A 72,089-nucleotide genomic window follows, 5' to 3' on the forward strand; every position below is an offset into this window, starting at 1 on the left:
CGTTTTGTGTTTCCGTTAACAATATTGCAAGTGCCATGGTGACGAGTGCCATGTTAGTAACCATGAAAGTTAAAAACTTATATGTTATATTTAGATATATATCATACTTAGTCACTTACCATTACTACCTTGGAACTTAAAAAACCGACCGATAGCGGTATTACAATCCAACTGTTGGCATAGGCCGAAGACGGGCAGCAGCGTCTTAGGTGCGACAAGCCCTGCGGTCCAACTCGCCTGCCCAGCGTGGTGACTATGGGCAAAACACATGAGTTCGCGCCATTTATGGCATCGAACTTGTGGAGGCCTATATCCAACATTGGACTGTGAGTCACTCATCTCGTTCACTTCAGCCAACTACATCCAGTAATGGTACTGGACATATGCCCAAGCTCGCACCAAACCTCCCAACTGTTCGGAATCCTCATCAATTATATTCAAATCAGCTGTATTATTCAACGTGTAAGCCTAAATCTTCTTCATCAGAATCTTGCAGTATTTAGTGTAATATTATGTTCAAATGCAACGAATAAGCTATTACTTTAAGACCTCGTTTCATCAAGATTTTCTATTCCGTAAAACTGTTCCGAGAAATGTCGCCTCTCAGCTGAATGTAACAAATCTTGTCGTTTATTACCATATGATTCGTTGAACATTTGCACTGTTTTATAAAAGTGTTAAGAAAAATATAATTCGTTATATAAGCATTTTTTCAATTGCTATGAATGAATTTTGTTATGTTTTTTTTTTAAAGAATAAATGGATACAAAGGGTTTTTTTTTTTTTTTAAATAGAAGAGGGGGCAAACGGACAGTTGTCTCACCTGATGGTAAGTGAAAAACAACATCAACAGACACCCGCTACATCAAAGGATTAGCAGGCGCGTTGCCGGCCTTTCAAAAAGGAATATGCTCTTCTTTTGAAGGTCTCTAGGTCGTATTTGTTCGGAAATACCATAGGTGGTAGCTGGTTCCAAAGAGGGGTCGTGCCATAGGTGGTAGCTGGTTCCAAGGAGGGTGTCGAAAATGCATAGCTGAATTAAAAGAAATACCGTCATCTATGCCGAAGGTTCAATAACAAACAAACTAATCACACCCAGAACACGGTAAGCGTATGTATGCGCTTCAGCCTGTAATATCCAACTGCTAGGCATAAGCCTCTTTTCCCGTATAGAAGAAGGATCAGAGCTTAATCCACCACGCTGTTCCAATGGTTGGCGGATATATTCCCTACTATGAGTAACAATCGCTATATGGTGTACATAATAACAACTGGGACCGTCATCTTAACGTGATCTCCGAGGCACGGTTGGAAGACCTACAAGGACCGCAATAATACCCAGACCACGGTAAATATGTGTATGGCCAATACAAATGTTTGTCATGTGCGGGGATCGAACCCGCAACCGCCAGCGCAACAACCACAAACCAGGGCTGTGATCGTTACGCCAAGGCGTTGTCGCCAACCAATTTGGAATATAGATTCTGCAGAGAAGAATCAGCTAGAAACTGCGCAATTACTCTTTTGAAAATCATTTATTAACTGTGTTTTAGTACAAAATTAGTAATATCTTGCGTGTAATACGGCGTCACTTAAGTCCACACATCTTTATGAAACCATAAAATTTTATTTCAATATCACATTTGATTGTTGTCAAAAGACTAAATCTGTGTATGTTTTGTCCTTACATTGCCTAAAAACGTGTGTTGAAAAGGATTACCGTGTAGAGGTCGAAAAGTCCGAAAGTAGGTATTATGACCAGAACTTTAGACATTAACAATAAAATGTCAGCGAGCTTTATCCGTGGATTATATTTACGTGTGGTATAAACAATGAAGCCTTATTAGGAACAAGGCTATTTGATTTTATTTTATTCAGCCTGTAACCTGCTCATGGGCAAAGACCTTTTCTCTACTAAGAGAATAAGATATACAACAGTGTTAATGAGAAAATCAAAAGTTTTATTTTGTTTACATAAAATTATTATATATTTAATAAAAGACATCACTCGTCACTTCAGCCTATCGCGGTCCACTGCTGGACATAGATCTCCACAAGTTCGCGCCAAAAATGGCGCGAGCTCATGTGTTTTGCCCATAGTCACCACGCTGGGCATTCGGGTTGGTGAGCGCAGGGCTGTCTTTGTCGCACCGAAGACGCTGCTGCCCGTCGTCGGCCTGTGTTGTCAAGTCAGCAGTTGGATGGTTATACCGCCATCGCTCGGCTTTTTAAGTTCCAATGTGGTAGTTGAACTGTTTTATCCTTTAGTCGTCTCTTACGACACCCACGGGAAGAGAGGTGGCTAATTCTTTACTGCCGTAACCACACAGGAAAGAAAATACGAAATGTAAAAATTATATTTTTACGTCTCTAAATGAGACGATTTTTATCAAAATTCGCAAAGCGCGTGTATACATACTTATATGAAACATCTATATTATATTTTTACTGAATTATTATTATCTATGAAAAAGTTGTAGAAAATTTTATATGCATATAATTTTAATGAGACCATTCTTTGACTTTCCACGTTTTTATTTATTGTTAGTTTTTTAGTTTAATGAGAAGATATGTATCTCACTTTAATTAATGTCAAAAATATATAACCCAAGAGCCTACCTCTTTGCAACCTGGTATCTGTATCACTTTAGTTGTAATGTTTCTTTTATTTGTTTCTTTTATCTTATTGTTATTATTATCTGTCAAAGTCACGATAAGTATTAAAAAAGAATCTTCGGCATTTTATAAAAACTGAAAGTTTCTCAAACTCTGACAAAGGCCTGGCCCTCGCAGGCACTTGATCTAAAATGTATTGATAAAGATAAATAATTAAATCTAGCTAAAAAGTAGAATAATAAATTATGTAGTAATTTAATTTGATGGCAAAAAAATGCCCCATACATTAATAGAAAAATAATTAATATAATACGCTTACGCTTCAGCCCGTAATATCCCACTGCTGGGCTTGGGCCTCTTTTCCCATGTAGGAGAAGGATCAGAGCTTAATCCACGACGCTGTTTTACTGCGGGTTGGCGGATATATTCCCTACCATAGTAGGAACGATCGCTTTCAGGTGTACATGATAACTATCGAGATCGACAGCTTAACGTGGATGGGGAAACCCACAACCCACAAACCGGACCGGGAATAAATATTTGTATAAACACAAATATACACTCCGAGCGGGAATTGAACCAGTGACCGTCGGTGTTTAGGCGTCACCGACATGGCACATGCACTAATTACACCAGACTCAGGTCTTCAAAAATATATATAATATGCAATTGAAAAAAAAAATTATATAGTATTTGATACCATAATTTTACGCTTGGACCAAACTCATCAGTAGGGACTTATATCTGTATGAAACCTTTTATTATTTTAATCAAGGTACGCAGCGTTATTATAAAGAGAAAACATTTTTGGAAGCATATTAAAAGAGCTGGCTCGGTTCATTTCCGTGATTTTGTGGTACCTATGCAAAGTGTAATTTGCGGGAAAGATTGGAATTGTTCGTTCTATACGACTGAATTCATCTTTTTTTAACTACCCTACATATTTGTTTAGTTCTAATGGATAATACTTAGGTATATATGACATGGCGTTGTTCCGGAACAAGATCTTTTGTTCGAATTTCAAAACTTGATTTATTTCGTATTTTCGTACATTCACATAACATAAATTACAATATATTATTATCTTTATTATTTGATTATTAATGGGTTGCTAAGCGATATATTACTGTATCCGATCGCACCGTGTTGCGCGCCCTCTGGTTAGGTTAGTAAAACCTCCCGTTTAACTAGATCGAGGATAAACATTATACATCTTACCAGATCCGAATTGGTGTGTCCCTATGGTGGTGTTCGATACATGAATTAGAACTATTAGTGCTACCTGCCGAGTCGCTGATCTGCCCAGACCGAGCTCACACGTGTTGCATTGGAGATCGGTAAGTTACTAGTGACCCCAGTTTAATATCGAACAGGCGATATTAAGAAACGTCGTCGTCTATCTCAAGTACTCAATAGGGTTCCGATAGGCGACGTGATAGTGTAGTAGATGGAGTTACGAAAAACGTAACGAGGTATGAGGTTTCAATAGATTTTACTTTTCATATTCTTTTCACACCGAGGGACTTATATGAAAATCGATTCTTATGGAGTACGCAAAAAACCATTAGGTTTACATGCGAAAGGCCGATGTGTGGTGTGTTTATAAATATTAATAATTATATGGAATGGTATGTCTGTAATTGTTATTTGAAAAATACTAAGTACACTAATATGTATGATTTTATTTTTGTGTTACTCACACATTAGGAATTCTAAACATTTTTGAATATCACATCAAAAATTGACCGGTCAAAGAAGCGGTCAGCGGTGAATAGTAACGGGTCTCTGTAAAGAACTCACTATAGATGGCGCCACGGTTCGCTTAAATCGAAAATAAAAATCATCATATCAAAAATTTCGCTCTAGCGGGTACATCGTTCCATAGCTTAATTGGCTGAAGCGCCGACACGGTCAGTCGGAGATGCGGGTTCGAACCCCGCTGGAGCGGTCAATTTTTGATATGATATTCAAAAATGTTTAAATACTACACTATTTAAGGCGTGTTTAAATTACTTCTAAAGGATAAAACAAGTTTTTCAATTCAGGAAAAAGCAAGTTAAAGGTCAATAATATGTTTTATTACAGTAAATCTCTATATTCTTAGGTGTTCGTTTCTCAAGTAAATAACACTCGATCTTACGATCATTAAATAAAGGTTTTACTCGTAACAAAGATCAATCAATTGAACGCGTTAAGAGTTGATAACATCAGGTAACTTCAGGTTGATCTATCTTTATTTTGATCAGAACCTTTTCGTTCGATTTTCGTGCTATCCGAATAAACGTAAATAGAAAATGATTGAAAATCGTTAAACGAGATTCGGAATTCGATGTTTATATTTTAATTAAAATGTTGATCAAGGTATCGAGATACGAAAATGTTGATATTATTTTCTTTTCAACGTGATATGGTTATTTAGTTCTATGTTATCTGTGGCTGTTGTATCGCAAATAAGTTTATTGTTTTATTATTATATTGTATTAATATACATTAATTATTATTTTTGTATATTATTAATTCATAAAATTTAAAGGAATAACGTAAAGAAGCATGTTAAATCAAAATAAAATGACTATGAAATACGAATCTAACACAAGAAATTTTTGTTGATAATCCTACAAATCCGAACAACTATAATTTTATTACAATTATATCTCTCACTCACTCACTTCGCCTATCGCAGTCCACTGCTGGTCATAGGCCTCCACAAGTTTGCGCCTAAAATGGCGTATTCTCGTGTGTTTTGCGCATAGTCTCCACGCTAGTGGATATGATATACTAGTATATATTCGTAATATACAATTACTCAATTTTTCTATATTAATTATTCACAAATTTTTACATTCTAACAAGTAATACTGAAAATCCAAGTAAAATCTGTAAAATATTGTCCGTAACATTTACCGGTTTTTCTCGTTACAGTAAAATAAAACTTCGTTAAAAAAAAATATTCGCTCGAATATAACTCTCCTCGGAAAAGTTTGTATAACTTCTGTCCATTAACGACGACTCTCGTTCTCATTTTGTGATTTTATTTTTGTATTTGGAAATAATTTAATACCAATTTCGAGGAGTTTGAATTGATGTAATTTGATAATGTTTCAAGAAGGTCTTAATAGAAAAATATGAAAATAATATTTATTGCTTAATTGTGTTTTTGACACTTTTTTTATTTATAGGTCGGTAAACAAGTGGTAAGCAGTTACCGTAGCTTATACACGCCTGTGATACCAGAAGCCACGATGCTAAGCGCGTTACTGACCACACCATTAAATCTCCCCAGGCTCTCTCGCCTTAGCTCCAGTCACCTTACTTATAACACTATTTGAAAGGAGTAAATATCCTCCTGTACCCTAACTTAATAAATATACCATAATCAATGTTCTAAAAAGTTCGTAATGATTTTGTAATATCATACTGTGCTACGTTTAATGGTATCTTTATTTATTTACTACGACGAGACGGATCACGCGACGCTTTCCATCTTAGAGAATTTTTCAAACAGTGTTCAGTAAATTATTTCCAGAAGGAGTTGCTCTTGATAAAAGATTAATTTAAAATGTTAAGAAGAGTAAGCAAAATATTATGTAGTTACTACTTCATTTTTTAAATGTCACGTTATTTAATACATGTATGATTTACTTCGCCAAACATTCCACGTATTACGTTACTTTAGTTTTTTAATTAATTTTCAATAATTTAATATGCTATAGAGAAAATAGCTTAGTGATAAATAAATAATACACACGTACATATAAATATCCGCGCCGCGTTGGTGCAACGGTTACAGCCATGGATTGTACCTGTGCGCTGGCGGTTGCGGGTTCGATCCCCGCACATGACAACATTTGTATTGGCTATACATGTGTTTGCAGTGGTCTGGGTGTTTGTGCTCCCCACCTTTTCTCGGAGAGCACGTTAAGCCGTCGGTCCCAGTTATCATGTACATCTGATAGCGATCGTTACTCATAGTAAGGAATTTATCCGCCAACCTGCATTGGAGCAGCGTGGTGGATTAAGCTCTGAACCTTCTCCTACATGGCGAAAGAGGCCTATGCACAGTAGTGGGATATTACAGGCTGAAGCGATTACATATAAATATATATATATTTTAATAAACCTTTACAAGAAATAATTCCACAAATTTCAAAGGTTTTATAATTCAAAGTTAATTTCAAATTCTATCCAAATTTCCTCAGGGTTTTAAAAGTAAGTAGGAAACGCAGAGATCAAATACGAGTATATCGTGCTTTTATATGTCTTGACAGAGACAAACCGAATGCATTTATATGCAAATTCCTTTACAGTGGGACTAGTAAACTATTTAATTTCAACTTTAAATAAAATATTTAAGTTTTATATATGTAAATCATTGTGTTTACAGGCAAACGAAAAAAAAAAACGATTTCAATTATATCGACAAGTAATACAACGTAAGTAGACAAAAAATTGGTCAAGTAAATACGCATTATCAAAGATTATAAATAAATAATAATATTATCAAAATCGGTACACCCAGTAAAAAGTTATACGGATTTTTGAGTTTCCCTCGATGTTTGTTTTTTATTTGTGTTATTGTAAGTATATATAACGAGTGCAAGATAACACAAGAAAATTTTTGAAAAAATAAACTTTCCTAGATTATATACTGACTATGACTGACGCCGCGTTGGCGCAACGGTCACGGCCATGGATTGTACCCGTTGTGCTGACGGTTGCGGGTTCGATCCCCGCACATGACAAACATTTGTATTGGCCATACAGGTGTTTGCCGTGGTCTGAGTGTTTGTGCAGTCCTTGTGGGTCTCCCCACCGTGCCTCGGAGAGCACGTTAAGCCGTCGGTCCCGGTTGTTATCATATACACCTGATAGCGATCGTTACTCATAGTAGGGAATATATCCGCCAACCCGCATTGGAGCAGCGTGGTGGATTAAGCTCTGATCCTTCTCCTACATGGGGAAAGAGGCCTATGCCCAACAGTGGGATATTACAGGCTGAAGCGATACTTATATAAGTAGTCATTTATTGCATAAAAACCAACAAAAATAAGTTACTATGTGGTACTCGATAACGACTCTTGGCAATACCTTTTTTTCGTAGATATTTTTGTTTATTTTATGTCTTGGCGTACAGGGCACGGGAATGGATTTGAGGTGTGGCGGTCAAAAGGAACGTAAGAATTCGTTACGTTGTTGACAGATCTACATAAGCTTTGGAGTTCTAGCAGCCAGAATGTGTCTATTATCCGATTTTTAAAAAGGAGTTTATTGTTTATGAGAGTCACCTTATAACTTTTTATTGGGTGTTATGATTTCGATGGTTTCTTTTTAATCAAAAGCAGGTTCTTGTTGTGGTTCTATTCAAATTTGAGCGAGATCTTAAGAGTGATTTTGGACTTATCCCCAATAATGCGTATTTAATTGACTATTTTTTTTGACATTATACTCCTTTGTATAATGTTTTTTTTTTTCTTTTGTTTGTAAGCAAATACAAAAAACATGACGTAAAATACCGTCACAACTTACAAATAACATGTATTGTATACAAGTTTCCATCCGTAAATTCGAAGCGTGATAAAAGCAAAATTCTCTATTATAAAAAGTAACCACAGACAAAACTCTCTGGTCTCTGGTAGTATAAAGCTAGACTAATAAATAACAGTTGAGCTTTAAATGTAGAAATAAATATAAAAAAAGTTTACGAAATGGAAGCTAAATGAAAACGTTTAAAAAAGGATTTTAATGTTTCTTGTCGTGGTCTGTTCTTAATGCGGAAACGTCACGGCTTGAACTGTTTAAATTGAAACCTCAGTCCACCATTAGTTTTAATAAAACGCACCGACTTCAAAGCAAAAACCTTTACTATATAAAATGCTTTTTTCTTTTAAAATAATGCTTAATAATGGTAGGATTTTAAAATGTATAAATATGATTATTACCCAATTCGATTACTATATTACAAATTTGTTTATATATACAAATAAAAAATGGATGCACTAAATTTAATATTTTTTGTGTTTATTAGGACAAAGGTGTGTAGAAAGGAAATTAAAAGAAAATACAATATGTTCCAAAAAAAATTATATATATAGCGAAACGAATTACACCAGGTTAGCAACTCGAGAACTAATTAAATTTCTTAGAAATCAAACACCAAAAAGATTGCAATGCACTCTAAAACTTTTTTTATAACTAGGTCGGCAAACAAGCGTACGGCTCACCTGATGGTAAGCGATTACCGCAGCTTATAGACGTCTGCAACACCAGAAGCATCGCAAGTGCGTTACCGACCCTATGTTATCTATCTGTCTTATAAATAGCTGTATACTATAATAAGCATATACCTTTAAAACCCACACTTTATTAGTCTAATTAAAATGAAGGGTAAAAATAATAACCCACGCCTCTACGAGGTTGAGCGGCTTTTGTGATAAATATCGATGGAGATAACACACGTTTCTAATTAAATGGCTAGGAATGGCCACATCGGATATTAATATTATCTAAACAAATAAAATATATATTAGTTTCAATAAATATTATGAATGAAGTACCAGGTATAACGCGCGGTATGGATGGAGCATACTTTAGGTGCAGTTTCTGTACTGCTTTGAGTTAAATCACTGTCTTATGTTTTTTTAATATTTAATTTGACAACTATTAATGTGTAATAGGTAGAAAGTTTTCAATGGCGATTAATGGCGACGGTAATAAATTATAACAGGCAATGGTTTAGTTTGGCGGCTAACTGACTCCTCTCGTAAATAGGAGATAAGAGGCATTTTTGTACTTTTTGTATCGTTCGTTAGTTATTTAAAAAATAGTTCAGTTCTGCTTGAGCTGAAATTTAAACAAAAGCACGCCAAAAATGTCTGTCTCATTATTAGCCTAAAATAAAACGATTATTATAGAGATATTTATGGAGGATAGCTGTCGTATTTTAATTCGTAAGTTAGAAATTTGGTAAACTAAACAAAATATATCGATAAATTTGATCCCTCGGGTTCGCTAAGCAGTTTTACTGTAACAGGTTATCATAATGAGTCATTTTATAACGTAGGTAAAAAGGGACATTTTTAAAAAAATATAAAACCTGGTGAGCCAACAAGCGTACGGCTCACCTGATGGTAAGCGATTACCGTAGCTTGTAGATGCCTGCACCACCAGAAGCACCGCAAGCGCGTTGCCGACCTTACTCCCAATTCCAATCAGGAGCTCTGCTCACCTTACTCACCTACAGGAACACAAAACTGCTTGAACAGTATTATTTAGCTGTGGTCGTCTCTAAGTTCGAGGTACTACCCCAGTCGGGCTACTCTATATTTTGAGCAGGAAATTTCCTGCTGTGCCCTACCTCAGTTGAAAGTTTTAAAGGATAGCTAATTATTGTAAATATTTTTTGATTCATTGCTATTCTCTCTCACTAACGGGATTTTTAATGGTTGTATTTAAAAAACGAAATATGTACCATATCCTTTTTTTTTATAATTTGTTACATGGATAAAATATTACAGCATTATGCGCAATAAAAACGAATTTCCCCGTTGGGAAACAGTGTTTACGACGCTCGAAATTAACTATTATTATAATGTCTATGAATATTTTTAATGGTTATGTTAACGTTAGCGATAAAAATCCAAACCAATTCTCTGACGTCGTTATCCGATTCGTTGCTACCGAAATTTTATTTTTAACTCACAAGTAATTAAAGGAAGTTGTTTTCAAATGACTAACTGTAGAGTTTCTTGCCGATTCTTCTCTGCATCGGTGGGAGTTTTACTTTAGCTATGCTAGCTTTAATGAACTTATTAAAATAAAAAATAATTATAATTTATAAAATAACAATTCTAAAATGCTTTTGAAGGCTACTTGAATAAAATAATTTTGAATTTCGACTTCGATTAAGTCGACCAGACATTTTTATCTCAACGCTGATCCATTATATTTATACATAGATTAAATTAAAAAAAAAACTAAACTCAATGGGCGTTGGTTTAAAACACCACGAAATATCACGACGGCGGGAGCCATGTTGAAATATCACTTGTATTTTTTTTCCATTAAATTTGAATATGTAAATAAATAAAAAAACAACCATCAAGATTTTTGATACTCTGTACATAAAAAATACATGTGATTTTTGGTTGTAGGGAGTAGTTTAAAACCTCATCAAATATCACAAAAGGGGGTGGAGGGGTTACTGATCCCCTATGTCATTAGTTATAGTGGTAAAAAAGTTCTTAGTATTATATATCTTTAAAACTACGATATCGTGTTTAGTTAAAGTGCAGTAAGATTTACTACTGTTTTTTTTAAAAATTGTCGAAATTACGTTTTTTTTTTAAATTGCAAAAAAATGTCAAATACATTATTAAACCTATTATCCTGTTACATGTATAATAATATTATGCTATTGACTTAGTCAAAACTAAGCTGAAACTTTCAATTAAATTTTCTGTGATGTATATTTTGGTGAATATGTACAATCCCGGCGAGAAATTTATGGGGTTGGGGGGAAAAGGAGGGGTGGGGGTGGTAGGGAGTGTGGGTTTTTAACCCCCCCCCCCGGACAACTATTTTCCTGTAAACCCCGTTGTTATAGAGATATCGTGGTTGAAGTTTTAGATTCAATTTTTAAATCGGAATAAATTAACCTACCACCTTTAAGGTTAGAAGTAACGCTTGGAAAGAATGAATTTTTGATATGATGATTTTATATTCGGTTTAAGCGAACCGTGACGCCCTCTAAAAAAATTCGACCTAGCGGGTACATCGTTCCATAGCTTAATTGGCTAGAGCGCCGACACGGTCAGTCGGAGACGCAGGTTCGATCCCCGCTGGATCGGTCAATTTTTGATATGATATTCGAAAATGTTTAGAATTCCTAATGTGTGGGTAATACAAAAATAAAATCGTACATATTAGAAATAGCGTGGTGTCGTCTCCTGTCAAATATTTTCATTGTAATATGAAACTTACGGAACAGTTACGGGTTTCTGTAAAGAAATCACTATAGAGGGCGCAACGGTTCGCTTAAATCATCATATCAAAAATTTCGATCTAGCGGGTACATCGTTCCATAGCTTAATTGGCTAGAGCACCGAAACGGTCAATTTTTGATATGATATTCAAAAATGTTTAGAATTCCTAATGTGTGGGTAACACAAAAATAAAATCGTACATATTCAAAATTTAGGTATATTTCAATAATCGATTATTATAAAAAATCATTGTTTTTTTTTTCTAAAATTAATCGATTATGAAGACATCGATGTAATAAAAAATATTAATTGATTGATAAAGTAATTGTTTTCTTTGAACAAAATTCGACTGACATCAATATAATTAATATGTACCTAAGGGATAGGGCACAGAATTACAAAACAAAAATGTAAAAAAAATATATTCGTACTAATATATATATACTTTTTAAATTATCTTTTTTACCCCACCTACGATTTGAATAAACACCAAACATTTGTAAAAGGAAGCTTTAGTTCATTAGAAACAAATGTCAAAAGAATAAGACAAAATTTGCGTAATTGTATTCGTTTGATGTTAATTCTGATTCGCATTATTACTGAAAGTAATTTGTAATAGCATTTTTTTTCATGTCATTTAAGTCGAAAATTTCTTTTGTTCAAATAGGCTTCTAAAGCAGTCTTTTAAATTGGAGAATGGATTGATTTAGAGGTTGGATTTCGCGACCGAAGCACATTGTCTATTGCTGTGGTCACTGCACCTATTTTCATTCTGAGTTACCTACGAGTATATAAATAAAAATGTACGCACACAACTTTCAAACGACTACATAAAATTGGATTATTATTTTTATTCGTTAGTTTCAGAACAAATTTTATAGTAAAATAAAAAAATAGACACATTCCCAAAACAAATAGGGTCTCCGAATCAAGAAAAAATTTATGAAATTATCAGACATTTAATGTCTTTATATCATTTTGCTTATGTTATTATTGCTAAATTTAAAGCGAATTTTACGACGCAATACAACTTGCTCAAGACACGTTGAATATGACATTTTGCCCTAGATATAAATTTTGGGCCATCACGACCGCAGATGTCGAGGTACTAAGACAAATAGCAAGGGCGACTGAGGTCTCCGTGATTAATATCATTTAAGGACAGTTTGAGAACGACCTGACTAAATTATCAACAATAAAATTAGGTTGTACAATTATATGCATTTTTTTTTCATCACACTACAATTGCGTTTACACGTGTTTTTGTAAAATGAAAAGGATTTTGCTATTTTTAACCGACTTCGAAAAATATAAGAGGAGGTTCTCCATTCGACTTTATAGGAATGATTCTATGAATTCTCTTTTTAATCTAAGAAATCGTCAAAAGAAGCGAATTATTAAATAATACGTATGTAGCTAAATTTTTAAAATATTATCTGAAGGTCAGTTACAGTTCAATTATTTTTTGCTTAGATGTAATGATAAAGATTTAAAAAATTATATTCGCTTAAAAAAAATTTACGTGTCTCAAATTATCCATCTAACGTTGTCAACCTACACGGAGAAGCTCAGAACACCTGGACCTTTATTGATCTATGTAATTACTTGGCTTAGCTGCTACTGGCGGTTGTGAGGACGAAGCAGACGGTATACAATAAATGTTAATTGGATTAGACATACCTACCTTTATACCAAAAACCATACATGGATTATAATTAGTTGACATTTATTTCTGAACTGAACAAAAACCCTGTTTCTGAATAGTACTTACTACAGCTGAGTGAATGCTTCTTTTCTTATTTCTAAATTGTTACTAGGTGTATAAAATGAGATGGGTACAGCAGGAAATATGCTGCTCAAAATCTGGGGCACCCCAACTGGAGAAATACATCGACTTTACAGAAGATCACAGCTAAATAGTACTGCTTTCAAGCAGTATTGGTATCTTATGGTGAGTAAGGTGACCAGACCTCCTGGGTGTATTGGGGGTAGGGTCGACAACGCGCCTGCGATGCTTATAGTGTTGTAGACGTCTATAAGCTACGGTAATCGATTACCATCAGGTGAGCCGTACGTTTGTTTGCCGACTTAGTTGTATATAAAAATTATAGGATCTAATTTTACATGCTTTTGAGGCTCTAATACATAAAGCAACCATATTAGAAACGAACTTGAACCCGCGACCGTTGGCGGTAGTGTTACTACGTCATTATACTAGAGTGGTTATCAATTAGAAACAAACTCAAGATATAATTTACTCGAACCTTTTTGAGGATCGAGGAACAAATTATTTGAATCTTCAGAACTTACTGAATAGTAATATTTTTTAGTTTTCATTTCCGCTCGTCCGCTATTGATATAGAATGCTTTTAGCATTAATCCCGCCTTTTTGTTCAATTCAATATTTTACGACGCACTAAAGCATTAGTTAGTATATAAAAAAGTGAAAACAGAACAGCTTAAAATACGATTATCTGAATATTGTAACATTACACCTCTTAAAATTGAACTCTAGTGGAAACAAAATTTATTTTATAGTTTATATCTACTATCCAATTTTTTTTTATTTGGAATTTAACCTTCCACGTTTTACGCACACTTTAATGTTTGCTTCTCGAAACATAATTTATACTATCTGTGCCCGCGACTTCATCCGCGTAGAATTTAACAAAAAAATTATTGTTCAGTTCGCAGAATTACATAATAAATAAATTTCTAAAGAAAATTAGCCTAAGCTAGTCCTTATTACATGAGCTGTCTGCCAGTGAAAGTCCCGTCAAAATCAGTCCATCCATTTCAGAGATTAGCCGGAACAAACAGAAAGACTGACACAGACAATAATTGCAAAAAAATATTATTTTGGTATATGTACCGCGTATACATCCATATTCATTTACTCGTAGTAAAAAGCGGTTTTTTTAATATTACAAACAGGCACTCTAATTTTATTTATTTGTATAGATAGATACTTGTAGACTGAGTTTCTCTTTTAGACTTTTCTACGTTATTTATGCGAATCTGTTTTCCTATTACATACCAGCTTTCCATTTGCTACTAGAATAATTCTCGACAATTCTAAAGTGCTTGTAAAAGCGTAGTACTAAAGTATGGGTCCTTTTTAGTCTCTTCTATCTTTTATTATTATTATTTTTTTTTTTTTTTTATTTATTGCGTCAGATAAATAAATTATTTATAAGATATAACTTCATTTGATCTTCTGGTTACAAGAGGCTAGTGTATTTTCTTTCCAAAAATACGGTATTGTGATTCAACTGCAATAATATTTGACATTGTGTTTTTGTAATTAGTTGTTTTAGTTTTAATGTAATGAAATTATTGTTAAAATTATTTATATGTATTTGGTATTATTTATTATTAATGTGATTTTATTATTGTATTATTGTATTTTACAAATTATCGTGCCATTCTTTAACTTTTCTAGTTGTATTTTTTGTTATAAAAATTGTTTAAGAAGAATTGTTTTATGGGTCAATTGTTACCTGAAATAAAGAAATTATTATTATTATTATAGTGTAAAACGTAATGCAGTTAGTGTAAACATAATATTGTAATTTAATTTAAACACTCATAAGAGATTACTGCAACTTGATACGGGTACTATTGTATAAAATAAATAATGAATACCATCAATAATTAAATGTCAGAGATAACAGTTATGTATCTACCTACTTGAATATTGAATTGATTTAATTGAAAGTATTGAGACTACTAGTGGTTACTCAGTGATCGAAATTCGAGCATAATTAATTTAATTTATAAGTTTGAACGCTTTTAAGGTTCTGTTGTCAAAGGCTATATTTCTATAATAATATGCGTTTGATATATGCGTGTCTGTCAAATACATAGTAATGTGTGTAATGTTTGTTTTATTGATTTAATGAATTTTATATGCATAACTAGCTGACCTCGCAAACGTTTCTTTGCCATATATATTATTAACCTGCTTAATCCCCCCCCCCTTATAACTTAGGGGTATGAAAAATAGATGTTGGCCGATTCTCAGACCTACCCGATATGCCCACAAAATTTTATTAAAATCGGTCGAGCCGTTTCGGAGGAGTTCAATGTTTAACACCATGACACGAGAATTTTATATATTACAATTAAAAAAAGAAATATTAGTAATCTGTACTCCTTCCCTATATATGTATATACAAACTATAAGTACGAGGATGTGAAATTTCATACTCCTCCGTCAGTGCAATTTTCGTTAAAAGGGACACAAAGTTAGATAATTTCGCTGTATTATTTCAACCCCCGACGAAAATCTCAATATACATCATTTCATGCGTATATGATCTTTTTAACAATCTCTAAAAGTTCTTAAGGTAAATCAAGACAAGACAATCTTGACTGTTGTCTGCATTTCCTTAAGCCGTATTATTTGTTTAGGACACGAAAAATTCTTTCAGAGTGGATCTGAACGTCGTTATTATTGGAAAAGTTTAAACCGCTAAGTTAGCAGATTTACCAGTATATAAACAGACGCTATCCTTGACGTTTTCCATTCTAACTAATTTTAACTAAAACTGTATGTTAGAGTTTTATACTTGGCAATTTGTTATTGAAGTACAGCAGAAAATACCTTATTCCCGACTAGAAAAGAGGTCAGGCTCAACCAGATCGTGTATCTGGGCCGGATCAGGATAGAATGAGGCATGCCAGAATGCGGCAAGCTCTATCAGGACCAGGTCTGGTCCAGACAAGCATAGCCTGATGTAAAATATAATCAAGTGTGGTAAGGCATACTGGATCAGGATCCGGTCCGGTCCAGATAAGGACAGCCTGATGTAAAATATAATCAAGTATGGTGAGGCATACTGGATCAGGACCCGGTCCGGTCCAGATCAGGATAGCCTGAAAGAAATTACGCGAACTGAACCTAAATCACGCTATCAATGTTTTTAAGCTCACTTAGTTTTTTTTTGTAATGTTTACGTGATTTTCACTCATTATAATGAAACAAGTTTTTATCGTAGTTTATTAAGTTTTTTAGATGTCCAACGTTTTGGATATTTCACAGCAACCATGGCCACGGGAGGACGTAAGGAAATTACTCACTCACTTCAGCCTATCGCAGTCCGCTGTTGGACATAGGCATCCACAAATTCGCGCCTACAATGGCACGAACTCACATGTTTCATACGTAAAAAAATATCTTCCTTAAAATGTGGAGCAGCCTGACTGGGGCAGTACCTTACACTTGCATAAGATCACAGCTAAATAATACTGATTTCAAGTAGTGTTGTGTTCCTGTGGCAAGTAAGGTAAGGTAAGGTAAGTAGTATTATCCTAGAGCGCCGAGTTGAATGCCGGCCGAGCCGAATGCTAAGAAGTTGGGGTCGGTAACGTACTTCCAAAGCTCAAGAGTAGGTATTGCAGTACCAGTATACTTGTTTGCTAACTTATTATATTTTTATTTGAGAAACATACAAGTTATAGTACATAATCATATTATAAATAAATGAAATAATTGAAATTAGCAAAGTTTAACAACTTAAAACAGCACTATAACATTGTTTAATTATTATTATTTTTTATAACATTCACACACGGTCGTCTGTTCCTAAGATAAGCAACTTATTGCTTATGTTATAGGTCACAGCCAACTGCTGTAGTTAAATATTTCTTTTTGATAAATATATATATGAAATAATACATACAAATATTACACCCAGACACAGGCTTGAATCAAACCAACAACCCGCGGAGCAGAAAGCAGAAAGCACGGCTACAACAAACTGCGTCAATGGACTAGCCAAAATATAATGTATAAAAAACAACAATAGTAAATAACAACTTTAGATACAAAATATTAAAAAAAGAAATGATTATTTTTATGACTGGATTAATAAAAAAGGTTTTCATATGACTTATCACTCATCATCATTTCAGCCTATCGCAGTCCACTGCTGGACATAGGCCTCCATAAGTTCGTGCCATAAATGGCGTGAACTCATGATTTTGCCCGTAGTCACCACGCTGGGCAGGCGGGTTGGTGACCGCAGGGTTGGCTTTGTCGCACCGAAGACGCTGCTGCCCATCTTCGGCCTGTGTATTTCAAAGCCAGCAGTTGGATGGTTATCCCGCCATCGGTCGGCTTTTTAAGTTCCAAGGTAGTTGTGGAACAGTGTTATCCCTTAGTCGCCTCTTACGACACCCACGGGCAGAGAGAGGGAGGCTATATTCTTACTGCCGTAGCCACACAGCGTATGACAACAATTAACAAAAAAAAAATGGAAAAATATGACTTCATTATTTTATAAGGTCTCCAGTTATTTTAAAGTACGTTTCAAGTTAACTTGAAATAAGATCTCTCCAAAGCTAAGCGACATATTTGTGAAACACTTCGGTTAAGACGTTAAAGGTCTGGTTTCTTAAGAGAGTTTCTTTGAATTGAAAGAAATTTTTTTATACAATATTTTTATATTCCTACCGTGTTTTGGTACGTGTAATAAAATGTTACAGGTAACATAAGTGGTATTAAAGGAATTTTATTTTTATGTTACGTTTTTAGTTATGCTGTTTCTAAAAATAAGTAATTGTGATTTTAAAATTAATTGTTATTTGAACTTTCAAATATAATCAAAATTGTAATTTATTCAAGAAGCTTCAAAAGTAGAATAATTAAATTATTTAAAATACCAAAACTACTAAAAAGAAATAAATAAATAATGAATAAAATAATATTTTTTACTTCAAGGAAAAATCTATCAAATTCGAACACGCAACGAAATTCGCGATATAAAAAATACTTTTAAACTTCTAAAAGTCAATGAATAAAATATATTTTCTAAATGAAATTTGAATATTAAATTTCGTTTTTCGTAAATCGATAAATTATATCGATGAAAGGAAACCGCATAGTAAAATTCCCTTTTTACAAAAACCCACAAGGGCTTTCGAGGGATATCCGCCAGTCTTAATGAATCGGAAAAAGATGATGGAATATAATTTAAGATGTTCTCAGATTCTTTCATCTCTTCGTTTCAAATTAAGGCGTTCCGATAAAGATAAATCCGAGAACGATTTCTGTAAGTCAATCGATTTTCCTCATTTTTAAAGACAGTAATGTCTTTATATTCGTATAATTTATACATATATGTTAATGATACTGTGAAAATATCATTCATGATGATAAAAAAAGATTATCGTGAAAGTTTGATCCCTTAAGGGGTGTATCGTTACGACTGAAGGTTTTTTTTTAAAGTAATCACATTATTTACTCAAAACTCGTCAATGATCAATCTAAAAAATTTGATCGATGTGTATTCATAAAGGAAATAAAATTTTCTAGAAAAAAGCTTTATTAGTAAAATGTATAACAAACCGTTTCCTTCTAATCATGCCTTAAACATTGATTTATTTATTTTTTAATTTATCGTTTCGATTTTGGATTTTTGTAACTACCAGAAATATCAATATTTTTATTGTTCAAAATACATTTTTTCAAAGGAAATTTATTACTTTACAAAAAAAAGTTTCTTAACATTTTTAATTAAATTTTTTTAAATTCACTCCTCTCAAAGTTATTCGACGTTGAGGTTAAATTCATAAGTAATTTATCGTTTTTTTTTTGCATTACACGTGTTTTTTGGGTTTGCTCCAATAAAAGGTAAAAGAAAAGAAGGTATAGACATTTTGTTTTGTGTGCCAGTGTTATTGAACTCACTATACTTTAAAATGTTTGAGTATCACGAAGTAGCGAGTTCACTTGTTTTAATTGGCTTTGTGGTTACGGCAGTAAATAATATAGCCACCCCCTCTCTTCCCGTGGATGTCGTAAGAGGCGATACGGGATAGCCATCCAACTCTTTGCTTTCAAATACACAGGCCGAAGACCGTGGCGCTGTCTATAGTGACTTCTTTACAGAAACCCGTAACTATTCAAAGTTTCATCAAATCATATAAAAAAAGTGTGGGTAACACAAAAATAAAATCGTACATATTAAAAATAGCATGGTGTCGTCTCCTGTCAAAGATTTTCATTGTAATATGAAACTTTGAATAGTTACGGGTAAAGAATTCGCTATAGACGGCGCCATGGTTCGCTTAAACCGAATATAAAAATCATCATATCAAAAGTTTCTATCTAGCGGGTACATCGTTCCATAGCTTAATTGGCTAGAGCGCCGACACGGTCAGTCGGAGACGCGGGTTCGATCCCCGCTGGAACGGTCAATTTTTGATATGATATTCAAAAATGTTTAGAATTCCTAATGTGTGGGTAACACAAAAATAAAATCGTACATATCAACTCAGTCAGTTAGCGTCGAGTCAGTAGAAAATATATTTACAAAAATTTTCCATTTGTAATAGTTTTACTGTATCCATAGTTAAATAAAGAATTCGAAACAACTATTAAAATATTTAAGTTCCGATCCTTCTCCTACACGGAGAAAAATGTCTATGCCAAGCAGTGGGATGTAACCAACCATGATCGTGATAGATTAACACATTAATTATATTTATTCCTTAAAATAAATAGAAGTAAGCACATAATTTTTAACCGACTTCCAAAAAAGGAGGAGGTTCTCAATTCGACTGTATTTTTTTTTTTTTTTTTTTTTTTTTTTTTTTTTTTTTTTTTTTTTTTTTTTTTTTATGTATGTTACATCAGAACTTTTGACCGGGTAGACCGATTTCGACAAATTTTGTTTTAATCGAAAGGTGGCGTGTGCCAATTGGTCCCATTTTAATTTATTTGAGATCTAACAACTACTTTTTGAGTTATATCTAATAATGCGTTTTTACTTGACGCTTTTTTCGTCGACCTACGTTGTATTATACCACATAACTTTCTACTAGATGTACCGATTTTGATAATTCTTTTTTTGTTGGAAAGAGGATATCCCTAGTTTAGTACCATGATAAGGAAACCAGGATCTGATGATGAGATCCTGGAGAAATCGAGGGAAACTCTCGAAAATTTGCAATAACTTTTTACTGGATGTACCGATTTTGGTAATTTTTAATTTAATCGAAAGCTGATGTTTATCATGTGGTCACATATAAATTTTATCGAGATCTGATAAATACTTATTGAGTAATCTTTGATAACGCGTAGTTACTTGACTATTTTTTCGTCGATCTACGTTGTATTACTCGTCGATGTGATTGAAGTCGGTTTTTTTTCGTTTGCGAGCAAACACAATTATGTATATATAATTTGTTATCAACACGGCGAGAGTATAAATTTATAATAATATTATTATTCACTTATTATTTTATTTAATTTCATTAATAAAACTGAATTGTTTTAAATCTGAAACTATTGAAATAACTTTTCTATCTATAAACAAAAAGTATATACTAAATTTTAGTCCATACTTTAGCTATCCAACTTTCATCAAAAGAAAAATAATTTCATGTGTGTGAAAATTTTATTGTGGATATTTGTTAATATTGCAAAAGGCCGTCTGAAATCTCAGAACTAAATGTAAAAAATAAAACTTTTCCCAATGAGCCGTCAACAGTTCCAAATTGGGCACGTACAAAAGAAATCACTTTTGAAACAACTTTCCCTTTTGCAGGTAACGAGCGAGGCACAATGGGAGGGAGACTTAGGGCGGGTCCGTACACGGTGGCCCCCTTCACGTTAACAAAAGAGATAAACATAACTTAAAGGACCAAAATCGAACAAAATGTGAAAACATGAGAGTTGACATCGATATCGTACTAAGCGATACCCCACAGAACCTGACCCTCGACTTCAGAGATCTATCTACATCAATGTATCTCACGGATTCTTACGTCAACAAAAGTCTCGAGATAAACGAGACGATCAACGACTTGGTGTACTCGAATCAGTTCGAGGATGACCCGATAATCGTCTTCTTAGTCATCTTGAAATGTATCATCATGCTCTTCATAATCTTGGCAGCAATTTTTGGCAATTTGCTAGTAATCGTGTCGGTCATGAGGCACAGGAAGTTGAGAGTGATTACCAACTATTTTGTCGTATCCCTCGCGTTAGCGGATATGCTAGTCGCGATATGGGCTATGTGCTTTAACTTTAGCGTAGAAATTACGAATGGTCAGTGGCTCTTTGGATACTTCATGTGCGATGTCTGGAATTCCTTGGACGTGTACTTTTCATCAGCGTCAATACTCCACTTGTGTTGCATAAGCGTTGACAGATATTATGCTATTGTACAACCTTTGGACTACCCATTGATCATGACGACCAGCAAGCTAGGAATTATGTTGGCAGTAGTATGGTGCAGCCCAGCATTAGTTTCTTTCTTGCCTATATTCATGGGATGGTACACAACGTTGGAACATCTGGAGTTTCGGAAAAGACATCCTAAGGTGTGCAGTTTTACTGTGAACAGAGTGTACGCAGTGATATCAAGCAGTGTTAGTTTTTGGATTCCGGGTGTGATAATGCTGTACATGTATTACCGGATATATGTGGAGGCGGACCGCCAGGAACGAATGTTGTACAGGTGAGAATAGTTATATTCTGCTATATTAATAAGGGATTAAATATTTTCACTTTTGATGTGTTAGATGGATTATTATCTAAATAGATTCTCAAATTCGTTTCCGTTCATTCCGTAAACTTAATTACGCAAATATATTTTACATGAACTTCGCGTGTAATTAATTTTGTTCACGTAAAGACGCTAGACATTTAAACGAGATAAAAATTTTCTTACATTTTTATTTGGGATAAAAAAAAAGAAAATGAAGAATGATCAAAGGTTTAGGCTGTCACGATGCGAGTTTCCTTAACATTCATCTTCAAGTAATTTCCAAGACGAATATACACGATAATTTACAATTATTGATGTTATTGTGAGTCAGTATATAGATATGTGTCTCTGTTACACCTTCATTAAATATGGACTACGGTTTGAAGATCAAAAAAACATGACCGGATTACTGTTTGATTACTTGTTTTTTAGATTTTTTTTTCTGTAGACACGATTATGTCTGTTATTATGGTGTACAATAAAGAGTATTATTATTATTATTATTAGGAATTTTTAATAAAAATGATTGTTTTCGATTTATTTGTTACTTAGTGTCTGTTACCTTGAAAACATTTGTTCAAATCGGATTATAAGTTTCTAAGCTTGAACCAAAAAGCGAACTGACGCACGTATAACATGTGCCTTTTCTATAAAAACCTTAACCGTGTAAATTTAGAATTTATTCAGGCAAATTCCAAATTATTCGTCAGAGGGATTTGTTTTTGTTAGTATCATTCAAACTGTGTAAACAATTACCTTGATTCCAAGAACTTGTACAGAATTTCAATAGAGTCAGGTCGGGCAGCAGACTGTTGACTTTATGAGGCGAATATTTTTACTTTGAATTCGTTTTCGGTTTTGTGAATATATTAAATCGTAAATTAAGCGTTTGTATTTCGAAATCTTTGTTGATCTGTAGTCGCATACAAATAATATTAAAATATTTACGTACTAGCTATGCCCGCGACTTCGTCCACGTGAAATTTAAGAAAAAAGTTATTGTTCAGTTCGCAGAGTTATAAAATAAATAAATTTCTATAATAAAAGTAGTAAGTGACTCCTTATTACATCAGCTATCTGCCAGTGGAAGTCCTGTCAAAATCGGTCCAGCCGTTTCAGTGATTAGCGGGACCAACAGACAGACAGAAAAAAAATTGTAAAAAATATTATTTTGTTATATGTACAGTGTATACATCCGTATGTATATAGTAAAAAGCTGTTACTGCTTTAATATGTCCCAACTTTCTGTCATCTTTCATAAAATTTTCAATAATTTACGAATATTGTGTTTGTTTTCAAAGGAATAAATTCAACTTTAATTCTCATCAGCAAGTAATATAAAATATTAATTATCAAGTGTAAGTCAAAAACAACTCATTAAATGTCGCTTAGATGAGAAATAAAAAATACAATCGAATTTAGGACCTCCTCCTTTTTAAAGTTGGCTAAAAATGAGCAAAGAGCGTGTATATATGCTTCCTTAGTGTATATAGTTTATGCTGATTGATTTCCAAGACTGTTGAAAAAGGACCTCAAATAATGAATACATTTTCCCTAACCTTCAAAGGAAGAACGTCATGCCCGGATAACCTCTTACTGTTTTGAGATACTTTTATCCTGCTCTGTTATATGTAGAAATAGAAGCTATAATAACATATATAGTCTCTATTATAAATTAGTAATGTATCCTAATATACGTAGAAAGAGCTCAATAAGTCAGCATCCAATATTAAGTAGGTTTGAAGACTGTGAAAAAAAAAATTCTTATCTTAAATGATACTGTTTATGCAAAATAATACTGTTTTCAAGCAGTATTGTGTTCCTGTTGGTGAGTAAGGTGACCAGAGCTCCTGGGGGATTGGGGATTGGGTCGGCAACGCGCTTGCGATGCTTCTGGTGTTGCAGGTGTCTATAAGCTACGGTAATCACTTACCATCAGGTGAGCCGTACGCTTGTTTGCCGACCTAGTGACATAAAAAAAAACTACTTTCTTACATTACATGTATTTTTTTAAAGTCTTGATCAGCCAAAAACCTACCGTCCACTTGATCGTAAGTTATTACTGTAGCTTATAGAAGAAAATATCGTCGTTCATGCTCGTTTAGTTTCAAAGACACCATCCCTTAGTTACCTTTATATTCCACTGCATTGCATCGTTCTCACATCTGTAGTTCTATTTCCATTGATTCACTTGTGGAGAGCCACTCCATCAATCCATTAGTCCATCGAACCGCCCTTTCAATGTGCTATTACATTTTGTAAAATATTCGTTAAATAGAAGTTAACAAGTACAACACTTAGCACAAAGCTGCTCCACGACCTGATTTTATACCCAAATACTGTCTTGATGTTTTGAATATACTGAATAAAATAAAATAAAAAATAACTTTCATAACTTTAAAAATTATATATTTAATTGAGTACATTTCAAGTTCAGTGCAATTTGAATCTTCAAAAAGTATCTAAGCTACGTAAATATTTCCAAACTGACTTGAACATTGTCTTGATGAATCTTAAGCTTGTGTAAGAAAATCATTTTTTTAGCTCCAAGATGAACCTGTTCAATTATATTACTTTATTAACCGACTTCCAAAAAAGGAGGAGGTTCTCAATTCGACTGTATTTTTATTTTTTATTTATTTTTTATTTATGTTACATCAGAACTTTTAACCGGGTAGACCGATTTCGACAAATTTTGTTTTAATCGAAAGGTGGTGTGTGCCAATTGGTCCCATTTAAATTTATTTGAGATTTGACAACTACAATTTCTATTTCGTGTCCTATTGAAGGACTGTGAGTGAACTGATACCTATTTTATTTTTCAAAATATATTAGTAAAAACGATCTATTATACAATTACTGCGAAATTCTCGAAAAATGGACCAATTTTAGATAATACTGGATATTCGAATTTAAGAAATAAGTAATTACAAATAGTTATTTCTTTAGTTTTTATAATGTTGTGAAGTTATGTTGTAATATTCCATTTGTGTTTATTATCAGAAATCCTCTCATACAGGAAAAGACAGACGAAATCGAAGCTATCACTACAGAAAGCTGAAACAAACTACAAACTTATCTGGCAAACTTCGTAACACTATTTTTCGAAGCGATTTTGTCGATTTTTTTGTTTTAATTTTTTTCATACAAAACTAGTCCTGTCAATAACAAAATCAAAAAATCAAAAAAGAAATTATTTAATTTGACGTTATTATCGGTTCGGTATCGGTATATACACACTATATTGGGTAGCAATTTTTCTTAATCCTTAAATTTACGTATTCAAAAAGAATGTTCCATATTATAATGAATTATCTATAGTATGGAACAGAGAAAAACATTTTTGGATTTTATTGCGGTTTTAACGGGAGACCTCTCGCGACCATGGTGGCTGTAAAGTATCCGAATCGTCGGGCATCTAAAAACTTAATAAACCGCGATAAAATTTGAAAAAGTTGTTTCATTATCATGAGTGAGATTCGCGTAAACATTAAAAAAGAATGTTCCATATTTCGTACTAATACAGATACCGCATTGTTCTATTTCATGAAGCTTACCTTGGAAATGATTATATTTATTCAAACAAATCTTATTTCCGAATGAAATTGGAATACGCTGGTATTCGGTGACTCGATGGGTATATTTGTATTGTTAAACGAATCGTCTCTTGTGTGTCTTTACTGATATTATGTTTTGATGAAATGTATTGGATTACAATATACCTACGACAATTTATTTTGGAAATTAAATTATAACTACGTGTGTTTATTCATTTCTTTAATACTTTATTTCAGCGCCCTTTTATAAAATCACGTAACATAAAATAATACTATGCTCACTTCACTTCACTTTTCACTTTATTTGTCGCAATACACAGGCTGAACACGGACAGCAGCGTCTTCGGTGCGACAAAGCCAGCCCTGTCCAGCGTGGTGACTATGGGCAGAACACATGAGCTCACGCCAATTTTGGCGCGAACTTGTGGAGGCCTATGTCCAGCAGTGGATTGTGATAGGCTGAAATGATGATTATTTGTCACAGTTACGTTTTTGTTTTCTTAATAATAATTTTTTCAGCACATGGCGTAGCATAACAGAATAGATGCCTATCAAATACATTAAAAATAATAATTTATTCAATTGTAAATAAAATACTATAAATAAATAAAATAATTTCTTGATCTTCTAATAACATTTGTATGGCTTTGAATCGTATTATTTGCACACAAGAATAATTGTTAAACATACTTTCTTATGATTCATGTTAACTTTATAAACTTCCAAAAAAAGAGAAGGTTCTCAATTCAAATGTATTTTTGCCTTTTTTTTTAATATATGTCACCTTATAACATTAAACTGGTTGGACCGATTTCAATGATTTTTTTTATTAATCGAAAGGTGGTGCTTGTCATGTGGTTCCACTTAAATTTAATCGAGATCTGACAGGTGCTTTTTTAATTTGACTAATAAAGCGTATGTGCTTGATAATGTTTTCGTCAACCGTCGTTGTATATATTCCGTTTTTTTTTTGGAAGAGTCTTATTTGGTAAACAAACCCCTGTCAATCGTAATTTACGTTTTTTCCGCATTTATCACTCACTTTCACAACACATTAGCTGACGGACATTTGCAAAACTCCATTTACTATTTATTTCACTAAAAACAAATATGAATTTATCATTTTAAACACATAAAAACTACTAAAATACGAATTCCGTACAGATAACTAATATTTTTGAATATGATATTTCAATATCTTTTTTTAAAAGGCAAATAGGGATGTGGTCATAATATTTTTAGAGGTGATTGAGTATAAGTGAACGGATAGCATGAGCGATAAAATAGGCCACGTGCTTAACCTATATTTTAAATTGTCACGAATTATAATTTGTTAAATAATGTTACCGTAAAGCGGTTTGTTATTAATTTGTTTTTTGTTATTAATTTTTTTTTCTTTTTTTATGTTAAGCTACTACACTACGTCTGCAAAATATAACGATTCAAACTGACTAACTGACTGACTGACTGACTGTAGCTTATAGACGCCTGCAACACCAGAAACATCGCAAGCGCGTTGCCGACCCAATCCCCAATCCCCCCAGGAGCTCTGGTCACCTTACTCACCAACAGGAACACAATACTGCTTGAAAACAGTAGTTTAGCTGTGGTCTTCTGTAAGGTCGAGGTACTACCCCAGTCGGGCTGCTCCATATTTTGAGCAGGAAATTCTTGCTGTGCCCTACCTCAGTTCGTGTAATGATTTTATTCACACGTATGTATAATTAATTAGCTTTTTGGCTACCTAAGGCACAGGCATAAAATTACCAACATTACACACAGACGGCCGTGTGCTATGTTATTGCATTAAAAAAAAAGATATCTACCTTCTCTTGATTTTTTTTACCTCCTTTTACCTACTGGTGATATCTGAGATCTAAAACTTCTTTTTGGTTCTTTAACAGAATCTTTAGGTACCTATATGCTAAGGTATTCTGTTATTTAAGCTTTATCACATGGCTAAAAATGTATCACAGAAAGCGGACTTAAAGCCATACAGCCTTATCTAACAGTCGATTTTAAGACATACAAAAATAAAAATAAAAACAGCACTGAGGAAAGTTTATGCAATATTAAAAATCTATATATATATATAAAAGCGAAAGGTCACTCATCACGAAATCTCCAAAACTATAACACCTACAAACTTAAAATTTGGCAGGTAGGTAGGATAAAACAGTAACGTAATGCATATCTTCATAACTATGCGAACGTAGTCGCGGGCAACAGTTAGTGTATTATAAAACAAAGTGCCCAAAAGTGTATGTGATCGATTGCCTCAAAATCTACGGAACGGCTAAGCCGATTTTGATAATAAGTTTCACTGGAAGTTTGCTGGGAAAACTTTGTGACACTATTTCAACGCGGGCGAATCCGCGGGAACAGCTAGTAGGTATAGATATCTGCCGTGTGGTGTCGGCCGAGTAGAATAGCACCACCCCCTTTCTTCCCGTGGGGGTCATAAAAGGCGACCGAGGGATAAACCTAGCTCAAAATCATCAGGGTCCTGGAGAAGGAAGACTTCATTTGAAACCCGGAATGGGGTCTCCGTCAAGCATTCGTGACATAGCTCTAAAATGCGAAAGACTCCTGCAACCGAACTGGCTCCACACGTATCGACTCGTCGTTCCTGTGGGCGTAGCCAGTGAGGTCGAGAGGGTGGCGCAGAGCTTAGGCAACTCTGCGTTTTCTTGAAGAGTGTCCTAGGCGACACAGTGTCTGTCTGACACTGTCTAAATCGTCTGCAATAGACGGACTAAGACTAATGATAGGTATATATCTATATATGTAGTACATACACAACAAAACTATATAAAATATGAATTTCGATACGGTTTGTAAAATTTCGAGAAATTTCTATAGTGTTAAACAAAAAGTATCCGAACGAACACGGGTGAAGCTGTATGACGTTTAATAAAGTTGACCCGTGTTTAGTAACTTTCGAATATTTACATTTTGACATTTTTGTAAAATCGTGCAAAAGAGTTACCTTTAGGTAAGAAGTATTCAAGTACCACATCGAAGCAACTTGTAAGTAAAACCACACTCGGCACATAATTGTATTACATGTTTGTAAACTCCATATTAGTCTATTTAAGTTGTCCTAAATAAGTAAATAAATAGATAAATAAGCAAATAAATAAAAAATAAATAGACTTTAAAAGCGCTTTTGAGTTATGCGTCTAAACCTTTTTACGATAGTATGTATAGCCATGACCTACTTGCTAACAATCAAATCAGTAACGCTTCTTAAATGTATGGGTGTTGCAGAGACTATCTTATATGAGTGTTGTTGTGACAACAAGTTATTTATAACTTAAAGTAGGTAATCCTACAAGACTCACCTAGCACCTGAAAGATTACAGCTAACCTTACAAACAGAAATTAAGTCTTTCATAGTTGGCAGGTCACCAACGTTTGCCTTAGAATGGTGCAATGCTACAGGGAAATGACGTAGAAATTCAATCTATCCTAATACTGTTTTTGGTGCCAAAGAAGTTTGTTTCGAAGGAGGTTTGATAACTGAATTTTATTTAAAACTTATTATAAGTATTAGAATGTAGACATGTGTATGTAAGTTTATTATTCATCTACACCGCCTACCCAATTTTGATAATGAGTTTCCTTTTTATGTCTGGGTTGTCTGGAAGAAATGGCTAATTAGCCATAAGTCCGCCCATTGTACTTCACTGTCTGTAACTATATTTATGCTTTGTTTGTAATATATTTGTGGTGTACAATTAAGTATAAAATAAATAAATAAAAAATAATAAAACTTTTAATTTACGAATCGTATTACAGAGTAATTATATCTATTAACAATTCCCTTCTTCATACTAGACAGATTTCCATCAAACCCTGTCCGATGTAAAGCGTAGTTACTTAAAGATTAGTGTGCTTGCTTAATAATACCTATTACTCTCCGCTTCGAAAGTGTTCCACACCTTAACATCTATACAAATAAATAAAATAAGATTGTCTGTTTGTAATATTAAAATAACCGATTTTTACTAAGTGCATGTGGACGTGCAGATGGCACATATACCAAAATAACATTTTTTACAATTTTATCTGTCTGTCTGTGTGTCTGTCTGTCTGTGTGTCTGTCTGCCTGTCTATTTGTTCCGGCTTATCTCTGAAACGGCTGTTCCGATTTAGATGGGACTTTCACTGGCAGATAGCTGATGTAATAAGGAGTAACTTAGGCTATTTTTATTTTACAAATTTATTTATTCCGAAACTCGGAGAACTGAACAATATTTTTTAATTCTACGCGGGCGAAGTCGCGGGCACAGCTTGTTTCATATAAAATGTTAGAGGACAAATTTTTGTGAGAGTAGGTCAGATGCTGCCACGAAAAGAAACCGTTGCTCACAATGTGTATCTATTTTTAAAACATAAAGATATGAAGTACAATAACGCGCTATTCAAAATGTTATTAATGGACAAGCACGTAATTCCATTAATGTTGTCCTATAGAGAGTTAGGATGCTTTGCAATATGTTGGGTATCTGGATATATATGAACACGCTGTATAGATACATTGTCATGCGCAGAAATCGAACATGAGAATGAATCGAAATTCGAATACGAATAAAGAATCGAACACATAACTGAGGTAGGGCACAGCATGAAATTTCCCGGTCAAAATAAGGAGGGGTATGACTGGGGTATCTTATAGAAGATCAAGGCTAAATAATACTGCTTTCAAACAGTGTTACGTTCTTGTTGGCGAGCAAGGTGACCAGAGCTCCTGGGGGGAATTGAGGATAGGATTGGCAACGCGTTTGCCGTGCTTCTGGTGTTGCAGATGTCTATAAGCTATGGTAATCGCTTATCATTAGGTGAGCCATACGCTTGTTTGCCGACCTAGTTATATGAAAAAAGGATTTTGCGAAACATTTTTTATTAAAAATTAAAATGAGCTAATGTGCTTATAAAAATGATACTCTAATATTAATATAAACGTTCTCGAGTGGCGACCGCGTACCAGACGACGCATCGTTGGCAAGCCCCCCACGAGGTGGACCGACGATCTGTTCAGGGTCACGGGAAGCCGCTGGATGCGTGCTGCGCAGGATCTACCATCGTGGGAAATATTAGGGGAGGCTTATGCCCATCCGTGGACGTCCATGAGCTGATATGATGATGATGATAATGATAGTCTAAAATAGTTGTGCCATATTTAGAGCTAAATGTATGAACTTCTAAAATGTATACTATAGCTTGTCTTAAGTAGGTATTATTAGGCTTTTTCGTTCAACTAAGTTGAAATCTGCTACTTGAATATGTATGATTATTCATATTGCCAGGTGTCAGCATCAAATTTCCTACTTAACATCACTTAGCAGTCTCTTGAACATCAATGACTTTTGACATCGAGGTAACGGAAAATACGTACATATGTATAACATTGCTAGGCTTTACATTAACGATGTAAACAATTAGTTTCCTGTCAGTTTGTTTTAACCTACTTCAAAAAAGGTGACGGTTACTCAATTCGACCGTATATATATTTTTTATGTATGTTCAGGGATAATAATAATAATACTCTTTATTGTACACCATTAAAAGAAACAACAGAGAAAAAAACATAAAATGAAAGATGTACAAAGGCGGTCTTATAGCTGAAAGAGCGATCTCGAAGTACTAATAGACAATATATAATAATAATAAACATACATAATACTAACATATATAAAATACACACACACACACACACACATATATATATATATATACATAGTAAATATATATTATATCTTCTTACTTCGTCGTTTATGAACCGATTTTGATAATTCTTATTTTGTTGGAAAGGAGATGTCCCAAGGGTGTTATCATGATAAGGAATTCAGGATATGATGATGAGATCCCAAACAAATCGAAGGGATCCCCCAAAAATCGTTGTGACGACTAGTACGTTTGTTAATTTTTTTTTTGTCTACTTACGTTGTATTACTTGTCGATGTAACTGAACTCGGTTTTTTGTCGTTTGCTAGCAAACACAATTATATAAGTCAATAATCTACTTTTTAGCACCAAAAGTATAAATAAGGCCTCTAACATATTTAAAGTTATGCATCTGATACTTCGGATTGGACATGAAAAAATATATTTTGTAACAGTTTGGATACGGTTAAGGATATGAATGTATTACGGATTGTCTGTTAACATTCCAATATTTACAATTACAGATAGATTTTTAAGCCACAGGAACACAACACTTATCGTTACCTACATATATATTATCTTAAAGTCTTAAAACTTTATCTTTTCTCTTTATTTTCTAATTTATTTAAGTAAGTTAGGTGTTATCGTTTCAATATAAGCGATAAACCAGCTCAGCTAGAATAAAATCAGAGATCACTGTCAATGAATGCTACAAAGCGTTTGAAATAATTGTGGAATTGACGTTTCACTTCAAAGATTATAAAGACAAAGGGAACAATGAAATAGCGACCGCCGACGCGAACCCGACTTCGCACGAGTTCATAATTCACTAACAAATAAAACAAATAGTAGAGAAACTAAACAACTAGAACATTATATGAGACTCTTCATTCGAAAGGAAACGGATGATGGGTATTAAAACACTCTAACATAAAAAAGTGTGTGTATGCTAGCTAACTTCAAGTAGCTAACTTTTTCTTCGTTGAGTAGCTAAATCCAGGGTGTCGGTTTTTTGTGACGGTGTGCGCGCGTGTTAATTGGCTAGCTAACTTCAAGTTGCTAACTTCGTCTTCGCTGACTAGCTAACTTCAGAATGTCGGTTTTTTGTGACGGTGTGGACACATGTTAATTGGCTAGCTAACTTCAAGTTGCTAACTTCTTCTTCGCTGACTAGCTAACTTCAGGGTGTCAGTTTTTTGTGACGGTGTGCGCACATGTTAATTGGCTAGCTAACTTCAAGTTGCTAACTTCTTCTTCGCTGACTAGCTAACTTCAGGGTGTCGGTTCTTTGTGATGGTTTGCGGGCGCTTCGTAAAAACTAACTTACATCATTTTGCCCTAACGCGCCAAAAAAGCATAAATTTTAAAATAGTTTACTTGTCTGATTTGAAAGACAAAAAGGGGGAAAAGGATGGCGCAGAAATGCTATTAGCGTTTTTGTTTCACTTGTATGCTATAAAGACCTTAAAATAACCATAAACTAATATATTCATATATTTTAATAAATCAGAAATGACATAGGTTACAAAAGTTACAATGTTTCTCTTTTCCTCCAGGAGCAAAGTAGCTGCACTACTCTTGGACAAGCACCTTCAAATTAACGGTATATCAGTTGGGGACGTGATGAGAGAACGGCAGAGCATCCAGATGCAGCCGATGGCGAGCAACAAGATGAAGAGGGAAAGGAAGGCAGCTCGAACCCTTGGGATTATCATGAGCGCGTTCCTTGCTTGTTGGCTACCGTTTTTCTTATGGTAAACTATTTTTTTTATATATTTTTTGCTTATACTATATTCAATTTCAACAAATTAATGATATACAATAACACCAAATCTCAAATTTAAATAAAAATATAACTGAATTAAATTAAGCTAATTGGTCGGTCTATCGGCAGACAGCGTTTAACTGATTGATGTGTGACGATTATCATCTAATTAATAAATGCTTGTGATAGTAGAATGATGTACTTCAACATCATCAACTTCAGTCGAATGTGTACATACTGATAAGGTCGACAACACTGATGTCCGGTAAAACTCAAATGAGTTTATGTGGCATTTTATTATTAGTGATTTTAATTTATATTCTTTCGTGTATCTTAATAAAATAAATAAATAATAAAATAAGAATAGATGAAATTAGAACGGTCAATTTTGCATCAGATGCAATAAGTGACGTTTTTGCAAACACAGCAATTCGATCGATCTGGTAACCAGACAAGAGTTTATTGTACTGGCAGGTGTTGAGGATAATGCATTTATTGATATTTTTATTTTGTGTTTTTGAGACTTCATTACATATGTTTATAGTTTGAAAATTTTCTGTGCAAGTCCGTCTTTTACTCACACTTGTCTAATTTTCAAATTACTATAAGTTAGGACGCAGACGACAAGAAGTTTCACTTCGTGCACTGCTGAATAAACTTGTCAAGTCGGACTGCAATTGCAGCTAATTACTTAGTGACAAGAAAGTTTCTCAAAACTAGAAATAGGACATGAAACTCGTCTGTGATATTTACGTATGCTAATTTCGTAATAAAAAATAGATTTATACTGACATATCGGGTCATTTTCTAACCGCTTAATTAGTAGTTTTTATACAGAATACGATGTTGGCAAACAAGCACCTATTTGATCTAATGGTAAACATATACCGTAAGCTACGCTTTTCCAAGCTTATCTCCGTCCTTTCTTAGTAGCTCTGGTCACCCTACTCACCATTGGAATATATCACTACCTACTTGAAAGCAATATTATTTTATTGTAAAGTTCTGTAAGGTTCTGTACTTCCCAGTTAGGCTGATTTTGAGCTAGGTATTTCCTGCTGTGCCCCTCTCTATTTCAATAATAGACGTAATGAAGTTCTAAAGGGAATATTTTTCCATCAGGTACATAATAACAGCTCTCTGTGGGAATTCGTGTCCGTCACCCCCACCAGTGGTAGCAGCGGTCTTCTGGGTGGGGTATTTCAACTCAGCCTTGAACCCTCTAATATACGCCTACTTCAATAGAGACTTCAGGGCAGCGTTTAGGAAGACTTTGGACTCGTGCTGCAGGTAAGGAAACTAGCTTTTCTAAATTTCTGATACTCTAAATATAACCCGTATACTTATATCTACAAGTGAATTACATTTCAAATTTTTAACTAGTACCTATCCAATAGAAACAAGATCGAAATTTGTCATACTTCACTGCTGTTAGTTATTTTCTCAAAATTAAAAAAGTTATCTTGTGTCTAAACTATAGCTTCTATTTCCCTTGATTTTGGGTACAACTTAGAAATAGTCTGTAATGTATGTGGTTTCATTTAATTCTTCTATCTTGTATCGAGTCCACACAAGAAGTGATTATTTATCATTTCATAATAAAGTTTGCAAATTGTGCGCAATTCACGTAATAACTCACTCCAATCTATATTGGTTTAAAGAGTTTTAGACGTGAATGTACGTATATCCATTCTGAATAATTTATGTGTGTGTGTTTATTTGTATGTTGCGTTCGGGTATATGTAATTGTAGTAACTTTCCCAGTTTCAATTTAAATTATTTATTTAATATCTAAGATTTTTTTTTTTTTGTGTTACCCACATTAGGAATTCTAAACATTTTTGAATATCATATCAAAAATTGACCGCTCCAGCGGGGTTCGAACCCGCGCCTCCGACATACCGTGGCGGCGCTCTAGCCAATTAAGCTATGGAACGATGCACCCGCTCGAGCGAAATTTTCGATATGATAATTTTTAATTTCGGTTTAAGCGAACCGTGGCGCCAATATAGCGAAATAGCACGGTGTCGTCTCCTGTCAAAGATTTTCATTGTAATATGAAACTTTGAATAGTTACGGGTTTCTGTAAAGAGCTCACTATAGACGGCGCCACGGTTCGCTTAAACCGAAATTAAAAATTATCATATCGAAAATTTCGCTCGAGCGGGTGCATCGTTCCATAGCTTAATTGGCTAGAGCGCCGACACGGTATGTCGGAGGCGCGGGTTCGAACCCCGCTGGAGCGGTCAATTTTTGATATGATATTCAAAAATGTTTATTTATTTATTTATTTACACGTAATATTATTGTAAAAATTACAGATCTTAATAATCTATATATATATATATATATATATATATATATATATATATATATATATATATATATATATATATATATATATATATATATATATATTTTTTTTTTTTTTTTTTTTTATAAAATTTCTTTTATATCAAACTTTGATCTTAATATACCGCTTTACCGCTCTGCAAAACACAGCAGGGGTTGAAAAAAAGTCTAGAGATGGATCCTACGCTAGTACTCCATTAAGCAGAGTCAGTGCTCGAATTAACGGTGACTCTCGCATCAACTTCGAACTGTATCCTATCATCGCTAACAGTGTATGCCGCCGAACGTAGATATAGTTTGGTACGCTCAGAGGTATCAAACTTAGCACTGATGGGTTAGAAATTTTATCAGTTATTAAATTATAAAAATACATAGTTAAAAAAACATCTCTTCTTACTTCAAGAGAATCATATACTAGCATTCCTTGGAAAAATAAAGAGGGGTATACGCAAGGATAGCCAACAAAATACCCAATATTTTTTAAAGTAAAGCCATCTTAAAAATTTCCTTTGGAGTTTATTATGCGATGCCATGTCCGATAAGTGTACAATGTATTTTTTTTACATAAAATATAAATACAAGCCATTGATTTATCGACAGATAGGTCTGCTTTATATTCAATATTCTCTTATCTCAGCGGCATATTTATGTTTTCATTTCATGCGAAATATTGGAGATAAGCCTATCCTTCTTTAATATCGCTACAAAAAAATCTTTATTTATTTTTAGATAGCTATTTAATGAAATTTAAATATAAAGCCTTTACTTTATAATAAGAAATTCAATATACAAACTGTTGATAGCTTCCAACGTTGAACGTAAATTTAGCCTGATATAGTGTAGAGCCGAAAAGTATCGTAGCATGAAGTTATATAGCCTGTAAAATGTTAAAAGCCTTCATAACTCAAAAAAAAATTAAAAGGATCGAGTTTCAGTGTATATATGCACACAAAAACATAAAACTTCCTACCTTTACAATAAATATAATTTTAAATTTTGATGTCCACGGCGATGTTCTCAAACAAAACAATTTTAATATAAAATTTTAATCATACAATACTTGTTACGAAGTTAATTTAACTTATGAACAAAGATAAATTGACTTGGAAATTTTGTGTGTTATTATAACATGTCATAAAAACTTATTTCAAAGGTTTCCCTTTTTTTATATAACACATTTTTTTTACTGCCAGTACCAATACAAAAAAGAATTTGTTTACTTCTGGTAAACTGAACAGTACTGAAAAGATTTTTCTTTCACCTGTAATAAATACATTATAGGGACGTATGTATATTTAAGCTTTTACATCGCTATAGTAGGACATTAGTTCATACATTCAAAGTCAATGCATCTTTTGTGTTGAATATCTGAAGAAATCTATTTATTTATTCATATAGGTTTAAAAGATCTGATTCAAAATGAAAAATACGTAATGAAAAATAAAATATGAATTTTTTTGTATATCAAAATACAACCAAATATAAATTTCTATAGCAATTTTACTTCTCTAAAGACTATTCCTAAAGTTACTCTACCACCAATAAGGTGTGAGATTTAATGCAGCCGTATTAGCATTATAATACAAATTCATAAAACACTTACATAATGCCACATCCCCAGGTCGCTCTGTGGGAGCTTCGGTCGCCGCTATTGCCAGCAACTTCACCGTCGAGAGCACCACTCCAATGCGTCATCAGACATCCACATGAATAATTGCATCAAATCTACATCAGCTGACGTACTTCGAGCGCTGCCCTCCTGCTCAAAGCCTGAGGGTATTAATATGGCCATTTAAGGGGAATGGTGTTTTAAAGTGGTGGCAGGAGGTTGTGATCTTATCAATTAGAAATGTTTATTTTTTCTGTTGAATGACTAGCCCATTAGCGCAGTTTGTAGTGACCCTGCTTTCTGCTCCGGGGGTTGTGGGTTCGATTCCACCCCAAGTCTGGGTGTAATATATATATATATATATTTGTATAATTTTTAAAAAAATTTATACTTTGTGAACAGATGACGTGTGTTTATGTTGTAAATATAAAAAAAATCCGATTTATCGTGAAAGAGCGTGCAAGATGCGGATTGTACGTGAAATGTAGGGAGGATGATTACTTAATTATAGAAATTATTTTTTGAGTGATTTTTGTTTATTGTATTTAAACAAACATTTAAAAAAGATGATCAATGATTATTAAAATAAATAATCGTTTAAGAAGCGATATGTAAAAATAGCGGACATGATTTTATTTTTAATGACTAACGATTGATATATAGAGTCAATTAAACATCACATAAACATTTCAAACGATATAGCAAAACTAGACTATATTTAGAAATGCTAATAATTTAAAGTTCTTTATAGGCCATCTAAGCAGAATATAGATTATAAGCGAGACGCAACGACGACGGACAATTGCTAGTTACTGAATTACAAAGATAGAAAAATTAAAATATGTTGCTTAAATAATGTGGTTAATAAATAATGCGATAAAAAGTAGCCTATGTTCATCAGGGATAATGTCGGCTTCTAATGGTAAAAGAATTTTTCAAATCGGTCCAGTAGTTCCGGAGCCTATTCGAAACAAACAAACAAACAAATCTTTCCTATTTATAATATTAGTATAGATAAAACATTCCGCTATGACACACATAAGGTAAATAGCTCAAATAATAATCAAATAAAATCCATAATTATAATGGATACAGAATAATTAACTGTATACAGATTAGGAATTATAACAAAACTTACGTAACATCAAATGAATCCCATTAACGTTCAAAGTTACTCTGACTGTTTAACTCATCCGAACTTTAAGGTAAGCGTTAAATAAGCGAAAATACATTTAATGAATTCGCAACTTTTACGACGGACGTGACGCATTGGCTTTATAACTTTATGGATAATTTTTAAGTACTCCATGATAAAATAAATAAAACTGTTATTTACGACCTTCCTATAAATTTTCATATACTACCAGGGTGGCCAATAAACAGCACATACAATGGTAAGCTATTTCCATAGGTATCCTATGAATGAGGTATAATAAAATAAATCCTAATCATAATCCTAAAAATACCATAATACCTAATGAAGCCTGCAATACCTGCATTGGCAAGCGCATTGCCAAACCTACCCCCGATCTTTTCTAGGAGCTCTGGCTACCTTACTTACCACAGAAACACAACACTGTTCTGTAAGGTTGAGGATATTACCAGTTAAATCCTACACCAAAGAAAATTGCTAGCATGTGGAAAATAGATTCAACACTAATTGTTCCTATTGTAGCGTCGGTCAGTTTCTTACTAGCAAATAGCCCAACCAACATCTCAAAGATTTACTCTTGACTCAACCGGATCAAAGTTCGGGTATAAAAGGCAGGTTTAAATAAGGTACTTCTCCAGACAGGTGGCTCCAGATTTTGAACAGGATATTTGCTGCTGTAGGGTATAGATACCTCGATTAAATATTCAATAAAATCAACAAAAGTAAAATTATAGAAATTGTGATACAAAGTATTAGTTGAAGTTATACATTGTGACGGCGACCAGTCATTAGTTCCTTCCAAAGATATATCTCTCTCCTCGGTTGTTTGTTTCATTGCTGAAGGTCGCGCCCACTCTGATCCAGGGACTGGCTAACGATCTCTGTGAATTTTCTCCAATCCGTCCTGTCCTCTGCCTTCCTCAGGGCTGCGGTCACTTGGAGACCAGTGAAAAGATATATAGTTTTTTTTAAATACGTTATTAGTAGGTATTTATTATACCTACATGTTACATGTAAGTTTTCTGTCAGTTTTCTGTTAATTTACAGTCTGATGATTTGCAATTGATTTCCAAAAAAACAATATTTCTTATAATACCTTAAGTACTTGTTTTGTAAAAATAATCGCAAAAGAGTTACAACTCTATTCTTAGCTACAAAAATTCAATTATACTCCGTAAATTGTTATACGATATTGTTATTACAGTAAAAAATATGATATTTTAATAGATAAAAATATTTATTTCAAACGAAAAATGATGATATCGCAAAGTCTTTTTTGGGAATAAATTGATTTTACGTACAATCTTTTGTAAATTGAATCTCTTCTTCTTATCGCTGACAAAAACAATACGAGAGATAGTCCTGTAATCCAGCACTTTGCTATACTAAGATATCCTTGCAATATGCATGCATATTTGTATATTTTTTTAACCGACTTCCAAAAAAGGAGGAGGTTTTCAATTCGACTGTTTTTTTTTATGTATGTTACATCAGAACTTTTGACCAGGTAGACCGATTTCGACAAATTTTATTTTAATCGAAAGGTGGAGTATGTCGATTGGTCCCATTTAAATTTATTTGAGATCTAACAACTACTTTTCGAGTTATATCTAATAATGCGTTTTTACTTGACGCTTTTTTCGTCGACCTACGTTGTATTATACCGCATAACTTTCTACTGGATGAACCGATTTTGATAATTCTTTTTTTGTTGGAAAGGAAATATCCTAAGTTTAGTACCATGATAAGGAAACCAGGATCTGATGATGGGATCCCAGAGAAATCGAGGGAAATTCTTGAAAATCCGCAATAACTTTTTACTAGGTGTACCGATTTTGATAATTCTTTTTTTGTTGGAAAGAAGATATCCCTAGTTTAGTACCATGATAAGGAACCAGGATCTCATGATGGGATCCCAGAAAAATCGAGGGAACTTCTTGAAAATCCGCAATAACTTTTTACTGGGTGTACCGATTTTAATAATTTTTAATTTAATCGAAAGCTGATGTTTGTCATGTGGTCATATATAAATTTTATTGAGATCTGATAACTACTTCTTGAGTAATCTTTGATAACGCGTAGTTACTTGACTATTTTTTCGTCGATCTACGTTGTATTACTCGTCAAAGTAATTGAAGTCGGTTTTTTTTTCGTTTGCGAGCAAACACAATTATATACAAACATAATCCTAAATTGTTTGTAAACGACTTTGTTTGTTTTTTGCTGAAAATAAGGATTTATAAGGTTTTTATATTATAAATTAATAAAAAATTATTAATATATTTAATAAATCAAAAACTTACGCTTAACGACCCTACTAGGATTTACTCTTGTGTCGGGGGTCCGAAAATACACACAATACACAAGTACAAACGCCCAGAATACGGCAAACATCTGTATGACCAATACAAATGTATGCCATGTGCGGGGATCTAACCCGTAACCGCCAGCACATCAGCCATAAGCCAGCATTGTCACCGTTACGCTAACGCGTCGACAAGTTTATATAATATTTTTTATTTAAAGTTAGAGTTTGAATCATGCAAAACTTTATTTATTTTAAATCACACTGTATATCCAGCCTTAACGAAGATCCTAAAAGGCGTTACAACCTTGTCAATACATTGAGCAAACGAAATTTAAGCTTAATGCTATAAAAGCAAGGATTATTTTTGTTTGGATCATATTTTCTCATCATCAAAGTTAAGTCCGAAGTAATCGTTTCATAAGTTGAATATTTAATTGCGTATGAACTTCTGATGAGTCCCTTTCACAGAAAAGGTATTAAAGGTATAATTAAACTTCTGTTACAGTTCCATTTAACCTTTGGGCTCGGACGTTAATTGTTTTACCTGTTTCCTATATCCATTAACTATTATAATGAACGTTTGAAATTACTTTATACTGGTTCTAAGCTCTTGGCTTCGCCCATGGGGATCGTTGATCATCGGTGTTCTGCTATTTTTTCTCATATTAAATAAACATGCTTAACGAGCTGGCGCAGTTGTCGCTGAAGCTGATCACACAGATTTTTGTCACGGTATTTGCATTTTTAGTTTTCCGACCTTGACATAGAATTCTAATCCTACTGGGCTCCATTGAATTCGGAACGTCTATAACTTTTCTCAAATATACTTATAAAATAATATTCCAGTTTTGTTCCATTTATATTATGCATATTATTGTCTCTTGTATCTTTGTGCTTGTAGTTTTCTTTATATTTTAGTCAATTAAGAAAATTATAATCCTTTCGTAATTTCTTGATATTTGCGTGCTAACGTAACTAGTAACGTACGGAGTCAAATGTATATATTATAGATCAAAATAAAACTAGAACACGCGACATCTCAAATAAGTATTTTACTGATGTAGGGCACAGCAAGAAATATTCTGCTTAAAATTTGGAGCAGCTCGACTGGGGAAGTACCTCAATCCTACAGAAGATCCATCACTTTAGCCTGTGACAGTCCACTGCTGGACATATAGGCCTCACAAGTTGGTACCCGAGATTATGGCGCGAACTCGTGTTTTGCCCATAGTCATCACGCTAGGCAGGCAGGCCGCAGGTGACCGCAGGGCTGGCTTTGTCGCTCCGAAGACGCTGCAGCCCGTCTTCGGCCTGGGTATTTCAAAGCCAGCAGTTGGATGGTTACTTAGTCGCCTCTTACGACACTCACGGGAAAAGAGGGACTGAAGAGGGAGAAAGAGAACAGGGGAACATCCACAGAAGATCACAGCTAAATAATACTGTTACCATGTAGTGTTGTGTTTCTGTGGTGAGTAAGGTGACCAAAGCTCCTTGGGAGGGTCGGGCTTAGGGTCAGCAATGTGCTTCTGGTGTTGTAGGCGTCTATTAGCTACGGTAAAAAGGCTTGCCATCAGGTGACACGCATGCTTATTTGAAAGAAAGAAAGAAAGAAAGAAAGACATTTATTTGAGACACATACACTGCTTACAGACATACAACAAACACAATGAGAGCACAAATACATTTAAAAAGTAAAAAGAAAAAAAAATAGTCAAAATTAAGTAAAAATGTAACTAAAAATTTAAATAATTGATTTAAAATAAGAAAAGTAAAATTTTATCAAATAAAAAAATTAAAAAAAAAAATAAAGCGAAAAGAGTAATAGTGAAAAAAAAAGCAACAAAAGTCATCTACCAAAGTTATTTACACCTGTACAGCAGTGTACCGTCACAAAAAGGATGGCCACTCAGCACTTGTGGAAATACGGGGACCATTGTAAGATCCCTAAATTTCACACGCTGATTTTCAGTACCCACCTCAGGTACCATGCGAACGACAGCGGCAGCAACCAATAAATAGTATCTAATAATTCAGCAAGACCATACGTAGTAACCAAACAATACCAAATATTATAAAGTACACATATAATAAATATACATCTATACATAGATACACATATAGATACATCATGTACACCCACACACACATTACACATCACACACTAAACATCCCTTCCAGTCGTTCTTTTATTTTATTAAAAATAAGTAGGTACCGGTGGTACAGTCGTTTATCATTAATCAGCTCTTACAAGTTCTGTACCTGTTCCTTAATTAGGTATTTTTTGTATATTGTTTTAAAATTGACAATCGATGCCAGCTCCCTTAGTGGCGGTGGGATATCATTCCAGATTTTGGCCGCAGAGTATTTAAAGCATCCCCGGTAAGTGGCGGAGTGATGTCGGGGTATCAGCATCAAATAGGAGGTCGCTCTAGTATTATACCTCTTATTACAATCCTTTGCCCAGTTTAGTTTCGAAAAAAGATATTTAGGAACTTTACTTTTAACTATACCAAACAGCAACGTAGCGAAATGCAGTTGCCTTCGACCTTCCATTCTCAATAGACCCTTTTCATTGAGATATGGTGTTACATGTGTGCGCGGGGACACGTTGTACCATGCTTTTCGTGCGTTTTAATAATCTAGGGCCTGTCACAATGTCAGCATAATTCAACTTTGACAAAACTAGCGCCTCGCATAGCCTTACTCGGATTTCAGCCGATACAAAAGGTCTGATCTGATATAAAACCTTTAATCTGTAAAAGCAGTTTCGTACAGTTTTAAGGATTTGCTCTTCGAATCTAAGATGTTGATCCATTATAACACCCAAATTCCTAGCCTCACTAACCCGTTCTATGTCTACTTTGTTTATTTTAATTATAGGTGCTTTACATGTTATCTCTTTAATCTTTTTTAAGGTTCCCAAAATTAAATAAATCGTTTTGTTTGGGTTAAGTACCACCGTTACTTTCTGACCATGCATATATATTTCCTAGATCATAATTAAGCTTGTCTACTGCACTTAAAGTGTCGTCTGCTTTAAAAGAAATGTAAACTTGTATATCGTCGGCATAGGTATGGATACTTGCTGCACTCACATGCTTTTCCAGGTCGGCACAATAAAGTATGAATAATTAAGGACCCAAAATTGATCCTTGCGGAACACCCCTGTTTATAAATCTAGGTCTCGAGTGAACTACAGTTCCATCTTCATCCATTGTGTCCACTACTTGTGTTCTATTCTTTAAGTAATTAGAAAACCACTCGACAGCATCTGAAGAGAGACAATAGTAGTGCAATTTAGAAAGCAGAAGCGGTATATTTATGGTATCAAATGCACGTGAGTAGTCTAGTAGCACTAGAATGGTTCCCTCCCCTTTATCTTGCGCATTCAATATGTCATCTACTACATCTATAAGCGTTGTTACGGTGCTATGATTTTTACGGAAAACTGATTGTTTTTCTGGGAGAATATTGTTGGCTTCAAGAAATTGTGAAAGCTGTCTATGTACAATTTTTTCCAGAATTTTCGACATACATGGTAGGATGCTTATAGGTCGCAGATCTTTTAACTTTAAGGGGTTATCGGTTTTAGGGATAGGACGAATAATCGCTTTTTTCCATATGGATGGAAATGAATTCGTTTCGATTGATTTATTTATTATATTCGTTATCACGTTTAACGTACAGGGGAGGGACATCTGCCAACCTAGTTGTATAAAAAAAATGTATAAAGATTTTGTGATGCCAATGTTTTAAAGAACGTTAATGTTATTTATTTGAACGTCTTTATCGCTGGGATTTACTGATCTGTTCCAAAAATTGGTATTTTTATTTTATTTTAGTTAGTCTGTTTGTTGAAGAAAACTTTCAGATTTCTTAGGAATTTAAGGTATTCAAAAAATTTAACTCAGTTTAAAATTCGAACACCATTTAAACTGTTATACATAATATCTATTCTGAATTTAAAATTAGCTTCTGGGGTTTTTATATATGTACTAAATGAAAGAGAAGAGTTGACACTTAATATGCTAACCCACATCAAGCAATCTCATTATACGTCTTAGAATATTATTTGAGACTTTCTCCACGTAAATACAAAGTGCTGTAATATTGGGCGACATAATATTCTGCTATTTCTTTGTGATATTTTCTCTCAGCAACTCTTTAGTATTCTTAATAGCGATTACCATTAATAACAATTTAGCCTGTAATATCTCACGGCTAGATATAGGCTTCTTTCTCTATGCAGAAAAACGATCAGAGCTTAATCCACTACGCTGCTCCACTGCGGGTAGTTGGATATATATGACCACTGGTTAAGATCTAAATATTTTATCCAACGAGCTTCATTATTACATTTAATTCGTAAATTTCCATTCACGCTAATTTTAGTCCATTGAGTACACGTAAAAACAAAGTTTTAAATTACAAAATTCCCTTTTACTCTCTCCAGCTTTACTTTAAATATAATGTAATGAATGAACTATAAAAAAAACTTCCCATTCGGTCGCGGATCTAGGTTATAATTTAAAACATAAAAAACTAGTTTTTTGGAAACTGTCTACAATATTTTAGCTTTAGATACGAGTATAATATTCGTAATTAAAGAGAGTCTTGTTACGAGGTTTTTCTTGTTCAAATTGTAATTTAAATCCTATGATATTTTATTTATTTGTTTATTTGACTTGTAGAATCAAATCGCGCTCCGTGTCTGATTAGGTGTCCTATATATTTTAAAAGAGTTACTGCGGAGTTTCTTACTGATTCTTCACTACAGAACCTTCATTCCGAATCGGTGGTAGATTCACTTTTAACAATAATTAAAATTTTACTCTGTAAGGTGACGATTAGAAGCTTTGAAGCCTATTGGATTATATTTGTATTTTATTTTTCCAAATCCTCAACACAGAATCCCATTTATTTCCAATAGGCGGTCGTTGATATGTGGTATTTATTGTTGATTATAAATATACGAGGGTAGATGGAAAAATTTGACGTTGGAATTATATCGTTTGATTTAAATTAATATTATTCGATTAGAAATAAGTTTTTCTATGTTAGTTCTAAATCAAAATTTTTAAATTTAACTTCATACTTTCAAATTTTTATGTCGTATTGTGTCATTGGCGAAATCGTCGGTTTTATTGTTAGTAGAAACATTAATCGTGTACTTGGCTTTCAAAATGCTATAAATTAATAATGTGTAAAACATTTTCATATTTAATTTTATCGTTTACGCAAATTCATATTTAACTCAACCATTTAATTACAACCATCAAGATACATGTTACGTGCCTTCTGTTAGATAATGGAATTTCGTTTTCAATATAATTTTCTTTTTTTGGTATGTAAATGCGAATAAATCTGTATACAATAGTACCTACTAAAATACAATTATACCTTTTAAACCCTTAAATCTAACACTCATCTTTAAAAAAACATGTTTTAAAATTCTATTTACTCATAATCTTCTCCATTCTAACAGACTTTATTTATAATTCGCATACAATAAACAATAACATTACCATCATTGTAGACTGCAGTTGCGTAAAACCGAATTAAGCCGGTTTGAACTAGTTTCACGAGCGGCTATTAAAACTGATTTTATTTTACACGTGCGTGTTTAAATTCACTGACGTTCGTGTCGAGCGGTGTTGTATAATTCATTTTTCAATTATCGTTACACCCGGTCATAATAGTAAAGCTTAGGCCGAATATAGACTCAACCCCCTCACTCAGGACTCATATACATAATACATGTGTACCTAAATCCGACTATTTTAGGTTCCATTACCAAAGGTTTTAGAACCTGTCACTGTATTTTTGTGGTTTGTTTTTCTGTGTGTTTTCTGTCGGATGATCTTTTAAGACTAAAGAGAAAATGTCTGTCACAAATTTTTGAAAAAGTGCTGATTGTAAATTACGGATTTCAATCGGAATTATCAGTACAAGTATTTGTTCTGAAAGAGAATAGAACCCGCAACCGCTTGCGCTAATATCACTATACATCAACTGAAAAATCATTTCATTTATTAAAATCCTTTCAGTAGCGATACAGTCCTATTTTTCTCAGACAGCGTTCAAACAAATCTCACCTGTATAATATTTGTGGACATCTTCAGAAGATGGTGTCTTGAACTTTGTGTACATAGGACGGTTTTAATATCAATTTACGAAAGTCCTTTTGATATATATATGTTTGTGTAAGTGAGTATGTCGTTATGTACACACAGATCTGTCTATGTGTGTTTATTTGCTATACGGATTAACAGATTTTGATACATGATGAGTAAGGTGTTTGTGCAGTCCTTGTGGGTCTCCCCGCCGTGCCTCGGAGAGCACGTTAAGCCGTCGGTCCCGGTTGTTATTATGTACACCTGATAGCGATCGTTACTCATAGTAGGGAATATATCCGAGCAGCGTAGTGGATTAAGCTCTGATCCTTCTCCTTCATGGGAAAAGAGGCCTATGCCCAGTAGTGGGATATTACAGGCTGAAGCGTACGGTTTTAAACGCCTTAACATGAGAAAAAATTACCCTTCCTTGGTATGTGCGCTATCCAATACAAAAACAATTTTCAAATTAGAATCAGTAATACCGTATATCAAACATATAGCGTTTAATCAAACAAATTAAAATTTTTAGCTTTATGATATTAGAATATATTTATCTGGTAGAAATAAATATCATCGAAATGTCAGGAGTTTCTGATAATCGCGGTAAATCTCGTAGTCAGAAACGTTAATAAATAAATAATAAAAATCTACAATAAGTATAAATCACTCTCCCTGCATTACATATGAACCGTATCGATTGTACTTGTATTTCACTAAATAGCTTTTAAGTGTTGGTTTGACATACCTTTTAAATATCCTACATGAACAACAAATCCGAAAAAAGGACTCGCGTGAGTTTTGTTTGTCGCGCAACTATAAAAAAATAAATATCTCCTATCTTTTCCTAGGTCAAACAACTTAATGCTTGTGTTATAGGTAACAGCCGACTGCTATAGCTATACAATAAAATAATACATATACAAATATATTAATACAAATATTACACCCAGACTCGGGAGGGAAACCTAACCTACTAGACATAGAGAAATTCGTCGTAAAAGTACTTTGTTACGACAAAGAAATGTTTTGTCACGTCTGTCGCAAAATAAGGACAAGGGTTAGGTTTGTATAGTTTTTTTAAATATATTTTGAAATGAATAAATGCCGTAACTTAAAACAACAATGCTTAATAATAATTTTAATGCGGCAAATTTATATGCAATAGATTGTTTTTCTGAGGTTGTTATATCTAAGCATGATATTATGTACAAAAAATATTTTGACTATAGCTATTATTTGTTTTGCCACTAGCTTCGTTTACGAATTGTACAGTTTTATGTATTGTGTGTGTGTTGATGTTTGTAGTGCTCAAATTTTAATGTGTCTATTTTTTTATAGTAAGTAATGTATAAATTCCTATAATAATAAGTATAAACCTGTAAAACTTAACTAAAAAAAATATTGAAGAGACTAAAAGATAAAGCACCGCGTCTTACAAAACTATAATTATATTTTGTTTAAAAAAATAGTTTTTTGTTTGTTTTGTGTCTTGTGTATAAAGAAAAAAAAATTATGTAACAAATAATATTTTAAGTAAATGTTTGATGTATTTTAAAATAAAATAATTGTATGAGTGGAAGATATTATTAAAATTAAAAATGTACAAAAATATTTAATGTAATTACGGATAATATAATAGTCAATAATAAATAAATTTATAAAAATTTTACATATCTGTATGTTAACATAAATTAAAAATAAAAATAATTTTTAAATAATATTTATTAAAATGTATTTTTAAAAAGATGTATAAATCAATTGAAATGTGCCATAATATTTATCTGAAAAAAATGTAAATGTATGAGAACTTATCGTTGTTTTTAAGAGAAATAAGGGTTTTTAATATTATTATTTAAGAAATAAATTAATATAATATTAGTATTTATACAAGCTCGCGGTCTCGACAACCACTTACACGCTACTTATACACTACTTATACCCCTATTGACACCCACGAGAAAAGAGGGCTAGCTAAATTCTCGACTGCCATAGTCACATTGATATGCAACACATATGATGATCTCATCATGCACGACTTAAGAAAACGGTTTTCATTTCAAAGTTGCCCAGAACACTTAGACTAAGACTATTAGAAATATGTAAACTTGACAACCCAGAATCTTTACATCATACAACACATCTAGTAATTTTATCAAACAGGTCGTATATTATTAAGAAAAAGACAAAAGACTCGATACACCTGCATGTAATGCAAAAATATATTTTTGTCTCGAGCATGTAGTTATGATTGGTTCTAATTGTTACACAATAGTTTATTTTTTGTTATTATAGTTAGAGTACCTAAAAATATCTTGTTTTTTGACTGACGTGACTTATTTAAAAGGCTTTTTCTACCAAAAAAAAAGGTAAAGATATTCTTTTTTGTTTTTTATTTAAAAAGGGAATATTCTTCTGTTCTTTAAAATGAAAATCAATAATACAACAAGAAAGACGAGCTCAAATCTCGGACTGAGACACCGTGCATGAGTATACGCGTAATGCTTTTCCGCGTGGGTACAAAAATGTTAAATAAAATGCAAAGCTCTCCATTCTCCTCCATTCTCGAACTATTTCAAATACAGAAGCGGAATGAAAAAAATGTTTTCAATTGAATTTCGATTCTCGATTGTTCTGGAATTAACGATATTGCTATTGGTTCGACGTATTAATGAATATCTTTGTCTCGCTCTTGAGTACTAGTCTTTATATATCCGTCTCGCTTACTAACAAATCAAGATCTAAATGAATGTAATGCAAACTCATGTAAAATATAATCTGTCTCACAAACGTTGAAACCAATAACCGCGGCAAATAAAAAGATATAGGTTATAAATACATCTCAATTTATTTTTTATCTTTATAGTAATTTTATTATGTTTTGTAACTAGAAGGTAATATCAGCCAGAAACTATAAAAGGTTTCTACTGAATATAATATATTATCATTAAACATATTTTATTTTTAATGTTTTTTTGTTCGATTCATGTTAACGATTTATTAATATTGAAAAAACCAGATTTGTGTTCTTTAATTTTAATTTTTTGATGATAATTGTTAATTACGCGTTCAACTGTCAAATCATTTGTGTTTTCATGTAAAATAATTTGTTAATATTTATGAAACGGTCGGCATTTTTATTACAAAATATATTCTAAGACTTTATGAGAATTCCTATCAGTAAATATTCCAATAAGGCTTAGTCAAGGAATTCTGCGGAATTTCTCACGACGCTCCAACAATTTGTATGTCAATTAAAATCATATTGTCTTCATCATCATCAAAATATTTTATAAAATAGATTTCCAAATAAAAATGAACGCTGCGAGCTTGTTGCTTTTGGTGTTTCGTATAAAAAAAATACTATTTTGCAGATTATTTTTGGTTCTCTGTACATACATATGTCGTATTAGTAGTTTGTATTTGATCAATAAGGATTTACCTATGTAAATATGATATTATACGAATATTTGGTGTCGTAATATATTTAATTAATATTATTTTACTAATAAGGTTTTATGGAAACAGAAATAATATACAGTATGAATGCTTTACAATAATATATCCTTTTTAACCGACTTCCAAAAAAGGAGGCGGTTCTCAATTCGACTGTATTTTTTTTTATGTATGTAACATCAGAACTTTTGACCGGATGGACTGATTTCGACAATTTTTTTTTAATCGAAAGGTGGTGTGTGTCAATTGGTCCCATTTAAATTTATTTGAGATCTAACAACTACTTTTCGAGTTATATCTAATAATGCGTTTTTACTTGACGCTTTTTTCGTCGACCTACGTTATAATATACCACATAACTTTTTAGTGGATGTACTGATTTTGATAATTGTTTTTTTGTTGGAAAAGGGATATCCCTAGTTTGGTACCGTGATAAGGAAACCAGGATCTGATGATGGGATCCCAGAGAAATCGAGGGAAACTCTCGAAAATCCGTAATAACTTTTTACTGGGTGTACCGATTTTGATAATTTTTAATTTAATCGAAAGCTGATGTTTATCATGTGGTCACATATAAATTTTATCGAGATCTGATAACTACTTTTTGATTAATCTTTAAATAATAATAACGCGTAGTTACTTGACTATTTTTTCGTCGATCTACGTTGTATTACTTGTCGATGTAATTGAAGTCGGTTTTTTTTCGTTTGCCTGCAAACACAATTATGTTTTTGATATATTTATAAAAAAATACTTTGAAACGTCAGGAATTAATGAATTTGGTAGACCAATGAGTTTAATTTTATATATTATTATGAGCTAATACGATTATTTTGCATACAATAAAAAATGTTACCATATTTTATTTATATAAATAAAAAAGAACATTTCTTTCAAAAAATAAATTATTGCTGCACGAAGGCTGCGTGTGCTGGAAACAAGTAAATACTGTAACTGTATTTTTTAATTAAATATATTATGATACAACGTGTTAGATTTGTATATAGATGTTTAGTGGTTTTATAGAAATTTGTAAATAATAATTGTATAAGAATAATTTAGACGATCGATTTATTTTGTAAATTAAATAAATGGTATTGAAAAATAAAGTATTATAAAATATATAGTGGTTTTATTATTGTTTATATTCAGTATTTTTTGAACTAAATTAATGATAAATAGGTAAACATAAAATTTTATTTTCTTGGGTTTTAGTGTTCTATACGAAAATGTTGCCAACGGAACCCTATTACGAAAATTTCAATGCTAGACTCAGTTGGTCTTATCGCCATCTTTCAAACAAGCTAACTAATAGCTAAATACTTATAAATTTTATAGAATATGTAATTTACTACGGCTGATGTAAATAAATCCTCCTTTCATTTATGCCCTAAGAATTGTTGACCAAGGTACATAGCACACCAATCTCAGGTCACTACAGTCTATCGCACCACTAGGTCATAGACCTCCCTAAGCACCAAACATCCCGGTTCTCCGCAATCCTCATCTACCCTCCACCGGCTGTCTTACTTAGATCATCGGTCCAGCGCGCCAGAGGGCGTCCCACACTGTGTTTGCCAACACGTGGTCTCCACTAGGAAACGTCTGCTCCAAAAAAATGAACACAAATTTAATGCAGATAAGAATTTACAAAAATGACTACTTACAAGAACGTTTTCTATAGGCAAGCACACACACACACAGCAGGAAATATCTTGGTTCCTGACGAGTCAGACTGGGGAAGTACCGCAACTTTAAAGAAAACAATAGCCAAATTATATTCCTTGTCGCTTGTTGATTGCTTGTTTGTTACCTAATTTATATAAAGAAATACCAAAATTATTTACTTATTGATTGTAATTTTATGCCCCTCATACATTAATATGACATTTTAACCTAAATGCGCGACCATAAACATTTTTATTTTAATAATAAATTTAGTAACAAAAGTAATTAGTAACAGTTCTTCCGTGACCATGGCGCATGCAACTGCGCCGAAATATCGAAGCCTCAAATATAAAAAGGTACATGGTGTAAATCCCGAAGAAACCAATTCAAATAAAAGTAATTTAATATAAATATTTTGATAATGTACTGACTTGATATGATAAAGAGTTAGCGTGTTCGCTGCTAAACGAGATGTAACAAAGTTCTCTTTCGCTCATAAGATTCGCTTGATTTATGAACACAATTTTCTTTGTGATTTATTAGAATTTGTTGAATTCTGAATTATAAAGTTACACAATTAACTTGTTATAGACTTCTATCAAATCTATAATATAAAAATGAGTCGCTGAATGTGTTGCTAAGCGCAAAACTCGAGAACGGTTGGACCGATTTCGCTAATTCTTTTTTAAAAATATTCCTTGAAGTACGAGGATGGTTCTTACGGAGAGAAAAATTCAAAAAAAAAAAAAAAACCTGAAAAAGTCTAAAAACAACACTTTTCTATACTCCCATACAAAAGATTTGTGATAATACTTAAAAGTCAATTTGAACTTTAATACCATACGATAAAGTTTGTGTTAGGCGATACGAAGTTCGCTGGGTCAGCTAGTCTATATATATATATATATAAAAGGATCCCTATTTCCATTAGTCACGCAGCGGTATGACAATTTACTGTGTTTTTTTAAGTAAAACTTCCTTATACACGCTTCACTTGTGGATTAAGCTGGTTAATGAATGACGAGAGCGTTACGAAAAGTGTGATGAAATATAAGCTAGTGAAGATAGAAAGAGAGTTACGTTTCGTAAATTTAAAGTCAGTCGTGTGATCTAAATAAAGCACACTAGTTTTTTTTTTGGATTTATTCTTTAAGGAAAAATAGTCCATCCATCGGAGGAAATATAGAGAGTGATCTCTTGCGAAACAACTGATGATCAGTGACGTTACTGCTTAGTGACGTTTTTAGCTGTTCATTTAGTTTATGCAAATGTTTGTGTATATGGGTATAACAGTACACCAGCATTTACTATACAGATACGAATAAAATGCTTTCATTAATGTTAAGTTTCATTTTTATAAATATTCATTTATCTCCTGTATACCTACATACCTTGAGTTCCGTTAATTGTATTTGTACTAGTTAATAATGTTGTTATAAAAATATGTTAAAACTAGCTGTGCCCGCGACTTTGTCCGCGTGGAATTTAACAAAATAGTTATTGTTCAGTTCGCAGAATTATAAAATAAATAAATTTCTAAAATAAAATTAGCCTTAGTTACTCTTTATTACATCAGTTAAAGCGTCAGCATCAGCTAAGCCAGTGAAAGTTCCGTCAAAATCGAATTAGCCTGAACAAATAGACAGACACACGGACAGACAGGCAGAAAAAAATTGAAAAAAAAATGTTATTTTGGTATACGTACCGTGTATACATTCATATGCATTTAGTAAAAAGTGGTTACTTTAATATTACGAACAGACATTCCAATTTTATTTATTTGTATAGATGTATGGATAAAAATCGTTGTTATTAAAGCAACGCAAGTTATTTTATTTGTTAACCTTCTTGGTTTGAGGAAAATAATCTTAGATATAAATAGAATTTAAGTACCAACGCAGTTACTTAAATCTATTTAAAATTTTAACAAAATAACATTTTCAAAATGAATACTAGATTATTATAACAAGTTAATCTCAAGGAGTAATGGACCAATTTCAATGCAAATTATTTTCATCAACTCCTGAAGATAAAGGTAATGTCCCATTGAAAATACTTCGAAGAATATCATAGCTTACTTTACCGTGGCAATGAAGTAGCTCATTGCAGTCATTAGACGTTTTCTCGGTGTTCTAAACAAACGCCATTATATTTTTGGAGTTTATTTTTAATCCGACTTCAAACAAAGGGCAGATTTTCAATTCGATTGTATTTTTTTTGTCTAGGTTACTTCATAATTTTTTTCTGGGTGTATCGATTTTGATGATCTTTTTCGTATTCTAAAGCTGCTTCTGATGCGGTTCTGTTTTAATTTGAGCGAAATCTGACAATTATTTTTTGAGCTGTCCCTAATAATGTGTATGGTGTTATACATGTCCATCTGAATTGAAGTCAGTTTTTTTTAGACGAAACACTATTATGTTATATTTCATTCTGCGTTTTGAGAAAATATTTATCTACCAATAATAATTCACCATTAACTTATGGTGGATTCAGATTATTGCACCCCCAAGTGCTGAAGCCGACATACGGTCTAGGACTGCCTACCCGGGCGTCCTGGATATCACCCGTACATCGGTTCCCCTGCGATACCAAAAAAAATGGTGGATTCAGATCCGCTTCGCCTCTTTAATAGGAGAAGATACTTTATTCATTTTATTCTTAATGAAAACTACGTAAAAAGAAGAAAACAAACTCCTAACGTATTAATTCAGAAAATAAAAGATAAATCCAGTTCTTAGTTTATCATTCTGTTTTTTTTTTTCATTTGTATCGTTTTTTTTTCATGCATCGGTCTCTACGATCCACAAAACTTTTTACATTTTATTTTCCCAACAAAATGACGTCGAAATGAACCATGTACAGTCTATTTTATTTTTCTATGTTGTTCAAACTAATTTGCTCAACTTATTACAATTTCTTTTATTCTCTGAACACAAAACTTCATACATTCTACCAAATTTTAATAAAACATCCTCCCAAGCACCAGATGCGCAGTAAATCAAGCGATTACGAAGAACCCTGCCTAAAGTTCTTAAGTACTTTTTACGTAAATTGTAACTAAATATTTTTCAAAATATACCAGTGAGTTGACTTCTCATTTAGAACATGCTAAAAATAGGCATTTGTATGACTTAAAAATCTCACTGAAAATCATAGTTATGAATCAAGAAAATTTCCTGTAGAACTCTTGGCTCAACTGAAAGGTGAGAAGTTGGACGATTACACCCTTAACTTTAACAAGAACCCCGCGATAATGAGAAAAGAAATTAACCGGGTTACCATTTTTTAACTGAGGCCCATTTTGTGCCTTACATTAAATTACTAACTAACATACAAGAGGCGGTTGCGGGTTTGATTCTCGTTCAGGGTAGATATTTGTATTCGTATAAATATTTGTTTCCGTCAGGATGTCGGTCTTTGTGGCTCTACCGACCATGCCTCAAGGTAAGCTGACCTTGCCGCCACGTTAAGCTCTCTATCCCGGTTGTTGTCAATCTTTAGTTCTAAGTTACTACCTGTATATGACAAATTTTGTATCTAATATGGAAATTGTATGTAGCATATGTGGTTCAATTATATATCCACTGAATATATTTATCCACTAACCGGTCACTGAACCGAACCACTGAACCGGTCGGAATAATACTTATACCATAAGATGCAGTTTTGGAGAAGAATTTATTATATGATATGATGGTGAATTCGGTTTATTACTCTTTTCTCATACAAAAAAGCAATTTAACAAAGATGTAACATAATAAATAACATTTTTTTACTCCCCTCGGGCTGCTGGATAAATTTAGTATTTTATTTTTAAACAGTCTTTTACCTTTTTATATTGAAAAGATATTTAAATCATTCAGTTTATTTTTATTTCATTGATATATAAAAAAGAAAGATTTTTATTTTTGTTTTTTTGAATCATTACATAGTATAAAACGAAGTCGCTTTCTCTGCTCGCTATCTTTAAAACTACGCAACGGATTTTGATGCGGTTTTTTTTAATAGATAGAGTGATTAAAGAGGAAGGTTTATATGTATAATAACATCAATTAAATAGTGGAGAAACACTGTTATTTTTGAGGTTTCTAATGTGATGTCGTAAATAATTACATTTTTTCCGCTTACATTTCAAACGCAGGCTGAACCCTAGGAGATTTATCAAAGTAATGTACTATATATTGTACGCATTAAAAAGGTCTACAGAAAACTCCGCTATGGTATATATGTATCTATCTCTTATGGAAATCCCACAGTAACATTTTTTTGTCATTTACTTTTCACGACAAATAATGGCTAATTTACGAAGCGATTTTAACTAATACAGCATTAATCTTTATCTAATTAAATACCATAAATACATTGTTGATTTAATACAGATCTATGTATATGGACCTTTACAGCATATGATTTAAATGAATATTTTTGAAGATATTAAAGATTTAAAAATTGCGGGACGTAGCATTTGCGGCGGTTCTGGCCGGCCGGGGCGGCGCGGCGGGAGAGCGCGTCGGAGGCCGCGGTTCTCTCTATAGCACTTCGAATTTAGCAGCGATCGCACGCGTCTGTTATCGGAGCTCTCTAGCGAGGAAGAAAACAATCACTACATACACGCGTAATATAATAGAGGGACATTGATAGTTTTTGCAACCGTGCGAAGCCGGGGTGGGTCGCTAGTGTTTGTAATAAATACTCAATAACTTTTATATAACTAGGTTTGCGTACAAGCTTACGGTAAACGATTCACTTGGCGGTAAACGATTACCGTAACCTATAGACGCCTGCAATACCAGAGGCACCGCTAGCTCGTTGCCAACCCTACCCCTAATTCTCCCAGGATCTCCAGTCAGTGAGTAAGGACTCACCACATAAACTCAACACTGCTAGAAAGCAGTATTATTTAGCTGTGATCTTTTGTAAGGTACTATCCCAGAGATACTTCCCCAGTTGGGCTGCTCTAGATATTTGAGCTGTGTGGTTACGGCATTAAGAATATAGCCACCCCCTCTCTTCCCGTGGGTGTTGTTAGAGGTGACTAATAGATAACACAGTTCCACTACCACCTTGGAACTAAAAAAGCCGATCAATGGCGGGTTATCTATCCAACTGCTGGTTTTGAAATACACAGGCCGAAGACGGGCAGCAGCATCTTCGGTGCGACAAAGCCAGCCCTGCGATCCCCAATCCACCTGCCCAGCGTGGTGACTATGGGCAAAACACATGAGTTCACTCTAGTTTAGGCGCGAATTCGTGGAGGCCTATGTCCAACAGTGGGCTGTATTAGGCTGTAGTGAGATATTTGAGCAGGATTTTTCCTACTGTGCCTGCCTCAGTAAATGGTCGATCTTATAAGCGGCTATATTTTAACAGGAAAAACGTAATAGCCAAATCGCGTAATCCGCGCGTGTATAGCCTCGAGCGAAAAGCTAGTAATGTGATAACTTTAAGTTAAGAATCTTAGTGAACTTAAATATTTGAGCTCCAAAGTTAATTTTTTAAACCAGACAGATTCGTAGCCAAAGTTACAGTAACAATAAAACATTCTTTAACTTAACGTCCATAAAAAATGTTTGCACTAGAAAAAAGGATTCGCTTGTACAGAAATATCTAAAATAGCGATAGTTTAAATAAACATAAAACAAAACTTTCATTTCGAAATATGAAAGTCGTTTGAGCAAAAAAAAACCTCGAATGAAAAAAAGCGTTTGATTATAAAAACGAGTGTGCTTTAGACCACACGACAGACGTAAAACTTCTTTAGCTCCATCTAACTTATATCTCCCTCTCAACTTCCGTTCACCTCACCCGATAACACTTTTCGTAACGCTCTCGTCACGCATTCATCAGCTTATTTCCCATCTGAAGCGTGCGTAAAGAAGTTTTACTTCAAAAAGCTTGTTCATTTTTTTATTATGCGTTTTATATTTATGTAAAAGTATCAAGATTCACAGATGCTTATTTTTGTTTAAAAATTTATGTTTAAAATTTTTGTCGATCAACCATCGTATCGATCATGCTGGTGTGGTCCTGTCGGGAGTCCAATAAACGTGGATTCATAATTTTATTTTCACCCGAAGTGGATATTTTTACTTTTACTTTTTAGTCACCTGAAAGATACCATAATTCCGTTCTCAAGGATGCTATCATAACAACCTGCCTTACATTTTTTATACGACTAGGGCTTCAAACAAGTGGTAAGCGGTTACCGTAGCCTACAGACGCCTGCAACTCTAGGAGCACAAAGCGACAAGCAGAAACGTGTTGCGACCCTACCCCAGACACTCTCCAGGAGCTTTGATACCCCATTCACCACAGGAACACAACACTTCTTGAGAGCAGTATTATTCAGCTGTGATCTTCTGTGAGGTTGAGGTGCTATATATATATATATATATATATATATATATATATATATATATATATATATATATATATATATACAAGAATTGCTGTTTAATAGTATTAGTTATATTTTTGCCAACATCCAGTAGTTATTGAGACAGGCATAGCAAGAAATAGTCTATTATATATATATATATCGAATCTGAATCTCGGAAACGGCTCCAACGATTTTCATAAAATTTAGTATATAGGAGGTTTCGGGAGAGATAAATCCATCTAGCTAGGCTTCATTTTTAGAAAATGTCGTATTATCCCTGTTTTTAGGGAGTGAAAAAATATCGTTAGAATACGAAGGTAAATTTCGCGTTTGTCAATTTAGTTGCAATAGCTCGGTGGAAAACAGCCGGTCGGGATCAACCGAGATGATCATGGTTCAAAACCCCATGTCGCTGATCAATTTTTTTCTTTTTTTCTAAAATTGCACTCGTTATTTTTTATTTAAATAGGCAGTTCTTATTTTTTATTATTATATCGGTAAAATCGAAAAATATTATTCATATTTTATGATTATTATTTTTTATTTTTGATTTTTTATATTTATGTATATTTTTTATTATTGTCGGTAAAAAAAATATTATTCATATTTTATAAATATGTAATTCGTATTTGAATATAATTCTCAAAAAAAAACACACAGTTTGTTGGAGCGCCTATCTGTTTTTGAGAGGCAATTACTTTCAATCTGGTAATTGTGTATTTTGTATCAATTTTTAATTTATCGTTATTTTTTATTTTTATTTTGCGTTAAGTCATTATTAATAATTGTGTTTGCAGGCAAACGAAAAAAAATCTACTTCAGTTACATCGACAAGTAATACAAGGTAAGTACACGAAAAAACAGTCAAGAAATACGCGTTATCAAAGATTACTCCAAAAGTTGTAATCAGATGTCGATGAAATATGACCACATGATAAATATCGGCCTTCGATTAAGTTCAAAATCATCAAAATCGGTACACCCAGTAAACAGTTATGTGGATTTTCGAGAGTTTCCCTCGATTTTTCTGGGATCCCATCATCGGATCCTGGTTTCCCTATCATGGTACCACACCAGGAATATCTCCTTTTTAACAAAAAAAGAATTATCAAAATCTTTTCATAAACGACAAAGTTATCCCCGAACATACATTAATATATATATATATATATCTCTCAATATATATATATATATATATATATATATACAAACCGGCAGCGAATCATTTTAACTTTCACTTCTACTACTAATCCTTCACGATTTACCGCGACATTAGACGCACGTTAAAATTTATGTATACTATATTATGTATTAAAGTTGTCTATATTAGTACTTTCATTTGTTTTACTGAATCCATCGCAAACAACTATCATAAACGTTTGATCAAGTGTCTAACGATAACAACCGGGACCGATAGCTAATGCGCTCTTCAAGGCACGGTGGGGTGACCCGCAAGTACAAACAACCATCCGGAGCGGGAATGTAACGACCGCCAGTATTTATCGCCTACACTCACCACTGCACCAGACCAGTCAAATTTACATACGTAATACGTATATGAACAACACTCTGTAGGCTGATTATGATGAAATAAAACACTTTTTTTCTTATATCCCCCATTAGCGTTTACTTGAAAGCGATTACATATTAACATGTTGATGTAGTGCTGGCGCGATTCAGAAATTTAAATAAATCTACCAACGCCATCTAGGCGTCACCGAGGAACTAAACTTATTCAGATACATTGTAAACAAAAAAGAAAGTTACAGTTACAAATTCCTACTGGTGTGTATGTTTAATCCGGACATATATGTTTATAAGTTCCTCTAAATTTACACAAGAAAATAATTCAAGTTGGATAAGAAATATCTCTTATCTGACAGTAGCACGTAGCCTTTATCTTGACGTTTATAATTTAGAGGAGGAATTAAATACGAATTTGGAAAGTAATATACGTGAAAAACCTACACTACACATTAGTTACGCTTTTTTTTTATTCTATTTTTTATTCGAAGCCGCGATCACAAGAGAACATTCCGATTCTTGTGTTCACTGCGCCAAGTTATTATCGAAAAATAAAAAAACATGTATTTTTATCCATCATAAAAAAAGTTGCATTCTACACTCCTTCTCTATATAATTCTCTAACTTCTCTACATAATAAGTATGGAAAATTTCATACTCCTCCGTCCGCGCAATTTTCGTGAAAAGGGGTACGAAGTTTTTACTTCACGTGTTCATATATAGAATATATTATTCGTGTCCATGAAATAATAAAACAAAAACGTCTAGTAATTAGTTAGTAGAATCTTCTCGAAATGAAATTGACAAAAAGTCCTTGAATTTATGACATTTTCCTGAATATTAATGCTATAACGGCAGCTTGATTTTCTAATTAATTATCTCCAACTCATATGGATTGTAATACGCTTCGCCTTACAAGGTTTCTCAATTACCGGCCTATTTGACAAAACATTGAAATTATCTGAAGGGTTTAATTTACACTCCCGTAAAGAGTTATGAATGGTGCAGAGGCGGCTCATCCTAAAGAGCGCTGCACTCTCACGAAAATTACATAGGTATAAGCACTTATATATATATTCTTTATGATACATACTATCCTCACATTGCATTCTTTCTATTCTATTACACCATTGAAACGAATAAAAGAATTTAAAAAAATAATTGTGTTTGCTCGCAAACGAAAAAAAAACCGACTTCAATTACATCGAAGAGTAATACAACGTAGATCGACGAAAAAATAGTAATACTTTGTTCGTATTCCATATAACGCGACATTATAAAATTGTAGAATTATATAATGTTCTACTGTTATTTCTAACATTTTGTTAGCGATTGTAGGCAGAAATTTCATAAAAGGCCCGTCGTCGATTCGCGCGAAGCGCTGACATCGCTTATTACAGCGGGTTTTTTAGTTGAAGCGGATTTATATTGAATTACGGTTTATGTCTTTTTTATTAAAAATATGTAATGTTCATGTTTTCACACAGCTCCGATGCACAACTGGAGTTTACCCCTTCAGATCAACTGTCTAAATAGGCACAAAAAGGCTTACTAGTCTAAGAAATATATTATTACTATATCAAATTGTAAATAAATGAATGCAATAACGCCATCTATCGGAACCTAATTGCGTTATTAGAAAACGTCTGAACGCCATCTCTAACAAGGTCATTCGTTCAGTAGATTTTACTGTTCAATTTTTTCATTCCGGGGCCTTAAATGAAAATCGATTCTTAAGGAGAAAACTCCAAAAACAGTCAAGTAAATACGCCATATCAGATATAGCTCAAAAAGTTCGAGTCAAATCTCAATTATATTTAAATGGGACCACATGACAAGCACCACCTATCGATTAAAAAAAGAATCATCGATATCGGTCCACCCAGTAAAATAGTAATGAGGTTAATATAACGTTGGTCGACGTAAAATAGCCAAGTAAATACCCAGTATTAGCGATAACTCAAAAATTAAAAGCTCAAATATATTTATAACGAATAAACTGCTACTTTCTACTCTAGTGGAATATTGTAATTTGATCGATAGTGAACGAAGTAATTTCATTACATTTTGATAGATGGCGTTGTGGCAAAGTATTGAACATGACCACAGTCGTCTTAACATCGTCATGTAAATACGTGTCATCAAAGATTACTCAAAAATTGCTCATTATATCTCAATCATATTTAAAACGGACGACATGACAAGTATTAGCTTTTGATTTATACAAAAAAGATCAAAATCAGTGCACCCAGTAAAAAGATATAACGTATAATACAACGTAGCGTGACGAAAATAATGTCAAGTAAATACGCGTTATCAAAGATTAATCAAAAAGTAGTTATCAGATCTCGATAAAATTTATATGTGACCACATGATAAACATCAGCTTTCGATTAAAGTAAAAATTATCAAAATCGATACACCCAGTAAAAAGTTATTGCGGATTTTCAAGAGTTTCTCTCGATTTCTCTGGTATCCCATCATCAGATCCTGGTTTCCTTATCATGGTACCAAACTAGGGATATCCCCTTTCCAACAAAAAAAGAATTATCAAAATCGGTACACCCAGTAGAAAGTTATGTGGTATAATACAACGTAGGTCGACGAAAAAAGCGTCAAGTAAAAACGCATTATTAGATATAATTCGAAAAGTAGTTGTTAGATCTCAAATAAATTTAAATGGGACCAATCGGCACACACCACCTTTCGATTAAAACAAAATTTGTCGAAATCGGTCTACCTGGTCAAAAGTTCTGATGTAACATACATAAAAAAAAAAAAAAAAAAAAAAAAAATACAGTCGAATTGAGAACCTCCTCCTTTTTTGGAAGTCGGTTAAAAATAGTTATAACAGTCGGCTGTTACCTGTAACACAGGCATCAACTTGCTTACCATGGGAGCAGACGACCGTGTGTGTGTGAATGTTAAAAAAAAATAATTTAAGTAAACTATAACAATGTATGTATACCACTACGGGCCAATCACCTCGTCAACATGTGATGCTGTTTAACAGCCTCTATACGTTTCAGTGATTGTCAATGACCTTCTCTACGTATGTAAAATTATTGAGCCCTCGAGCTTACCTGCCACGCTACCTCTTAACTGGCTGGTGGATATTACCTTTACCAAGAGTGAGGATTGCGTGTAAAGGTGTTTTTGATTACAATCTAGACCAACGTTTATAACCCATTAGAAAAAAATATTAAGACGCATATGCATTCATAGTTAGAAATAATTGCTCTAAGAGTAATGGGCCCATAGCCATCACACTCTGCCTTAACTCCCACACCATTACATAAGTACGTTTATCTATATAACTATACAAATAACTAAAACCTGAGTGTCTGTTTGTAATATTAAAATAACCGCTTTTTATTAAATGCATATGGAACGGTACGTATACCGAAATAAGATTTTTTAACATTTTTGTCTATCTGTCTGTCTGTCTGCCTGTCTGTTTTCTGTCTGTCTGTCTGTCTGTTTGTCTCGGCTAATCTCTAAAACGGCTAAATCTATTTACACGGAACTTTCACTGGCAGATAGCTGATGCAATAAGGGGTAAGTTAGGCTACTTTTATTTTAGATTTTTTTTTTATAACTCTGCGAACTGAACAATAACTTTTTTGTTGATTTCCACGCGGAGGAAGTCGCGGACAAAGTTAGGAAAATATAAAATGACTTACGTACATTAAAAGCTTTAAGTAAAAGCTACATTTGTACAACAGATACCAGTTTGAACAAGTCTAGAACACCTGTGAGTCTAGACAACTAGACAAACTAATTTTGCGCTTGTCGACTTCGTCTGCCAATGATTTATCACTGATATATCATTACGATTAAATTAGTTTCGAACAATGGGGACGTTTTCTGCTACAATACATTACAATAGTAAGAGATTAAATACATCACAATTTACATAATAAAATATTGCATTGCAATCATCAAGCAAAGTTGCTAACATTACAAGGAAAAATATAGCAATCACTTAAAAACTAAGGCAATAATTAGTAATTTAAGCAGTACTTATATTGTTTTATTTATTTATTTATTTATATAACTAGGTTGGCAAACAAACTTACGCTAACCTGATGGTATGTTATTATCGTCGCCTATAGACGCTTGCAACACTACAGGCATCGTAAGCACATTTCCGACCCTACCTCCATTCTCCCCAGGAGCTCTGGTCACCTTACTCACCATAGGAACACTGCTTGAAAGCAGTATTATTTAGCGGTGATCTTCTGAAAGGTTGAGGTACTACCCCAGTCGGGCTGCAGCATATTTTGAGCAGGAAATTACCTCCTGTGCGCTACCTCAGTTTTAGGTAGCATTAAAAATATATGGTCTGTTAACTGTATATATATAATTTAATAATTAATAAATTTACAAAAACAGACACAAACAGAAAGCAATTATTTATCTATAAAATGGTATATATTCATATGGAGTAATTGTCAGGTTTTTTTGTTATAAAAAGGGAGGAAAACATCTGAACCTTAGAGTATTAATAGAAATTTTTATTATATTTTTATAATACTAGTTATATTCCGCGTTTTCACACGCGTTCATTTGAGAAAAATAAACTTATAACCTTCTTCGGTAAATGGTCTATCCAACACAGAAAAAAAATTTCAATTCGAACCTAGTTCCTTAGATTAGCGCGCTTAAATAAACAAACAAAAACAGCTTTATAATATTAACATAGATGGTATTTGTTTAAATATCTGCCAAAGTGTACCTTCTCTCGTTAGCGGCGTCTCGTAATATGATATTGAAACTCTTAACTCGGTTAGTTCTCACAGACAGACAAGACAAACATACACTGGGTCTAATTGGTTATTGCCTCTATTTGCTTTGAAATCCCTACGGATAAGTTGTCTTAGCAATTTTAGTGCTTCATAAAGAAAAATTGTTGTAATAATGTTACCGTTAATTGTATTTGATTTTCAATGATTCTATGTTTGGAATTATCGCTTTATCAATCTACTGATAATCTTGTAAGAAAAAACTACATGGAAACCTATTCCTATACTTACAGCTAATGAAATGAAGAAGGGGTAAACCCCTTCTTTTCTAATTTCTTCCTTCATTTGTGTTTTACATAATAATAAAGTATAAAATAAGTAATAATTGTCTTATTATTTATAACAGCCTTATTTTAGCATCACAGGTTTCAGTTTTGCATCGTGCCATTTTGTCAAATCTTAATATTGATTTAAGCAAAATAGAATAAAGTCTTATATCATACGTCGTATAATAAACTTTTTCTTTAATCTAGATTACATAGCGGATTTAGCAAGCCTTAATAATCTTATAAAAGAGCGCGGAACGTCTTAAAGCGTACAAAAATTGTTTAGACTTAGAGATTATTTTTAATGGATTCTAAGAGGCTAATAAAAGAAAATCTAATATTTCATGAGTTATGGAACTAATTGTGAAGCGATAATATATTTTATTCAAAAAACGAGTGTACTTTAGACCACACGACTGAAGTAAAACTTCTGCACAATAGACCTGCACTGTATCTTAGATATACGAAACGTAACTGAGTTTTTAACTGAGGTAGGGCACAGCAAGAATTTCCTGCTCAAAATATGGAGCACCCCGACTGGGGTAATACCTCGACCTTACAGAAGATCACAGCAAAATAATACTGTTTTCAAGCAGTATTGTGTTTCTGTTGGTGAGTAAGGTGACCAGAGCTCCTGGGGGGATTGGGAATTGGGTCGGCAACGCGCTTGCGATGCTTCTGGTGTTGCAGGTGTCTATAAGCTACGGTAATCGCTTACCATCAGGTGAGCCGTACGCTTGTTTGCCGACCTAGTGACATAAAAAAAAATGACAGAAAGAGAAAAAGAAAATGTGTGTTCGCACCTCTCTCTCTTGCTCCGTTCGCCTCACCCTATCACACTTTTCGTAACGTTCTCGTCACGCATTCACCAGCTTACTCCCCCAAGTCAAGCGTACGTAAAGGAGTTTTAGCGCATAAACTGAAGTAGCCGTAACCGCTACACTGCTAGCCAAAAGTGTTTCCTGTATAAAAAAGAGCTGAATCTTAATCCACCATGCTGTTCCGCTGTGGATTTGGCAAATAATTTCCTTATCATGAGTAAGCAATGCTTTTTTCTGTAGGTACGCGCTTCAGCCAATAACATCCCACTACTGGGCATAGGCCTCTTTCCCCATGTAGGTGAAGAATCAGAGCTTATTTCACCACGCTGTTCCAATGCGGGTTGGCGGATATATTCCCTACTATGAGTAACGATCGCTATCAGGTGTACATGATAACAACCGGGACCGATGGCTTAACGTATTCTCCGAGGCACGGTGGGGAGACCCACAAGGACTGCACAAACACCCAGACCACCTCAAACACCTGTATGACCAATTCAAGTGTTTGTCACGTGCGGGGATCGAACCCGCAACCGCCAGCGCAACAGGTAAAATCCATGGCTGTATGCGCCAACGCGGCGTTTTTGTAGGTAATGAATTTAATATAAACGCATTTATGAATAGAAGATTACATTGATAACAGGGTGCCAGTCGAAAAGTGCCCGCAAATACTTTTAATTAAAATACATTTTTGAATATTCCAGAAAAAAATTCATTCAATTGCTCCTTTAAATATAATATCCACATCCACAATAATACTTTGTTCTATTTATACGTCATCGTATATTAATGTGCTCCATATCAAATTAGAGCTCATATTTTTAGTAATACAATATACCATAGCCTGTGAAAAAATGACCGCAGATTAGGGTACAACTCGATCAAAAATTATTTTGTTCTTCGTAAATATACCGCATCTTATACGCGTATTGAAAATAGAATATAATTTTGAGATACTTATCAAAATTGAAACCATAAACAATTCACCGTTTAGGTATCAACCAAAGTAGATCAAACATTATTGAAATATTTCCTCGACGTTCGTTAAAACTCCACTCAATACCAGAGCTTTATTACTAAATAACAGACGTGCCTAATTAAATAGTGTTGAGAAACTTGAATACAACAATATATAATATTACATTCTGAAATTACCTGAGTATTCTCGCGTGGGATATTTGTAATTAGATTAATATCGTAAATGTAAATATTGAGATGGATTTTATTATTTCAAAAACTGTTACGCAGTAGCAAGGACACATGGTTGGACTTGAATTTCTGAAAAGATATTAACAAACGGTCATCAATTTCTGAAGTAAAACTCCCTTACACACACTTAACTTGAGGAGGAAGCTGGTGAATGTGTGAAGAGAGCATTACGAAAGGTGTAATCGGGCGAAGTGAATGGAAGTTGAAAGGGAGAATGTAAGTTAATAAAGATAGAAAAAGAGAGAGTTAGATTTCGTATATTACTGTAAGGATAAGAGAGAGAGGTGTGACCACACATTTTCTTTCTCTTTCTCTTCAAGAAATATTTCTTTAGCTCTACTACTAGTATTACTTCGGTCATGTGGTCTAAAGCACATTCGTTTTCCTTATATTTTTTTCATTTCTGTTTCTGTAAAGGTGCTAATCTTATGAGCTATTAGAATTATTACACAATATTTTACATTAATATGAGAGGTCTCTTTAATGACTTTTACATTTTAATTTAATCGCAGTAAGGCAGTAGAGAATATAGCTACCCTCTCTCTTCCCGTGGGTGTCGTAAGAGGAGCCTAAGGGATAACAAAGTTTCACTACCACCTTGGAACTTATTAAGTGGACCGACGGCGGGATAACCATCCAACTGCTTTGAAATACTCGGGCCGAAGACGGACAGCAGCGTCTTCTGTGCGAATAAGCCAGCCTTGCGGTCACAAACACATGAGTTCACGTTATTTTTGGCGTGAACTTGTGGAGGCCTATGTCCAGCAGTGGACTGTATAGGCTGTAATGATGAAGTCAATATATAAATGAAGAATTAAATCAGTAAATCTTGAGGTACTTTCCCCGTTGAGATGTTCCAAATTTAAAGCACGATTTTCCTGGCTTCAATATACAGTCAGACTTGAAATATAATATCGGTATAAATAGAAATACACGACTCACGGAACAGACAAAGGAGCAGATGGTATAACATTTTTTCCTGTTCAAGGAAAGCGTATTTCTTTTTCATTTCCCTATAAAGTAAAGAAAACTTTTATATCAAACTTGTAATGTACCGTTTAAGGTGAAATCTGAAAAAGATGAACATATTTTTTTGATATCTCTCCGACGGTGCTCGGAGATAATATTTTAATATGTCAACCGGCGACACTGAAGGAATTAATTTATCATTTTATACCTTGGGGAGTCATGAACCGTGAATTTCAGAAACATTGTTGTACTTCTCGTTTTATATTATGTACTGTATGTACTAGTAATAGCGCGCGGTTGTACCAACTTTGAAGTTTATTACGTGGCCCAATATTATAAATCGCATTAAGTTGATGAAAAAGATATCAGATTAAAAAATAAACAATTTTTTATACGTTGCAACTTTAAGATATAGATTAAGGTACTTGCATAAGCAAGCCCTAAAACTTTTACACTATACAGTACTAACTTTTACCCGTGGCTTCGCTCGCATTGTTTTTTTTTTAAATAAAAAGTATCCTATGTTACTTCTAATACCTCCAAGAATATGTGTACAAAGTTTCATGATGATCGGTTGAGTAGTTTTCGCGTGAAAGCGTAACAAACAAACTTACATTCACATTTATAAATTAGTAGGGATTAAACTGGTAGATCGATTATTACTGTCAAAAAGATGACAACTTAACTTCAGAAACTTATAATATACAGAGTTCATAATAGTTACAATAAATGAAAGTCAGTTTCGCTCGAAACAAGATAAACATTTTTAAATCTATTTCCATTTCCTTGAAAGAAAGGAACACCTTAAGTTTTCAACACCTACGATTTCTCGTACAAGAATACGCTCTACAATTAATGACATACCCTTCTGCGTAATATTAATTTGTTGAGACATTTTGTTCAAGAAATAATTTAGTGTACGTTAATAAAGAAAATTAAGTCTCTAGAAACACCTTTAAAATGTGTACTATATATGTATATCACAACCAACTAACTAGGGCCGTTGAACCACGGGGTTCGGAGGGTTCGTTCGGGCCTATCGCCGGGGCGAGGTGGCGAATGCTAACGCGACCCCATCTCGCCCCACCCACGCGAATGACTGCTCACACATGGTGATTTTTGGTCAGTAAAAGTCTGTCATAACCTCTTCGGTGTCCTCGCGCTGGAAAGGTATCCATGAGGATTCTCCCCACGTTAGAAAAAAGGGCCGTTAAACCAATTGAATGCCTGCTAGGTGTATACAAAATGTATGAATTTAGGATTATTGTTACATACTCCTCTGAAAAAAAAATGATTTACATACATCACAAGTGCATCACACGTAGCTATCACATAACACATTAAAAAAATTAGTTTTTTTTATACCATATTGTTAGATAAAGGGCCTATTGTATAGGCTCTCTGTTCTTACAAATGCAAGCTGTGGAGCTTATTATAATTATAGAGATTATGGACCCTCGATAAAGTTGAAATTAACAAGAAAAATTGTTATCAATACTATTTCCTTATTTAGTTGATAAAATATTTCAGCGACAAATTATATATTTCACAATTACTGTAAATAAATTTAATATTTTTTGGAACGAAGGTTAAACGTTGGTTTCTTACGACAGGCTTGACATTTGGCTGGGCGACCAAACTGAAAAAAATGTGATACTAAAACCGTAAGAAAAATATATAACGGAAGTGACGTAATATCAGTCACACGGCTGTATAATATGACGTTTGTAAAACTAAAATATTACTAGTAAACTTTTTTTTAAATTATTAATGTAATTTTATACTGTCGACAAAAATGAATAAATACATATGTTTTTTTATTTCACTTAATAGTTTGAATTATTATTATTATTTTGTTTGATTTATTTTATTTTTCGGTATTTGTTATTTTCTAAAATACTAAATTTCCTAAATACTTTTATGTATTTAATTAAAACCACCAACAAAATTAAAAAAAAATCAAGAACTAGAAAATATATATAAAATTCAACATTTTTTTTTCAAATTGTGTTGCTTCTATACTACCTGAAGGAACTTGTTCCTACCTGGTGTCCCATGACACCACATAATTTATTTTTTAGGAAAAACGAAATTTTTTTGATGAAGAGATAAACAATGTAAAAATGATATTGATTTTTATTTAATCTATTAAAATATTTTAACCAAAACAAAAAATTATATTATCTGTATACATTTTTAATTATTTCTTTCATTTTTCCATTCCATCTTTGAAGTGTTTTTTAAGTAAATAAGATTTAAGGAATCCATTTAAAAGCGTAACTTTTACTCACTTATTAAAAAACCAACATCTTGAGATAAAAAGATCTTATACAGCAATTTGTTGTAATAAATCCTCAGACTTGCGGACAATCTGTGGTATACTGGGAACAGAATACATTCACGTTGCGACCGGAAGCGATTAATTGTAGTTATTTATTAGTAAAAACTATTTTTTTCTTTCACAATTCTTTGAGAGCACCAAAAATACGGTCAACAGTTACATTCTTCAGAAAATATCTTTTGCTCTTATTTACATTAATAGTTATATTTAACTAGTCAGTTTGCGCAGTTTGTAGTGACCTTGCTTTCTGCTCCGAGGGTTGTGGGTTCGAATCCCACCCAGGGTCTGAGTGTAATACAAATATTTATTTATATATTTATAAATGTATTATTTATAAGTATGTTTATCGAAAAAAAATGTAGCTATACCAGTCGGCTGTTACCTATAGCACAAGCATTAATTTACTTACGTTAGGAACAGACGACCGTGTATGTATTGTGTAGATATTTATTAATTTATTTATTTATTGAGCACTTTTTAATATTGAGATCAGTAAGAACTACTATATATACAGCATATTTTAAGAATAAAAACTTTTTAGTATATTATACATTGTGATTTAATTACATTTTTTGAATTGAACTGCACTTTTAGAAATCTCCTTACCTCAAATATATTAATAGAAAATTAACACTCGAAACAGTTATATATATTAATATACGTAAACTAAACGCGCGAGGCGTTTTAAGCTTTTATTTATAGCATCGTAATAAAATATATTTGTAACAGGACTAATTATTTTGTAACTAATTAGTTTGTAATTTGTTTGTAATATATTTGTGGTGTACAATAAAGTATAAAATAAATAAATAATTATATCCGCCCATAAATATTTTAAACTATAAAAAAAATTACATAAATTTCATGATTCAAGTCGCTGCCGCTTCCGCCTTTAATGTAAACAATGCCTATCGCCAGATTTACTTTTTGTTTTCTCAACGTTAACTCTCCCGAGATTTAGTGGAAACGAACACTATTTTTACTTTGTCGTCCGTTTAATGAAAGGGGAACCTTACATAAAATCTAAGCTTTTGATCTCAACTTCTGATCCGAAACGTTGCTCGGGACACTTTAAAGAGTTGTTTTTATTTAAATACCGTTTCCTATTGTTATTTTTTTATACATGTTTTACTTTAGACGTGGAGTAAATTTGCTACCGCACTGTTTTACACGTCTTTGGAGATTCCACGTGCGCTAAAGAGACTTTTATATTGTGAGTTGTACTCGTATTTCTTTTTTTATTTCACTCTATCATCATTACAGCCTATACAGTCCACTGCTAGACATAGGCCTCCACAATTTCACGCCAAAAAATAGCGCGAACTCATGTGTTTTGCCCATAGTCACCACGCTGGGCAGGCGGGTTGGTGACCGCAGGGCTGGCTTTGTCGCACCGAAGACGCTGCTGCCCGTCTTCGGCCTGTGTATTTCAAAGCCAGCAGTTGGATGGTTATCCCACCACCGGTCGGCTTTTTAAGTTCCAAGGGGTAGCGGAACTGTGTTATCCCTTAGTCGCCTCTTACGACACCCACGGGAAGAGAGGGGATGGCTATATTCTTTAGTACCGTAGCCACACAGTAACTTCACACATTTCACTGTATGATCCTATTTAACTATACGAATTACTAAGATATCATGATTTCAAAATCCAGCCTGTAACATGCAACTGCTGGTCTCTTGCTCCATGTAGTTTCCTATATATAGGGTCGGAGCTGAATCAACCACGCTGCACCAATGCGGGTGGGCGGATATAATACTAAGATTTATTTTCTTAAAAATCATCACATGGTTATATTGTATTCGTGTTAATGCTTATGGAAATTAGAACTCTACGCGGTGAGTGCAATTTTTTTGTGAATATTAAATATTAACTAGTGGTCGGCCAGTGAACGAAATTCATCCATAAATTATTTAAATGATAAGTTTGAACATTATTAAGGTTCGGTTCTCAAAGATTATATTTCTTTAATAAAAGACAAAAGAGTATATATGAGTGTGTGTGTCAAATACATGGTAGTGTGTGTA

The 72,089-nt window shown here is 33.4% G+C and overlaps 1 protein-coding gene across 1 annotated transcript; it reads left to right on the forward strand.

Annotated features, from left to right (window-relative positions):
* The first annotated feature begins 21,272 nt into the window (after positions 1-21,272).
* On the forward strand, positions 21,273-37,236 carry LOC123665126 (octopamine receptor beta-1R-like). Its single transcript, XM_045599471.1, has 4 exons — positions 21,273-22,066; positions 32,880-33,077; positions 34,211-34,378; positions 37,062-37,236. Exons 1-4 carry the CDS (start codon positions 21,273-21,275, stop codon positions 37,234-37,236), a joined length of 1,335 nt encoding a protein of 444 aa, XP_045455427.1.
* Positions 37,237-72,089: the final 34,853 nt, after the last annotated feature.

Source organism: Melitaea cinxia, chromosome 23 (genome assembly GCF_905220565.1).
Source record: "Melitaea cinxia chromosome 23, ilMelCinx1.1, whole genome shotgun sequence".
NCBI classification, from domain to species: Eukaryota; Metazoa; Arthropoda; class Insecta; order Lepidoptera; family Nymphalidae; genus Melitaea; species Melitaea cinxia.

What these genes read in the sequence shown, in the direction of transcription:
- LOC123665126 (XM_045599471.1), top strand. Translation starts at nt 21,273, where the DNA reads ATGAGAGTTGACATCGATATCGTACTAAGCGATACCCCACAGAACCTG. An exon ending in CAGGAACGAATGTTGTACAG is followed by an intron (nt 22,067 to 32,879) that starts GTGAGAATAGTT and finishes CTTTTCCTCCAG; the next exon opens with GAGCAAAGTAGCTGCACTAC. An exon ending in ACTTTGGACTCGTGCTGCAG is followed by an intron (nt 34,379 to 37,061) that starts GTAAGGAAACTA and finishes CCACATCCCCAG; the next exon opens with GTCGCTCTGTGGGAGCTTCG.